This window comes from Stegostoma tigrinum, chromosome 31 (genome assembly GCF_030684315.1).
Source record: "Stegostoma tigrinum isolate sSteTig4 chromosome 31, sSteTig4.hap1, whole genome shotgun sequence".
NCBI lineage: Eukaryota > Metazoa > Chordata > Chondrichthyes > Orectolobiformes > Stegostomatidae > Stegostoma > Stegostoma tigrinum.
In genome coordinates, this window is record NC_081384.1 from 2,157,516 (window position 1) to 2,229,144 (window position 71,629).

The window sequence follows — 71,629 nt, forward strand, 5'->3', positions numbered from 1 at the left end:
CTAGTTGCCCCCTTGAGAAGGTGGGGGTGAGCTGCCTTCTTGAACCACTGCAGTCCATGTGCTAGAGTTTGACCCTCAATGCCCCTTAGGGAGGGAATTCCAGGATTTTGACCTGGTGACACTGAAGGCATGATGATATATTTGCAAGTCAGGATGGTGAGTGGCTTGGATGGGAATTTACAGGGGCCGATGTTCTATTGAACTGCTGCTCTTGCCCTCCTAGTTAGGGGGAGGGGTGTGCGTTTGGAAGGTCCTGTGGGTTACTATTTGCTGCAGCTACTATTTCAATTGGTGTTGTTCAGGACTGGGGTGTACAATTTCTAATGTTTCCACTCACTCATTCATGCCGTTGCATGAGTCTCTGATACAAACAAATCTGTAAGTTTTAAATCAGAGACAATGGGAACTGCAGATGCCTGAGAATCCTTTGAGAAAAGCTTTTGTGCTCCTGAGATGCTGCTTGGCCTGCTGTGTTCATCCAGCCCCACACTTTGTTATCTCGGAAGTTTTATATGTTGATTCTTACTGATCTCAACATAGTTGTTGTGATGGTGAAGGCATTTCTCACGCTTTTGTTGCAACATTGTAATTGGCTGATGAAGTAAATTCAGATCCAACTACAGGGGCTGGGTAATTTCAATCCACTTGATTCAATAAATCTTGTATAAACAGTTGCTGTACACAGCGGTGACATGAAACAATCAGATCTATGGGGAAAAACCCGTCTCCTTGACTGATGCCCTTTAGAAAAGGAAATCTGCTGTTCTTACCCAGTCTGACCTGCATGCGACTCTAGAACCACAGCAACATGGCTGATTCTTAAATGCTGCCCGAAGAGACTGTTGGGAAGTTCAGTTAGGGGTAATTGCTACTCAGTGACAAACACTAACAACTTGTGAAAGAATGAAACATTCTGAGTGTTCCTTAATAATCCAAGACTCTAAGCTGAACTGACAGCTTGGCTCAGACCCTCCGTTCCTGTCTACAAGTGGTTGGAAAGAAGCATTCACTTTGTCTCCAATGAGGGAAACCTCTGGGCCCAGTTCACCAGGGGAACTTTTATTGGACACTGGCCTCTAGGAAGTTGAAACTGATTTCAAAACAAGAGGCCTGACAGGTAAGGCAGATGCATGCAGGGCATGGTTGGGAACATGGGACTAGGATATCACATGAATTACAGAACATGGCTCAGGGAAGGGCAAGACGGGCAGCTTAATGTTCCAGGGTATAGATGCTACAGGAAGGATAGAAAGGGTGGCAAGAGAGGAGGAGGAGTGGCACTTTTGATTAGGTATAACATTACAGCCATACTTCGGGTGGATATTCTGGGGAGTGCATCCAGGTAAGTTATTTGAGTGGAACTGAGGAATAAGCAAGGGATGATCACCTTATTGTGATTGTACTATACCCCACAATTGTCAGCAGGAAATTGAGGAACAAAATTTGTAAGGACATCTCAGTTATCGATAAGAAAAATAGGGTGGTTATGGTAAGGGATTTCAACTTCCCAAATGTAGACTATGACTGCCACAGTGTTAAGGGCTTGGATAGAGAGGAATTTGTTGAGTGTGAAGAAGAGAATTTTTGGATTCAGTATGTGGATGTACCTACTAGAGAAGGAGCAAAACCTGGCTTTCTCTTGGGAAATAAAGCCAGGTAGGTGACTGAGGTATCAGTGGAGGAGCACTTAGGGGCCAGTGACCGTAATTCTAGTAGTTTTAAAGTAGTAATAGAAAAGAAAAGACCAAATATAAAAGTTAAAATTCTAAATTGGTGGAAGGCAAATTTTGACGGTATTAGGCCAGAAGTTTCACAAGTTGCTTGGGCTGGATGTTCGCAGGTAAAGGGATGGCTGGAAAATAGGAAGCCTTCAAAAATGAGATAGCAAGAGCCCAGAGACAATATGTTCCTGTCAGGGTGAAGGGTACGGCTGGATAACCAGAGGAATTACGCTTCTGGTCAAGAAAAAGGGGGAAGTCTATATCAGGTGCAGACAGCAAGGATCGAGTGAATCCCTAGAAGAGTATAAGGGCAGTAGGAGCATATTCAAGAGGACATAAAGAGGACATGAGATAGCGTTGGCAAATGGAGTTAAGGAGAATCCAAAGTAACTAGGGAGAGAATAGGGCCACTTAAAAATCAGCAAGGCTTCCTATGTATGCAGGAAATGGTTGAGATATTAAATGAGCATTTTTCATCAGTGTTTACTATGGAGAAAGATATAGACGCTAGAGAACTTGGGGGAATAAATAACAACATCTTCAAAAATGTCCATATATTGGAGATGGAGGTGCTGGACATCTCAGAACACATAAAGGCAGATAAATCCCTGGGACCTGATCAGGTGTACCCCAGAGCTTTATAGGAAGCTAGGGAAGTGATTGCTGGGCCCCCTGCTGAGATATTTGTATCATCGATAGCTATAGATGAGGTGCCAGAAGGCTGGAGGGTTGGCTAACATGGTGCTAGTATTTAAGAAAAGTGGTAAGGAAGACCAAGGGAACTACAGACCAGTGAGCCTGACATGGATGGTGGGTAAGTTATTGGAGGGGATTCTGAAGGACAGGATTTATGTACATTTGGAAAAACAAGAACTGATCAGGGATAGTGAACATGGCTTTCTGCGTGTGAAATCGTGTCTCACGAACTTGATTAAGTTTTGTTGAGGAAGTGAAGAGGATTGTTGAAGGCAGAGTGGTGAACATGGTCTGTATGGAATAAGGCATTTGACAAGGTTCCACATGGGAGACCGGTTAGCAAGGTTAGATCACATGGAATACAGGGGGGAAGGAACCATTTGGATACAAAACTGGTTTGAAGACAGGAGTCAGTGGGTAGTGATGAGCAGTTGCTTTTCAGACTGGAGGCCAGTGTCTAGTGGTGTGCCATAAGGATCGGTGCTGGGTCCACTGCTTTTTGTCACTAACATAAATGGTTTGGGTGAATATAGGAGGTATGGTTAGTAAGTTTGCAGGTGACACCAAAATTGGAGGTGTAGTGGACAGCAAAAAAGCTGACCTCAGAGTACAATGCGATGTTGATCAAATGGGCCAGGAGTTTAATTTTAGTAAATATGAGGTGCTGCATTTTGGTAAAGCAAATTACAGCAGGAAGTATACACTCAATGGTAAGGTCCTGGCTGAACAAAGAGACTTTGGGGTGCAGGCTCATAGTTCCTTAAAAGTGGAGACTCATGTAGACAGGATATTGAAGAAGGCATTTGGTACACTTTCCTTTATTGGTCAGTGCCTTGAGTATAGGAGTTGGGAGGTCATGGTGCAGCTGTATAGGACATTGGTTAGGCCACTTTTGGAAATTGGGTGCAATTCTAGTCAATTAATCAGCATGGATGAGTTGGGCCAAAGGATCTGTCTCTGTGCTGTACATGTCTGAAACTCTGTGTGAATTGATTTTTCAATAATCCTAGATTTGTCAACATCTGCAATTAATAACTCAACTCTCTTCTTTCTTGTCTTCCTTAATTTCCTCAGTGCTGTGTGAATGGATGGAGTAACAAAGCCATTTCGTAGTGCTTTGAACGCTGAGTCCTAAGAAATTAAAGGCAAAGCCAACAGAGCAGATGACATCATGATGTGGTGCTCTGAATTATTTTATTACAGACCAGAAAAAAAAATCCAAAGAGCAACATGTTACAGAATGGCTAATGGATTTTATGAACTTAAGAGGATTTTTGAGAGCAATGTTAGCCAAGAGCACCTTGGTTAATTCACATTAACTTCTTCACGTGATTCAACAACCTGTCCATCAACGATTGTTTCAGTAATAGTCACGACCTTCGTTGTTGTCACCACAGTTGGATCTGTAGGAAATAAATGATAAAAAAATTCAAAATAAATCAGCAGAAAGCAGTTGCATTTATACCAGTCATGTTGTACGAGAACAATTCTGAGAGAGAGTACCCTTCTCGGTCCAATAGCTGATCTTCTTCTGGCATCATCCCTCAAGAACGAGGTGGACATGTCCACTCTGGAATTGTGAGAGCTGTTGTGATTAAACAGCCAACGCTGGACATAACCCACAGCCACACATGGAGGGATGGTGTCTGCAGACAGGTCAGCAAGTGTTGCATGTTTGGGGCATACTGACTATTGGAATATGGGAAACCTGGCACATCATTTGTGCGCCGGGAGCAGTAATGTGATAAATAATCTGCTTTTAATATTGGCTGAGGGTTAAGTTTGACTAAGACACGTTGGCAGAACTCTCAGCTCTCAGTTGTATAAAACTTGAATATTTCTGAAAAGGGAGACATTCTGTTGAAATTTTTGGTCAGAATCAACTTGTCACCGCTTTGCACTTCTCTTCTCCTGCAGATTAAATTGTTTGAAATTTGGCATTCTTGCATTGGTCCTGATGAATGTAAAACAATAAGCTGTGGCAACTTGTCTCTCTTTCCAGCAATGTCTCTAGCATTTCTTCACAATTGTTCCAACGAATCTTTTAAGTCCACTTTAGACAGGCAAGATCAAGCCTCCCGAAAGCAGGCACTTCTGTCAGTGCAGCACTCTCTGAGCACTGCACTATGGATGAGCCAACCACTCACATTTCTAGAGTGGGATTTGACCCAGGGTCAAGAGAAGTACTCAGTGAGATCAGGCTCACTCACTGTCTGACTTCTCCCCACGCTTGCTCAGTTGAATTGACCACTTTGCTTTAGCTGATCACAGTCCAGCCATGAGCACAGGCCACGTCCCTGGTTACTGTGGTGTGTTATCTAAATACAATGCATCAGTGAGGCATACACAGGACATCTGGAACACTGCAGAAAACTACAGCACTGAGGGTTTTCTGAGTCCTCATTTATAAGTCACAAAGCCGACATCCAACTTCATCAGGTGATAGGAGAGGCAAATGGAATGTTGGCCTCTATTTCAAAGAGAATAGATTTGAAAAATAGGTAATGCTACAATGATACAGGTTGGAATACTGTGAGCAGTTTTGAGCCCCTTATCTAAGGAAAGCTATAACTGTGTTGGAGGCAATCCAGAGCATGGTTACTTGGCTGTCCCTGGGTATGGATGGATTGCATTATGAGAACAGGCTGAGTAGGTTGAGCTTGTATTCACTGCAGTTTTGAAGAATGAGATGTGACTTTATTGAAACATACAATACTCTTAGGGGGACTTGAAAGGGGACAGTGTGTGACCAGAGGGCTTCATCTCAGAATGAGGGTTTTCCAATTTAAGACAGAGAAGAGGCAGCATTTCTTCTCTCTGAGGGTAGTGAATGTGTGGAATTGATTACCACAGAGGGTTGTTGAGGCTGAGATAAACTGATTTTTAATATGTAAGGGAATCAAGGTTGTTGTGAAATGGCAGGGAAGCAGAGCTGAGGATTATCAGATTGGCCATGATCTCATTGAATGACAGAGCAGATTCGATGGGCCAAATGGCCTACTTCTATTCCTACATTTTATGGTCTGATGGAATCCCCAGTGTGATGCAATAATTGGAATTGCTTTAAATAATCAACAGTAAACAACGTCTGTCAACTCTGCTCTCAGTTTTGTCAAATTAGCTTTATTTGGTGAGTGAAAGGAGTCTGGAGCTTTGTTCTGAAGAAGAGTCGTATCAGACTCAAAACATTAACTCTGTCTCTTTCTCCAGAAACACTACCAAACCTGCTGAGATTTTCCAGCACTCTCTGTGTTTATTTCAGACTTCCAGCGTTCTGAGCACTTTGCTTTTAGGTAAATGTCAGCACGTAAGATGTATGTGCATGTGATCCGACACTGGGCAAATGAATGGTCCTTCCTCACAGAGTGTTACACAAAAGTTTTAGCATCAGAGCCTGAACTGGCTGGTCCACAAGGAGTTTAACCCACAATCATCATGAGGATTTGTGTTCTCTGATCTAATCACCTACTCAAACACTGCCTAATAATATTGAATGAAGCTAAGCCATGATATAAAGCTAGCCAAAGCTGAGATTCCCTGAAAAGCTTTGAGGCACCTGAGTCTATTGCACTTCACAGAGTTTAGGATGAGTGAAATTTATGCAGTGACAGACCATACAGGACCCTCTCTGTAATCAGTTCCAGATTAAAACATCGTTCTGTTAATAGCCTCCCAACACACTGTGGAAAAATTTTTGCCCAGTTTAAAGACTTTCTGTTTGTGTGGCTCACTTGTGAGGTTTAGACCTCGCATAATCCTGACAAAACTGACTGGTTTATTTCCTTACCATGGACATTTTCTGTCTTGACATCTGTGGTGTATCTGGTGGTAAACAAAGAAATAATTAACAATTAGGTATCAAAATCGTACAATTAGACCATTAAAATTCCCTCAGAGTGAAAGGCTAGTGACCAGCAGTAGAAGTGCATTGATCAAAAGTGGTGTTTAAGGGATGGATTTAGTTGGAGAGACAAGGAGATGCATTTTAAGACATAAAGGTAAGATGGAGAATTAGATCCCTCATTGCAGACATGAGTTGGGTTGAAGTAAATGTGAGTAGTTCTCCCTGGTGTTACAACAATCTCTGAGGTAACCAAAGCTGATGCAGCCTGTGTCTAGCAAAAGACAAAAACTTGGCAGAAACTATCAGGGGTCCCGCTGACGGTTAAATTGCTCGCTGATGATGTGGCCATGAAGTATTTTGTTGGCAATTGCTTCAGTTCTTTTTCTGCCATAGGTAAAGTCACCATAGGGCTGTTCTCTCACTAGAGACAGAGATGACTGGTGGTGGTTTAGCTTGAGGGTCACCACACCTCAGACAAGGGGAGAGGTTGACATGGAGAATTCCTCCTAGTAACTTTAGTGGGTGTGGGAATTGAGCCCATGCTGTTGATGTTGCTCTACATCACAAACCAGCTGGCCAGTCAACTGAGTTAACTGCAACCCCTGATGCTTCAATTAACCATTGCCGAGGAGTTTGTGAGTAACTTAAAACTGTGCTTTCATGTTGGCCGTTCAGTTACTGCTGCACTTCAAAAAAGGACGATTGAGAGGCACCAGGAACCTTCCTGGATTACCTTGTGAAGAATTCAACAGTACTCCAGCAGAGATAATGGGAACTGCAGATGCTGGAGAATCCAAGATAATAAAGTGTGAAGCTGGATGAACACAGCAGGCCAAGCAGCACCTCAGGAGCACAAAAGCTGACGTTTCGGGCCTAGACCCTTATAAAACCGAAGGTGCTGTGTTCATCCAGCTCCACACTTTGTTATCTTGGGCACTCCAGCAGCATTTCTCCGAAAAATTCTGTGAGGGCATCATCCAATAAACATGCCTTATTCACACAGCACCAGCTCTAGCCCTGTTTCCCAAATAGCCCTGCATGTGTTTCCATTGAGCTGGGGTTATTCAGCTTCGGGGAAGGGGGAGACTGAGCAAGGGTAACTGTCAGTGAATGGATATTGGGTACAGATGGAGAATTTGGATCTTTACTCACCGAACGTCCTCTCCCTCAAGGAGGCGACGATATGTAGCAATCTCCATCTCCAGTCTGTTTTTGTCATCCAGAAGCTGAGCGTATTCCTGGGATTTTCGTTGTGCATCAGTATGAATATTCATTAGCTCTGCTTCCAGGTCATTCAGAATACCCTGGAGTCTTTGGAGTTCCAGGGCGTAACGGTCCTCTACTTCCTGTATACTGTCTTCCAGGGACATTTTCTACATTCAAAGGGTGACATTCAGTTACCTCACCACTCCAGCAGCTGAGGGACTCCAAACCAAAATAACTGAGTCTGTACTCACCACTGACTGCAATGTCTGAACTTCAATCTCTAATCCCTGTAGTTTGCGTCTTTGTTCTGTAAGCTGTGTCTTTTCCGTTTGTAACATCTCAGTGTTAGTGACCACTGTCTGCTGTAGGCTTGCGCACTGTTGTAAAATGTTAAAAGCTTTAGAATCATTGAATGCCTATAGTGTGGAAACAGGCCCTTTGGCCCAACAAGTCCACACTGACCCTCAGAACATCCCACCTCCACCCATCCCCCTATAATCCACCTAATCTAACCACAAGAAGATGGAATCAATCCACAAACTGAGGGTGATTTACGGCTTTACTATGGTCCCCTGGAGTTAAGTTTCTAGTACATTGTTATTTATTTCCTTTTCTGTAGGTTCAGTAAGTAAACTGCACTTTAATGTTGAGCTGTAAGGTAATAGTTTACCAAAATGTCATATGGTACTTTAATGCTCAACTGTAATGACAGCAACATCTGGGATTTGTCTATTCAGAGCCAAATTAATGGATACAGTTCAGGCTATTATCACTAGAGAGAGTTCTGAAATGTCACCTGACTGTTCCTGCTTCTGAACCCTGAGATGGCAACTGGTTTTTCATGGACGTAATTGGTTCTGACAACTGCATAATCATGTAGAATGCAGAATGCAACATTAATAAAGAAGATGTATCAAAAATACATACATGTTTCACGTGGGCAGGGTTCCAGATACAGACTGGCCCAATATTACAGTGATGTGACTTGTGCTTGCCTCTGAGATTCTGTTATGGCCTGATCTGAAATGAACCTGAATGTCTTTGCCTCACCATTGAAGCCATGCCCTGATCTGAAGCTCCAGACCCTGAATCCTTCTGTAAGTATCTGGCTCTTCCTCAATCTTTAAGATGAATATTTAAACCAGGCTCTTTGATCTGACTTTTGCTGTCATTTCTAATACTCCTTGTATGGTCTATGTTAAAATTGTGTTGTGTCATTGTTCCTTTGAAGCAGCCTATTATATTTTAATATGTTAAAAGTTCTTGATAAATGAAAGATTCTGCGTTGTAATAGGGTTACAGAGCACTTAGGAAGATTCTAAATATGCTACAAATTCTTTTGAGTTTTCTTTGCAAAATATTCACGCAACTGTTACCAAATTCTGTCTCACTTTGCCTCTTTAGTGTCAATCAGTATCATTCTCACACAAGTCTGTTATGGGTTTCGTTGGGTTCTCTCTTTTCATTTACACAGCTGCTTCTCTGCAGTGAGGCACTACTCTCACCCATTATTCTCATTTACCTGCTCCTTGTACCAGGCCTCAGCATCCTTCTGATTTTTTGCTGCCATCTGTTCATATTTTTCTCTCATTTCAGACAGAACTTTAGTCAAGTCGATCCCAGGATTAGAATCCACATCCACTGTGACAGTGCCACGAATTTGATGGCGGAGAGACTTCAGCTCCTTCACAGAATGAAAGAAAGAGAGAGAGAAATAAAGATAAAGCTGTTGGCTACAGTTGATGTTCACTAATGTTCTTCAGGGAAAGAAATCTACCATCCTTACCCAGACTAGACCTACCTGTGACTACAGGCCCACAGCAATGTGGATGAATCTTAACCACCTTTTGAAATGGCCTAGGATGCCATTCAGTTCAGGGGCAGTTAGGGATGGGGAAATAAACGTTGGCCTTTACCAACAACACCCACATTCCATAAAAGATTTTTTTTTAAATCTTTCGGCCCATTGGTCAAGATTAGTAGACCTCGATAATACCTCACTGGCACCAATGGCAAACGCTGAACATCAATACAAACAAACAAGGATCCAGGGGCATATGGCAGATGTAACTTCATGTTCAGCTGTAAGATTTGACAGGAGGAAGACTGGTTTGACTAGTCTGTGACAAAGGAATCTACCTGAGGTGTTGGAGCAGGACACAGAATCTTGGGTGTAATGAACAAGCCTCAAAGCTATCCTGATAATTCTGCAGGCTGACAGAAAAGCTAATAAGAATGCTGGGACCAATAACAAGGGGCATGACATATAAATTCTAAGAGGCTACATAAAAACCATGTTCTTGGTGAGACGACATCCAAACTGCTGTGTGTGCGGTTTTTATCTCCCTGTTCCTGAAGAAACTGGTTATTCCAGGGGCACAGAGAGGAAGTTCAGTTATTGAGAGGGCTACAACTGATCCCAGGATAGTCGGATAGTGTACAAGTAAGTATTCCCCATCCGGGGGTCTTTCTCTCTTGAGAAGGGATGATTGCGAGGGGAGTGTTTTCCAATTGTTTAAAGTTATGGAAGGTTTGGATAAACTGGATGCCATGTACTGAAGGTTAGACAGAAATATATTTTCTTTATGAATGTAATGCAACTAAAGAAGGACAAGAAACACATGAGGAAGGTTTTAGTCCAAAGGTTGTTGACATTCTGGCACAGATTGCTGGAAAGTTAGTCAAATAAACAGCATAATGGATATTGAGCAGGGAATACAGGTTCCTGCCAATGCTTGGGGTGAAAAGTCACGGAAACTGCAAATGGGTAGGAAAGATGTGTCTTCTCCTGTCTGAAACATTTATTATTTTCCTAGACTCCAGGCTAAATTTCAAAATCAAAATGAATAAATCTGATGGATGATTGACCAGACATTACTTTGAAGACCCAATGGAGTGGCTTTAGGCAAGGCGCCTCCTTACTTGGCCTGGCTGACATGTGCTTCCAGTCCCATGCTGTGTTGACCCTCACTATGTCCAGGAAAACTGGGCATGAGCAAATAAATATTGGTTCATCACAGTTTCCCACATCACAAACAGAATTCTTTAACCCAATTGCCAATTGTTTGACATTCTATTAAAATGAGCACAAAACTTCTGTTTTGTCATTAGGCTTCTTTTTCTGCTGCTTACCTCCTCGTGGTTTTTCTTGGTGTAAATCATCTCTTCCTTCACTCCTTCAATCTGTGACTCCAGGTCAGCCCTAGCAAGGGTCAATTCATCCAATACCTTACGCAAGCCCTGAATGTCCATCTCCACTCCACGTCTGATTGCCAACTCAGACTCATATCTACAAGAGAGAAGTGAAGGAAGAACATTTGCCAGTTAATCAAAGCTGTTCTCAAACCTGAAGGGACAGCAGCCCACTGGCAACTGTAAAATATTTCCTGTGATTTCCTGCTCCAAAAAATGTCTGACTGTCTGAGTGAATATTTTGGAAAGGCCACTAACGTTGTGGACTGTTAGGGGAATGTCTGCAGGTGACGTCTATACGGGCTTCCAGGAAATGTTTGATGAGGTTCAGGATGATATTGCCAACATTACTTAGGAAGCAAGTGGAGGGAGGGATAAAGGGAATGTACTCTGATGGGCAGGAGGTGCCAAGATGGAGGAGGCCTATTGGGGAAGGTACCAAACACATTGAGAGATTTCATCAGGAATGCACAGAGGTGAGGTCAAACTGTTGGAGAGTGTGCACAAATCTCCAAATAACCCACTTCCCTGACCCTTCAATCAGCAGCTGCCCATACTCCAATGCCCCACTGTCTGTGATGAGACCCTTCCCAACCCATCATAACACAATGAAAGCAAGTCATCTCCATTCAGAGACAGAGCCTCGATACAAGTGATTATCATTCCAGGCAGTTTTTGCTCATTTTAATGACAGTACCTACATTACAGTAAAGGACTCACTTGGTTTTAAAGTCATCAGCAGCCAGTTTCGCGTTGTCAATCTGTAAAAGAATTCTGGCATTGGCCAAAGAAGCATCATTGATCTGAAAGACATGAGGAAAAGTGGAATTCACTTCTTCCTGTGTGCAAGAGATTCAAAACCAAGTAGAATATCAATCGAACAGGCCGGAGTGGGAGTGCTGAGGAATGAGGGCAAAATCCCCTTTCACCATTTTGCTGGGTCCCTGCTGTGGACCCTTTAAGGACATTCCCTTTGGAGACCCTGCCTGGGCCAGGCCTACTGGAGTGACAGCAAACAGGAGGTTCTTTATCAGCATGTATCATTGAATGCAGGATCCAGTGGATAGGCTGAATGGCCTAATCTGGTGCTGATGTGGATTATTGCAGGGCCTGAACAAACTATTGAAGTTGAAAGACCCTGTAAGGAAAGCCAAAGCAGTAAAGCGAGCTGGTCAACCAGCCCACTGGTGCCTGTGTGAGGAGATGACGAGAGTTAGTGCAGAGGGGACACTCTGACAAGGAGTAGGGAGAGGCTGTCCCTGGACTCAGAGGCATTAAGGATGGAGAGTGGGCAGGCCTGGACTTTGGAGAGTAGACCCACCTGTGCTCGCAGATCAGCAATGGTTTTCCAGTAGCTGCCCAGGTCTTTGCTCTCTGTCCGTGTCCTCTTCTCATAGAACTCCCGGATCTGATATTCCAGCTGGTTATTGGATTTCTCCAAACTGCGCACTTTCTCCAGGTACGCAGCCAGGCGGTCATTCAGGTTCTGCATTGTCTGCTTCTCATTGATGCTGAAAGGCCCAATTGCCCCTGAGCTGTAGCCCCCAGAGTAGAAGCTTCCAAAAGAGGAACCCCTTCCTGTGCCATAGCTGGAGGAGGCGGTGGAGATACGGGTGCTGCGTGTTGGGGCACTGTACACACTGGCTGCACGACCCCTGCTGGAGGAGGACACACTGGCTCTGCTTTGCCTGGAGCTGCTCAGAATCACTGAGCCACTCCTGCGGGCCTGAATGAAACTCATCAGGGATTCCAACTCGATTCAACTCACAGAACAGAACTGCAGCAGAGCAAGTGTCCGTGTGTCTGTCTGTAGCACACCCTCAATCATTTATCTATCCATTCTCCATGGGCGGTCCTCTAAACCTCTTTGGACAGCAGAATGCAAACGGTCAGGTTTGTCAAACCTGAGCTGGGGAACAAAGGCAGCAGACCTTGTGAGTGCTGGTCTAGCCACATACCAATTACTAAATCCATCCAATCATGTCATACTAGTCACGCATTTAGGAGGAAGAAAGATTTATGAAAAGTTTCTGCTCCAGTTCTAAATTTATTTCTGGAATGTGGGTGTCACTGGCTAGACCAGAATTTATTGCCCATCCCTAATTGCTGTTGAGAAGGTAATTGTGAACTGCCTTCTTGAACCACTGATGTAGAGGTGCTGGTGTTGGACTGGGCTGGGCAAGGTCAGAAATCACACAACACCACGTTATAGTCCAACAAGTAAATTTGGAATCATGACCTTTCGAGCACTGCCCCTTTTTCACTCCACCTGATGAAGGAGCAGTGCTCAGAAAGCTCAAGATTTCAAATTAGCCTTTTGGACTATAACCTGGTGTTGTGTGACTTATGACATAGATCATAGAGTCATACAGCTTGGAAACAGATCCTTCAGTCCAACCAGTCCATGTCAAACTAATCCCAAACAGAACTAGTGCCATCCACCTGCTCCAGGCCCATATTTGTCCCAACCTTTCCTATCCAAAGGCCTCTTAAAAGTTGTAATTGTACCAGCATCCACCACTTCATCAGAAAGTTCATTCCACACATTAACAACCCTCTGTGTCAAAAATTTGCTTGCTATGTCTTTTTCAAATCTGTCTCCCCTCATCTTAAAAATGTGCCCCCCTAGTCTTGAAACCCCCCCATTCTAGGGAAAGGGCAACTACCATTAACTCTATACCTCTCATTGTTTTATACATTTCTTTCAGGTCTCTTCTCAACTTGCTACGCTCCGGTGAAAAACGTCCCAGCTTATCCAACCTTTCCTTACAGACCAGAGCTTCCATACTCGGCAACCTCTGCAGTCCATGTGCTGCCAGCAGAACCACACTGCCCTTAGTGAGGGAGTTTCAGGGCTTGGACCCAGTGACAGTGAAGGAACAGAAATACATTTCCAAGTCAGGATGGTGAGTGATTTGGAGGGGAATTTGCAGGGGGTATCTGTTGTCCTTGTTCCTCTCGGAGTAGAGATTGTGGGTTTGGAAGGTTGTGTCTAGGAATCTGTGGTGAATTTCTGCAGTGCGTCTTAAAGAAGGTACACATTGCTGCTACTGAGCCTTAGTGGAGGGAGTGGATGTTTTGTCAGTTAAGCAGGCTGCTTTGTCCTGGATAGTGTGGAGCTCCTTGAGTTTTGTTGGGGTTGCATTCATCCAGGGCAAGTGGGAAGCATTCCATCTCACTCCTGACATATACTTTGTAGATGGTGGGCAGGCTTTGGAGAGTCAGGAAGTGAGTTACTCACTGCAGTATTCCTAGCTCCTGACCTGCCCTTGGAGCCACTGTGTTTATATGGCAAGTCCAGTTTAGTTTCTGGTCAATAATAACCCCCACGATGTTGATGGGATCAAAGCTAAGTCACACAAAACAGTAAATTTTCAAGTTTCCTCCCTACCCTGGGTCTCCAGTGAAAAGGGAAGGACTTCTGCAGAGGGACCTTCTACTGGGACCCCCACCAGTGCTGACCAGTGAGACGGGATATTGGGCAGAGCGTTGATGGCAGATGAAGGTAAGGAAATGAAAGATGAGCATTGGCAGCTTGTACAGGAAACCCCTCTACACTCAATGGAGGGGAACCAAGGTATTTCCCTCAAAATGGTTCAAATTGTGGGGAGCAGCTCCCCAAGAGCTGGGACCAACATCAAATTCCATCCAAGTATGGGTTAATCCAGATGGAAGCCCACCACCCACTGACATCACCATGGCACCGTGGGTGCTCTCAGGTTGAATGCCTCTGGTCTCAGGCTCTTGACAGATTTTGTCACAAACTGGGCCTTAACAAATGCCCACTTGGCATGTAGCTGTGGCATCATCTAGCTCACTTTGCCACAATCCAGCACCATCCTTTACCCTCGCCCTCCACCAGACATTGAGAACTGGGGAGATGCTAATTCCTGAGCATTAACAACAATCGTCACTGCTGACAGTGGAGATAACCAAGACCAAACCCTGGGTCAGGTCCCAGAAAAAGGCAGGCAACTGCTACAATGAGTTGCAAAGATCAGATTGATGTACAAACAGGAGCTGTGTGACTTAATTGAGAACCATGCACCTGGCGGGAGAAACATTTGGCCAGGGCTCACATCAAGGAGAGGGCTCAATGTCAAGGGTCTAAGATGGGAAGGTGCCACCACAGGGTCTAAGATGGGAAGGTGCCACCACAAGGTCTAAGATGGGAAGGTGTCACCACAGAGTCTAAGATGGGAAGGTGTCACCACAGAGTCTAAGATGGGAAGGTGTCACCACAGGGTCTAAGATGGGAGGTGCCACCACAAGGTCTAAGATGGGAAGGTGTCACCACAGAGTCTAAGATGGGAAGGTGTCACCACAGGGTCTAAGATGGGAAGGTGCCACCACAGGGTCTAAGATGGAAGGGTGCCACCACAGGGTCTAAGATGGAAGGGTGCCACCACAGGGTCTAAGATGGGAAGACCTGTAGGGATGCAGAGGCATTTCAGTAACTGACTGTCCTGCCTCAGCAGGAGTGTTAGAACCTCAGGAACAAGTTACTACCTGTTCCCAAAGGACCCTCTGAGCATCCTCAGTATCTTTGTGACAAATTCCAGGAGAGGGATCAAAGTGACCAGCCATACCACAAGATGGCAGCGATCAGTTTGTCTGTGAGCAACTCAGTTGGGAAGGAGAAGGACTATCAGGACCTCTGGCATAGTGGCAATGTCACTAGACTGGTGACCCTGCAAGGCCTTGGTTCATGTTCTGGGGAAACAGGCTCCACTCCCACCATGACACATAGTGAAATATAAATTCAATATTAAAAAACAGGAAGAAAAGCATAGTCTGATGGTGAACTTATAACCACTGTGAACAGTCCTAAAGACCCATCTGGTTCTCCAGTGTGTTTTATGGAGGGAAACCTGCGATCTTTAGCATGCACTGCAATAGGCTTAACTGTCCTTCCGACAATTGAGGGTGGCTAGTAAATTCTGGAATAGACCATAATGTCCTCTCTCTGTCAGCAAATGGTTTATAAAGCCAGTATGAAACCCCTGTAGGATATTATATGGAGCAGAGTAGTCCATGGCCCGAGATGAGTGGAGACTTTGGACATGGCTCCTGGGAGAAGAGAGGAAATTGGCACTCTGTAATGATGCCTGTTTATAATGAGCCAGTGCAGACACAATGGGCTGAATGGCCTCTGATTCCACCTTTAAACCTATCTGATTCTGTTTGAATGGCCTCCAGTTTGCTTGTCAGGCTTTATTGCTGGCATTGCTCCAGGAGAAGGGTCTGAGATCCCCCTCCAGTAGGGAATCCATCCCACACTCACCAACCAGAAATCTGAACATTTCCCCCAGTGGAGCCTCGTGGAACCACCACAAAGTGTATTTGTAGGCATTGGTACATCCTGCACAGGTCAGCCGGCTCAGTGAGCACACAGGACTCATCACCAGCATAAGCCAAAAGAATCAGCCCCACCCCTAGTCCACTTGTACCGTATTTGGCAGCAGGAGTCATTACCACCCTCGGCCACCAGTGCTTAAATCTCCCTGGTCAGTAAACAGCTTCAAACAGCATCCTTACTGGTGCACCCAGAGAGAATAGCTCGCTTAATAGTCTCAGGCTTCTGTTTCTTATCGCCCAGTGAGACAGATGTGTCAGGAATGATCAACCTGGCCAAGCCCAAGTGAGTTCTATTAATACGATGTGGGCTAGACTGTTAAGGCTTGGCATCTTGTTCTTGTGGTCATTGTGGCCAAGTATGACCCAGACCCCATCAGCTGGCAACCACCAGTTCCTAATGGTTTATGACCAGATGAATATTTTCAGCCGTGATTCAATGGGTAATGTTCTCACCTCTTAACCAGAAGGTCATGGAGTGACGCAACTGATTTGCTCTATTGACCTTACACAGTGATGAGGGAGTCACTTTTCAGCCAAGATACATTCTCCATTCTGAAGCTCTGGAATTCCGTCCCTACGCCTCACTGCTTCACTACTCCTTCCTCCTTTTGAGCATCTCCTTAAACTTACCTGCATGACGGTTATCGTGCTTCAATGTTAGTTTCTCTTTCTACAGGTAGTGCCAGATCTGCTAAGTTTCTCCAATGCTTTCTGTTTTAACTTCTGATTTCCAGCATCCACTGTGTCTTGCTTTTATTAAATTTTTATCTTTCAAATTTGTTATCCTCTTTAAATTTCCCTCACGTGACACAATATTAAATTTCTTTTGAATCATGAGAAGCACCTGTTGCAAGTTTTATTTTTCTGCTCTTCCTGATTTCAGTTTAAAAGGAATCTGAGTGCAGATGCTACCGATGGGAAAATTGTCTTTTGCAAGTTACTTGTGAACTGATTGTTTCCTCTGGATTAATTTTGGGTTCTACCTTCTTCAAAAATGTTGTTTCACTGTTTTATCAAAATAGGTCATAGTACATGCTTTAAATTTGTTTCCTATAAAAATCTCACCAGGGCAGTTGGACAAACCACAGAACTTGGTGAGTCACGGGACAACACCCAGGGATGGAAGGGTGTAGGTGCAGAGATTATTAATGGGTGATCTGGTTTGCAGATAACATCCCCATATCTGGCAGGTTTTTTTTTTAGCTCTGATCAAAGCCACATGCCTAAGTGAAATGTTCACAATACATCGTGGTTTGAAATCAGTCATGTGTTTCAGCATCAGACAATTGCAGGTCTACACACGTTCTGTTCTGAAGCCCAGAGGCACTCTACATCATATCTGTAGACTTAGCATAATGAGAGTTCATCAATAGTTGATGACTGTGCCAGATTCTGTTCCATTTTACAAATGTAAAATGTTTAGGTACATTCCCAGCTCTGGTTAGGACAAGCAGCCAAAATCCCTACATTTTCCGAGTGACATATTTCTCCTCCTGAGAGGCAGGAGGTTTCTTAGCCACTCCCTTTAGGAGCGTTGGCTCCTCACCATCCAACCCAGAGCCCTGTCCCCGCTTTCTTCAAATACATTTAGCTCTAAGAACTATATCTAACTCCTAAAGAAAAATAATCAATGTTTTGGCCTCAAATGCATTCTGTGGCAAAGAATTCCACAGGATCATCACTCTTTAGATGAAGACATTTCTCCTCATCTCAGTCCTAAATGGGCGATCCCATATCCTTAGACTGTGGTCCCTGAAGAAAAAACACATTGACCAAGGAGTTTTTCTTGAAGACAAAAGGATAGAAGAATAATGTTCTGGAATTTGTTGCTCAGATGTTCTGGTGCATACAGTTGTGGAACTGTGCAGCACAGAAACAGACCTTTCAGTCTAACTCATTCATGCTGACCAGATAAATCTAATTGCATTTGCCAGCATTCAGCCCATATCTCTCTAAACCCTTCCTATACATTTACCCATCCAGATGCCTTTTAAATGCTGGAATTGTAACAGCCTCTACACTTCCTCTGGCAGCTTATTCCATACACGCAACACCCTCTGTGTGAAAAAGTTGCCCCTCAGGTCCCTTTTAAATTTTCCCCTCTCACTTTAAACCTATGTCCCTTTTGTTTTGGACTCCCTCACCCTGAGGAAAAGATCTTGGCTATTTACCCTATCCATACCCCTTATGATTTTTATATAAACTTTTGCAAGGTCACCCCTCAGCCTCTGATGCTGCAGGGAAAATAGCCCCGGCCTATTCGGCATCCCCCTATAGCTCAAACCCTCCAACACTGGCAACATCCTTGTAAATCTTTTCTGAACCCTTTCTAGTTTCCCAAGATCTTTCCTTTCGCGGGGAGTCCAGATGTGCCCACGTCAGTAACCATTTGCATTTGTCCCTGTAGTCTTACAGGCTCGAATTGCTAAGTAAATGAGATCCTATGTTGTTCATTCAATCATTCTTTCAAAAGACCCAATAGGTTTCCCCCGAACTAAAGGAGGGAGTTTTCTTCCAGAAATGGGAGGAATTAGCTGGATAGAGATAATGGGAACTGCAGATGCTGGAGAAAAGATAACTGAAGGTGGCAAACCTAAGGATTTAACAAACATAAATTCTCCCTTATTTCTCAGCATTGTGCATATTTGCTCATTCCTGAGAAAATTAGCATTCTGTTACACTCTCACAATATCCAGATCCCTGTAATGGTAGGCCTAACATAAGATGAACAGCTGAGGATCCTGGGATTGTATTCATTTGAGTTTAGAAGGTTGAGAGGAGATTTAATAGAAACTTACAAGATAATGCATGGCTTAGAAAGGGTGGACGCTGGGAAGCTGTTTCCATTAGGCGGGGAGACTAGAACCCATGGGCACAGCCTTAAAATTAGAGGGGGTCAATTTAAAACTGAAATGAGGAGACATTTCTTCAGCCAGAGAGTGGTGGGCCTATGGAATTCATTGCCAAGGAGCGCAGTGGAGGCCGGGATGCTAAATGTCTTCAAGGCAGAGATTGATAAATTCTTGATCTTGCAAGGAATTAAGGGGTCTGGGGAGAGTGCGGGTAAATGGAGTTGAAATGCCCATCAGCCATGATTAAATGGCGGAGTGGACTTGATGGGCCGAATGGCCTTGCTTCCACTCCTATGTCTTATGGTCTTAGTCCGAGACCACAAAGTGTGGAGATGGATGAACACAGCAGGCCAAGCAGCACCTTAAGAGCAGAAAAGCTGATGTTTCGGGCCTGGACCCATTTCTGATGAAGGGTCTAGGCCCAAAACGTCAGCTTTCCTGCTCCTGAGATGCTGCTTGGCCTGCTGTGTTCATCCAGCTCCACACCTTGTTATCGCGGATTCTCCAGCATCTGCAGTTCCTATCATCTCTGATACAATTTTAACCCCACTGCAAAGTCTCTTCTAAGGATGCCTAACTGGAATTAGCTGGATAGTTTCTTCATGGTAAACTTTTCTCCAACTTCCTGGACTTCAAGAAGGCCTTTGACAAGATGCCACACAGGAGGCTGCTGAGTAAGATAAGGGCCCATGGTGTTAGAGGCAAGGTCCTGGCATGGATAGAAGATTGGCATCTGGCAGAAAGCAGAAAGTGGGGATAAAGCAGTCTTTCTCAGGATGGCAGCTGGTGATAAGCGATGTTCCACAAGGATCAGTGCTGGGACCACGCCTTTACACTTTGTAGAATAACGATCGAGATGAAGAAACTGAGGGCGTTCTGGCTAAGTTTGCTGATGATACAAAGGTAGGTGGAGGGACAGGGAATACCTTTTAGAACAGAGATAAGGAGAAACTTCTTTAGCCAGAGAGTGGTGAATCTGTGGAATTCACTGCCACAGAAGGCTGTGGAGGCTGGGTCATTGAGTACATTTAAGTCTAAGATAGATAGGTTCTGGAGGTAATGCAGGAACATAGCATTGAGGAGATGATCAGTCTTCATCTAAATTAGCAAGATCACCTTATAGCTTACTCCTGACTCCATGTCCCTAAAACATATACCCACCCTTTTCATCAAGGCAGGATTTAACTAAGTGTGGCACAGGGACCCCAAACTAAACTGGAGTCACTGGTACTCAGAGGGCAAGTTCTCTGCAGGTTGGAGTCACACCTGGCACATAGGAAGATGGTTGTAGTTGATGGAAGTCAATCATCCCAGCTCCAGGGCATCTTGCAGGGTTTTCTCAGGGTAGTGTCCTCAGCCCAACTATCTCCAGCTGCTTCATCAATGGCCTTCCCTCCATCATAAGGTCAGAAATGGGGATGTTCGCCGATGATTGCACAATGTTCAGTACCATTTGTGACTCCTCAGACACTGAAACAGCCCATGCCCAAATCCAACAGGACCTGGACAACATGGAATCATCAGTTTGGGCTGAAATGTGGTGTGCCAGGGCAATGACTATCTCCAACAAGCGGCATTTAGTGACATTCTTTTACCTCTGTCTGAAGAGTTTCTCTCCATCTTCAATACACCCAGGGGGTGCTGAGACATCAATTGTTTACATTCTGAGAGTAGGCTTTGTAGTTGGCGTGGGTGTGAAGCGGACCATGGAGGAACCTGTTGTTAAAGAACAGTTCACCTGAAAAAGGGGAAAACTGTTTGACTATAACCTGGTGTCGTGTGACTTCTGATTTTGTCTAGCCACAGTCCTACACCGGCTCCTCCACTTCATAGTTTAGGGGATTCAGTTGTAAGGGGAGGAGACAGGTGTTTCTGTGGCCACGAATGAGACAGTGCAGGATGGCGTGCTGCCTTGCTGTGCTAGGGTCCTGGATGTCTCAGAGCAGCTGCAGGACATTCTGGAGGGGGAGGGGGAGTATGTAGGACACATTGGTACTAATGACATAGGTTAAAAAAGGGATGAGGTCCTAAAAGCAGAATGTAGAGAGCTAGGAAGAAAGTTGAAATGTAAGACCTCAAAGGGGGTTATCTCAAGATTACTACCAGTGCCTCAAGCTGGTCAGAGTAGAAACAGCAGGACTTTTAGGATGAACACACAACTGAAGATAATGTGTAAGGGAGAGGGGTTCGGATTCGTGGGACATTGGGACTGATTCTGGGGGAGGTGGGAGCTGTTCAAACTGAACAGGATATACCTGAGCAGGACCAGGACTGATATCCTTGGGGAGTGTACTTGGTGGAGTGGTTGGGGAGGGTTTAAACTCATGTGGCAGGGGAACGGGAACTAGGGGAGTACTGCAGTAAATGAAGAAATTGAGAGTGACGTAGAAACCAAGGCAAACATGACTAAGAACAAGAACAGGGAGGGGAACGCTGCCGAAAAGTGCAGGGGAGGTGGTCTGAAATGCATGTGGTTCAATGCGAGATGTATAATCAGCAAGATAGATGAACTTAGATCTTTGGTTAATTCTTAGAACTATGATATTACTGCAATAACAGAGACTTGGCTGAAAGACGGACAGGACTGGCAGCTGAATGTCCTAGGATTTAGATGTTTCCGAAAGGGATGTAAAAGGGGTGGATGAGTTGCATCACTGGTAAAGTAGTATCTGACAGCTATACAGAGGAAGGATACATCAGAGGGCTTGTGCAGTGAGGCAGAATGAGTACAAGTCAGGAATAGGAAAGGTGAAATCACATTGCTGGGGGTTTGCTACAGGCTTCCCAACAGCCAGTGGAAGATGGAGGACAGAATCTACTGACAGGTTATAGAAAGATATAAAAGCAGCAGCGTTGTTGTTGTGGGTGATTTGAAATAGCCCTGAATTGACTGGGACTCACTACGTGCTAGGAGCTTGGATGGAGCAGAATTTGTAAGGACCATTCAGGAGGGTTTCTTAACACAATGTAATCAGTACAACGAGGGAAGGAGTTATACTGGACCTGGTTTTGGGATATGAGCCTCCCCAGGCGAGTAAAGTTTCAGTGGGGAAGCATTTCAGTCGTGCCATAACACCATGAGTTTGAAGATACTCATGGGTAGGGATAATACCTGTCCTCAGGTGAAGGTGTTAAATTGGGGGAAGGCAAACCACAACAATATTAGGCAGGAACTGGAAGGTGTAGATTGGAGGTGGCTGTTTGAGGGTAAATCTACATCGGACATGTGGGAGTATTTCAAGCCGCAGTTGATAAAGAGTTCAGGAGCACACATTCCTGCAAGAATGAAGGGTAGGTATGGGCAAGTTACATCAGCCTTGGAAGACCAGGGATGTTATGACCTTGGTCAAAAAGGAGATGGTGACCAAACAGGTAGATGAGAGTAAACCGGTTGATGTGGTGTATATGGATTTCAGCAAGGCGTTTGATAAGGTTCCCCACAATAGGCTATTGTACAAATTGCGGAGGAATGGAATTGTGGGAGACATAGCAGTTTGGATCAGAAATTGGCTTGCTGAAAGAAGACAGAGGGTGGTAGTTGATGGGAAATGTTCATCCTGGAGAGCAGTTACTAGTGGTGTACCGTAAGGGTCGGTGCTGGGTCCACTGCTGTTTGTCATTTTTATAAATGACCTGGATGAGGGCGTAGAAGGATGGGTTAGTAAATTTGCAAACGACACTAAGGTCGGTGGAGTTGTGGATATTGACGAAGGATGCTGTAGGTTGCAGAGAGACATAGATAGGCTGCAGAGCTGGGCTGAGAGGTGGCAAATGGAGTTTAATGCAGACAAGTGTGAGTTGATGCACTTTGGTAGGAGTAACCAGAAGTCAAAGTACAGGGCTAATGGTAAGATTCTTAGCAGTGTAGATGAGCAGAGAGATCTCGGTGTCCATGTATACCAATCCTTGAAAGTTGCCACCCAGGTTGACAGGGCTGTTAAGAAGGCATACAGTGTTTTAGCTTTTATTAATAGAGGGATTGAGTTCCGGAACCAAGAGGTTATGCTGCAGCTGTACAAAACTCTGGTGCGGCCACACTTGGAGTATTGTGTACAGTTCTGGTCACCGCATTATAAGAAGGATGTGGAAGCTTTGGAAAGGGTGCAGAGGAGATTTACTAGGATGTTGCCTGGTATTGAGGGAAGGTCTTACGAGGAAAGGCTGAAGGACTTGAGGCTGTCTTCATTCAAGAGAAGAAGGTTGAGAGGTGACTTAATTGAAACATATAAAATAATCAGAGGGTTAGATAGGGTGGATAGGGAGAGCCTTTTTCCTCGGATGGTGACGGCGAGCACGAGGGGGCATAGCTTTAAATTGAGGGGTGAAAGATATAGGACAGATGTCAGAGGTAGTTTCTTTACTCAGAGAGTAGTAAGGGAATAGAACGCTTTGCCTGCAACGGTAGTAGATTCGCCAACTTTAGGTACATTTAAGTTGTCATTGGACAAGCATATGGATGTACATGGAATAGTGTAGGTTAGATGGGCTTGAGATCGGTATGACAGGTCGGCACAACATCGAGGGCCAAAGGGCCTGTACTGTGCTGTAATGTTCTATGTTCTATGTTCTATGTAAGGTCTAGGAGGATGAGAACTGACAAAGCCCTTGAAATTTATAAGGAAAGTAGGAGAGAACATAAACAAGGAATTAGAAATGCTGAAAGGGGTCATGAAAAGTTGTGAGCAAACAGGATTAAGGTGAATCCCAAGGCTTTTTTACACAAAGAGGAAAAGCAAGGGGGTAGCCAGAGAAAGGGTTGGCCGACTCAAGGACAAAGGAGGGAATCTATGTTTGGGGCCAGAGAGGTAGGTAGGTCTTAAATGAATATTTTGTATCAGTATTCACCAATGAAAAGGAATTGGTGGAGGACAATCTCAGGGAAGGGAATGTCGGATTTATAGCCAAGTTGTTATTGAAAAGGAAGAAGGTTATGCATCTTAAAACGTATTAAGCTAGATAATGCCCGGGTCCTAAAGGGATCTAACCCAAAATATTGACAGAGGCAACAGAACAAATTGCTGGATCATTTACAGACAACTTTGGCCACAGGAGAGGTACCAGAGGACTGGAGAATAGCTAATGTTGTCTCACTGTTTTAAAAGGGTAACAGGGATAATCCAGGAAATCACAGGCCTGCGAGTCTCACGTTGGTGTTAGGGAAATTATTGCAGAAGATTCTCAGGGCCAAGATTTATTCACATTTAGATATAAATGGACTGGTCAGTGACAAACAGCATGGTTTTTTTGCAGGGGAGGTCGTGCCACACTAATCTGAGGGAAAAATGGTTGATGTTGTCTATGTAGACTTCAGTAAAGCCTTTGACAAGGTCCCTCCTGGCAGACTGGTACAAAAGATGATGCCACATGGTATCAGGGTGAGCTGACAAGATGGATGCAAAATTGGTTTAGTCATAGGAGACAGAGGGTAGCACTGGAAGAATACTTTTCGGAATGGAGAGCTGTGACTCGTGGTGTTCCACAGGGATCAGTGCTCGGACCTCTGCTGTTCGTGATTTACATAAATGATTTGTAGGAAAACGTACTTGGTCTAATTAGTAAGTTTGTGAACGATACAAAGATTGGTGGAGTTGCAGAAAGTGAGGACTGTCAGAGGTTACAACAGGATACAGGTCAATTAGAGGCATGGGCAGAAAAATGGCAGATGGAGTTTAATTTGGACAAATGTGAGGGGATGCATTTTGGAAGGTCAAGTACAGGTGGAAATTATACAGTGAATAGCAGAACCCTTAGGAGTATTGATGTGCAGAGGGACCTAGGTATGCAGGTCCCCAGATCACTGAAGGTGGCAGTGCAGGTGGATAACATAGTAAAAAGGTCCTATGGCATGCTTGCCTTCACTGGAAGGAGCATTGAGTATAAGGATAGACAAGTTATACTGCTGCTTTACAGAACTTTAGTTAGGTCTCATTTGGAATATTGGTTACAGTTCTGGTCACTACACTGCCAGAAGGATGTGGATGCTTTGGAGGGTACAGAAAATGTACCCTCTCCAAAGAGAGGGGAGAAACAATGTGCAAACTGCTAGGAGCAGCTGAAATTTTCCCTGTGATGTGAATCCACAGACAGAGTCTGACAACAGCAGCTCCTGCCTTCTGTGGTTTGTTGAAGACCCCACTTATCAAGTTCCATATGAAATCAGGCATTTTATCGCACCTTGATAGCTTGATTTAGTCCTTATCATCAAAATCCCACTTCTCTCACAATCAAAGTAACATGCTCCTTTTTAAAAAATAAAGCTACTTTTGTAACCAACTTATTCAAAGATGTTGTCAATGCATACCTCTGGAGCAGGTGGGACTTGAACCTGGGTCTTATGGTCTAGGGGGTAGGGGCTCTACCTCTGCACTACAAGAATGCCCTATAAAATGCTCCCAAAGTCACCAACATAACAGTACAGACCTCATTTCACAACCAGGCACACCCAGGAGTTAATCAGCAAAGATGTGGTGAAAAAGCTTCATAAACTAACAATGAAGAGTTCAATTTTCATTCGATTTTTTTTGACTGAAATACTTCAACACATTTTTCCAACTATTCAGTTCACTCTGTGGCCGTGTAATTCTGCTCCACTGCCCACTCACAGTGAGTGTTGATGGTTCACTCTTTTAGGCAGTGCAGTCAAAGGAGGTAGACGGAAATGTTGAATTAGAGACACAAACGGGTCTGCCACAATCTTACAGAACGGCAAAGTAGGCTCAAGGGGCCAAAGGCCTATTTCTGCTCCTGTTTTGTACAGTTTGCTCCACTAACCAGTGGCCCAGAAGTATCCACTATACCCAACATTTCAATCTGGATGAGAACAAATTATAGCAAACAAAGCTGTTGGTTACATTCTTGACATAATCTCCATTTCCTTACCACTTACACCAGGGCACCCCTGGGGGAACTATCTAAAACAGATCCAGATTTGTGTGAACAAAAACAAAGTTGCTGGAAAAGCTCAGCAGGTCTGGCAGCATCTGTGAAGGAGAAAACAGAGTTAACGTCCCTGGTCCAGCGGCCCTTCCTCAGAACGGATTTGTGTGATATGTAACCACCACATATCCATGACATCACTGCAGTCACCTACTTCCACCCCTGTCACATTGTCTAACTCAGGCCCTGTGTCAGCTCTTGCCTTGCTGAGAACATCAGCCCTGCCAGTGTGCCCTCTAGACCCTACCGTTTCAGTTCAGTCCTGGCTGCTCTCTCATCTTCTACTCTCTGTTATCATGGGCTTCGGAATTTATGATGATCTCATATCCTAAAACGCAGCAAATCCTGTCCCCTATTACCCGCTGTGCTCATTTATCAATATAGCTCTTGACATTAAAGGTCTCATCATTATTTCCTTCCCAACCTACCCCCAATCTCTAACCCACTCCAATCCTTGAGCATTGGTGATCTATGCTCCTCCAATTCCCTCGAGCCATGCTAATTGGTATCACTCCAACTTCAGTGGCTGTCCCTTTGGTTGAAGAGGCAGTCAAATCTGGAAATCTGCCACTGGAGCTCTGCAGTTAAGGACACTCCTTAGAATCTAACTCATTGATCAAAGTGTTCTTTCACCTGCCTGGATATTTGGCTTCTTGTCAAACTTTGTTTAGCACTGTTGTTCTCTTAAGAATCATTTAAGGGCAAAAGATCCTAACACATTATTGTAAACTGTAATCATTACAAGCCCTCAATTCGTTTTTGACAGAACAAGTGTCCTGCTTTGTAACCTCATCTCTAAGTTACATGGTTTCCGACTGTGGGATTCCACTGAGGGTTCACTCATGCTGTTTCATGTGAGGCTGGCCCCTGCCCATTGGAGCTGCTTGTAGTTTGCACAGATGATGATAAGAAAGACTCAAAGCTCCAGATGGAGCTACAAACATTACAACATAAGACAACCGCTTCCACAGGACTTTATTGAATCCTCAGAAATACAGGCAGATGGAAAAGCATTAAAATGTTATGTTTTTGAAGGTTTGGTTTCTTTCTTCTAATAGAAAAGAGGTATATTTTGGAAAATGCAGATGATAGATCAAAATGGTTAGCTTGTTATTACTTGATGCTGATGTTCTCGACAGATGAGGATACCACAACACCATTAATTGATTCCTCCACCACTCTCTTCACTGTCTTCGAGACAACAGGCTCTTTAAAAGAAAGTATTAATCAATGGATTAGTTGGATGATTAATTGATCTTTTTGTAAATTTGATATTACCCATCACCAATTAATGCCAGTATAATTTTTAGTCTGAGTTAGCAACAACTTCCCAGACTTCCATCACACGACCTCTGGCTCCCAATCTCTCTGCTCTCCCCTCCACGCCAGCATCTCAAAGGGGTCACATCTATCTTCAGCAGTCTACCTTCCAAACTGCACACCAGCCCCTCCCCCCCACTCCACCCCTACACCCCCCCGCGCCCCCCCCCACCACCACCACCACCGCCATCAAAAGAAATCTCACTGGATCCCTACTCTAGACCTTCATTGTTCGCCTGATAATTCTGTCCTGCCTGCACACTGTTCTCTGTCATTCTACTGGCCTCCTAATCAGTGCCACCCTTGCATTTGTATTCACTGCTTCTATAGTTCATGCTTATATACATATTAGGCAGGCTGTACTACAAGGCAACGTGATATTCTACACTCTTTATATTGTCTCTTAAATCCTGCCCAGGAAAAATATGGCGTTCAATTGAGCACTCCCTCCAGACCTTGTTTCAGCCCTATCCTCCTTTCTTGAGGCTGCCTGGCATGTCCTGACAATGACTATTTTTTATATATTTAGACACGAGAGATGATTCAGCTCCTCAATCATGAAGGGATTTTCATAGGAGCTCAATACTTGCCTGGGCATCAGACAGATCTCACTGGATATCTTACATGATTTTCCTCTCTTGCTTAGTTAGGATCAGGTTTTCTTATTGTGAAAGCTACAGACGCACACCAAGGGGTGAAATTACAAATGAGGGCCCTGGACAATGCTGGCTCTGTCAATCAGAGTCTAAGAAGGTAGTGAACAGGAAGTGTCTCCTTCAACCTCCTTAGGTTTCAGCCACACTTTCCCACCCAATCCTCATATCTGCCATGCCCCCAAAATGTAGCAATCTCAATCCTGAATAAATTTGGTGCTGAGCTTCCACTGATGAGATTGAGAGTTTCAAAAGTTCACAACCCTTTGAGTGAGGACATTTTTCATACCAGCCTGAAATAGTCCTGAGCCTGTGACCCCCAGCAGTGGAACAACCTCTGATCATCCAGCACTCATTGCCATAACTGCAGGCTTGAACTTTATACATCCTTCTTTGTTTTAGGTTATAATGGAGTCACGTTGGTAACAAGATTGAAAATAGTCAAACTCACCAGATCTCACTTCACTTCTGATCACAACTGTCTTGTTTTGACCTGTTGTTTGTGAATTTGATATTTGGCTAGTGAAAATAAAAAGAAAATAGTAAAAATTCTAAATGCCTTCAACAGGAATACCACAATGATTGGATCTGAATGTAAAGAAAGAAGCTACACTTATACAGTGCTTTTCATTAACTTGGAAGTTTTCTAAAGCATTTTATAGCTAGCTGATGTGTTTTATCTCATTAAGAAATACACAAGTTTGAAAATTGATTTTTTTTCTACTTATTAAGTCTGGATCATTAGATCATTGGTTACAGCCTCTTTGGATCATTGAAAGCCAAGGCTGACACATCAATTATTCAATAATTTCAAGTAAGCAGCGTAAATGACACAGCAAAGTAAAAATCCAATACTAAAATAAAATCTGAGCCCCTGGAATTTAACTAAAACAACACAAGCTCTAGAATGTATTCAGATTACTCTTGTGCTAAGCTAAAATTTTAAGGATTAGCCCAGAACTGAAATGAAAAGGTGTTCCAAATGTCACACCAACATTCCTAATTGATGAGCACAAAATTTGCCATAATCACCCAAAGCAACTGCCAGGCTGCAGTAAATCTGAAATTGATGTCATGTTTAGTTTCATTACTTTCTTACCTCGAGCCCCCATGCAATAGTTGACGGTAGGTGGTAATTTCCCTCTCCAACAAACATTTACTGTCCAGCAGTGTGGCATACTCTTTCACATTCTCTTCTATTTTGCGTCGGATTTCTATTAGTTGCGCCTCCAGCCTGCTAATGGTTATCTGAAGCTCGTCTCTCTGACCAGCATAACGAAGCTCAACGTCTCTAAGATTTGCCTCCAGAGATGCAATCTGCACAACAAGCAATGACATGTCAATCCTACACTTCCAATAGCTCACTGTGTGCCACATTGTTACTCATACCTGCTGTACTCACTATGCTAAGCAGGGACTGATAGTCCATATCCAAGCCCTGCAAATTCTGCCTCAGTTCAGTCAGTTGGGCCTTCTCTGCTTGACAGGCGTCAACACTGAGAGAGTGTTCCTGCTGCACAGTTATACACTGAAAAAGAATTAAAACAAGCATTTAACCAGCAGTTCTCTGTCTAAATCAATGCCGCTAATCTGCCACTATACACTGTTCACACAATCAAGGGTTAACGCTCGTTATTTCTAATTTTGGGATACAAGGTTATGCTAATGGGATTTATCCGATGTTCCCAGAACATTAGCTTGGGGTTCTGGATTACTGGTTCAGTCATCCATCTAGTCGCCAGATGTCATATTGTCCTGGGGTATTGAGAGATTTGCACCTTTACAACTAGTTTATTGTTTATAATCTGATGCCAAAGTTATTTTCTTGCATCTTGCCCATTGAGGGAGTTGGAGAATTGGAGAATTTCACAGGGAGATGTTTGAAACAGCCACAGAGCTGAGGGCAGAGGTGATCAACTGGCAACTTCCCATACGAGAAGCAGAGTAGGGGGCAATGCCTACACACCCAGAAGTGGGAGCTAGCCCATTAGAATAATTACAAAAGCCTATAAAAGGCACTCTGTAGGTGTGAGGAACACACTTTCTTTCAGTGAGAAATGTTGCCAGGTCATGAGGAAGAACTGGGATGTCAGAGATTGGTGTGGGCGTACAGACAGGGCACAGATGCGTGCACAATTCTGGAATGGGATGAATAATGCAATCTGCAGACTCACAGCCTGGTGCCTCGTATTGAATGCTGTGGCAGTTCAATAATCGCACTGAAATAATCATAACCCCACAAGCTGCCCAGTTACCTGTTGAGAGTACCATTCCTCAGCTTCACGTCTGTTCTTAGCTGCTATATTTTCATACTCTTCCCTGAGCTCAGCCAGAGCCTTCGCCACATCCGGACCTTGTTCAGCTGTGACATCCACAGTAATGTTACCAGAGATCTGACCACGAAGGCCCTTAAGTTCCTAAAGAGACATCATTCAGTTAGTTCCCACCCTCTCCAAAAGGAAAACACAACTCATTAGAAACCTTTGGTTAAAATGCTAAAGTGGTTGCGTGGCCTGTACTGAGCCTGTCACTGACCTCCTCATGATTTTTCTTGATGTAGATTAACTCCTCCTTTAGATTTTCAATCTGCATCTCAAGTTGACTCTTCTCCAGTGTCATATCATCCAACAATTTACGCAATCCATTAATATCTGCCTCCACTGCCATTCGGATTCCCAGCTCCGTTTCAAATCTAAACATACACACAGGGGGCATTTCATTTCCATATTCAGTGCCAGACGGGAAGTGAAAAAGCATTCTCTGGTATCTTACCGAAAGATTCAAAATTTAAAGCAAGGGTTGGGGAAGAATGCTCAAGATTCCTGTCTCCTGGCTTAGTATTTCTGCCTTTCCCAAGACAATGTTGTGTGAGAGGGGTGAGGGAAGGAAGGGGAGCCAGGGAGGGGATGGAGGGAGTGGGGGGGGAGGGGCAGGGGAGGTGGAAATGGGGAAGGGAGAAAAGGGGGAGGAGGATGGGTGAGGTAGAGGGGAGGGAGGAGAAGGAGGAAAGGGAATGAAGAGGGAGGGGGAGAGAGCACGGGGAGAGGGAAGGGATGAGTGCGGAGGGGTGGGGTGGTGAAAGGAGAGTTGGGGATAGTTGGTAGAGGAGGTTTTGGGTGCGGTTCAGGACCTGAGCGGGAAGTTACAAATATAATGAGGGCAGTGCAGCTTTTTTTTTGCCAACTACATTCATGTGAATAAAGTAACATGTACAAAGTGAGCTCCTCCATAATGCAGCCATTCTCAAGTACGGGGAACACTCATTTTAATCAGTGCCTCTTGACAATGAAGGGTTCGACCTGACAGCACCAGTGCAGGCACTGGGGTGAGAAGGTAGACAGTGACTTTGCTCTGTTCACTTCTATAGTCTCTTTTCCCACCCCCAGTCCCTCAGTTATTCAAATGATCTGTGTGTGTGACCTGAAGGATCATCAAATTCCTTGGATATTCCTCAGTTTTGGAATAGACATTTGTCCCTTGTTGGGTGAGAGAAGTTGATTGGCAGTAATCGAATACAAAAGCAAGATAAAAACCAAAAGAATTGCGGATCCTGTAAATCAGGTACAAGAACAAAAGTTGCTGGAAACGCTCAGCAGATCTGGCAGCATCTGTGGAGGAGAAAACAGAGTTAACGTTTCGGGTCCGGTGACCCTTCCACAGAACTGCAAATTATTTTAGTTTTTCAGTGTCTTCAGTACAGACAGAAAAAGAGGCTGGAAAAATCAGCAGGTCTGAGGAGAAAAAGTTAACCATCTCAAGTCGGGATGGACCATTTATCAGAACTGAACACTCTGATGTGATGCTGGGTCATTGAGCTGAAACATTCACTCTGTTTCTCGCTCCGCAGATGTTGCCAGATCTACTGAGTTTCTCCAGCTTTTTGTTTTCAATATTAAACATCACTTTAATAAAAGGAGACAAACCATTTGTGATGAAATCTCACTTCCTGGCACAAAGGCATTGCCTGATTCATATGTAATTCCAGCAAATTCTTCAAAACACACATGAAGGCTTAAGTTAAAAGCTTTTTTTGTGCAACTCTTGGTCTATTTCTTAATCCCATGAATTTTCTGGATATTTTGCACATTAATAATTGTACATTTGTATGTTTTAAAGATGCTTTAATTTTTAAGTAAATGGTAACTTAAATTACAAACCTTCTTCATTCTGGAAAAGCACTGAGTTCTGATATTTAGAATTGGTACAGACTTGCTGAGTTTAAATTGAGATTATCTGCAGCAAACAGACCTTCTGAGGACACTTTGGGGCAATCCTGGGCTGAAATGTCCTGAATAGGAAGATGATGCCTTCAGCGCAGTTGAGCCAACAGGTGGGTCACAAACTGAAGCCAACGGCAGCCCCAGCAACATGTTAAATCACAACACCATGCTTCTGGAAATTTGAAACACAATCGGAAAGTGCTGGAGAAACTCAGCATGTCCAGCAGCTTCTGCAGAGGGAAAGCACAGTTAACTTTTTAAACATGCCACAGTGATTACTCACTTGTTTTTGAAGTCTTCAGCAGCAAGTTTAGAATTGTCAACCTGCAGCATAAGCCTGGAGTTATCGAGGATGCAATTATTAATCTGTCAAATACAGAAGGCCACCAATGAATTATACAGTTTGATAGAAAATGAGAAGATAAATGCAGCCGACCACAACAATATTTACAGATGGCTCCTACTTTTGGTTTGTGGGGTGGGGAGCATGATATCTGATTAACACTGAGGACTGCACACTTCATTGGCATCTCCTTTACCTGTACGTCCCCACCGTAATTCCCCCCCACCCTGACCCCTCCACATTCCCTAACCTTAACCCCTCTACCCTCCCACCCTAAACCTCCCACACCCACAACTCTAACTCTTCCATTCCCCTCACTATAACTCCCCCACCTTCCATTTCCCATCCTAAACCCCCACACACACCACCCTAACCCCTCCACTTGCCCCCACTCTAACCCCTCCACTCTAAACCCCTCACTGTAATCCATCCACTCCCCTCACTGTAATTACATCACTCCCTGCACCCTAATTCCCCCTTTGCCCCCACTGTAACATCCCCACTCCCTCCCAATTCCCCCTTTTCCCCTACTGTAACCCCCCCACTCCCCCGCCCTAACACCCCCGTTCCCCCAGCCCAAGCCCCTGCAATGTGTACCATCTCCTTCTTGCACTACACTTTGTATTGTTTTGGTTTCTGCAGAATCTCCAATTTTAATCAGCCACCACTGGTGAGGCTCCATGCAGATTTCTGAGCTGCAGGTTCTGAAAGCCTCCCCTCAACGACAATCCTAACCCTCTCTTTACTTCACTCTCTCCCCTTAGGACACTGCAGAAGCACTCAGTTTTACTCACTACCTGCATGCCTAGTTTGTTAAATGAGTGCCTTGGCATAGTTCATCACTTGAAAGGTGCTATCAGGATACAAGTTGTTGCTGTAGGCACGTGCAGATGAAGGTGCAGGTTGACAGAAACAGAAAACGGGAGCAGGCCATTCGGCCCTTCAAATCTTCTCTGCCATTCAGTGTAATCATGGCTGATCCTGGTCCCACCTTCTTCCCCCATACCCTTTTATCCTTTTAGCTCTAAGAACTCCAATTAACCCTTTCCCGAAAACTTTCAATGTTTTGGTCTCAACTGCTTTCTGTGGCAGAGAATGCCACTGGCTCACCGCTCTCTGGGTGAAGACATTTTTCCGCTTCTCAGTCCTAAACGGCCTCCCCCATATCCTTAGACTCTGAGCCTGTCACTGTGATCCTCACCTGGTCACGGAGATCTTTGATGGTGACCCAGTAGACGCTCCAGTCTCTCTGAGCGGGCGTTGCTTTCTCATTGTACTGGCGGATCTGCAGTTCCAGTTTGCTGTTGGCATCTTCTAGGGAGTGTACGTTCTCCAGGTAGGTGGACAGGCGCTCATTCAGATTCTGCATGGTCATCTTCTCATTAGCTACCAGTGAGCCGCCTCCCATCGCCAGCCCACTGCTCAGGGAGCTGCTTCCTGCTGCCAGGCCACTGCCCAATGCCATGCTGGACACTGAGGCGATGCGAGGTTGTGACCCAAACCCATACATACTCTGAGACTGATACACCCGGGCACTGGATCTGCCACCTCCACTCTGTGAGAATCGTAGGGAGCTCCCACTGCCCCAGCTGCCTTTTGACAAGTAAACAGACATGATGCTGAGCACAGAGGCAGCGAGGACAGGAGTCTGTTCACCGACTGCTGCACAATGCGAATGTCACTACCACTCACTGCTCCTTATATCCCCAGCAGGAGGCCCGCCTCTCCTCACACACTGGCTGTGAGCACTGCTGCTCTCAGCAAAACGCACACCCTCACCTGGGACTGAAGCTGGCAGGGTGACACTGAAGATGTAAGGGGTGAATGGTGAGAGTTTAGACAGAACACACCCTGGGCTGGGCTGTACTCCTTTACAAAGAGTCAGCTTACTTTCCCATGGCCGCTCTTATGCAAGGCTCAGAGAGCTGGTGTTAGAATCCATTGTTATCATTGAGCAGCATCTCATTTCTCAGCAATGCTTTACTTTTAAAATCTGAACTTATTTTCAGCTTGACAAGAAAATCATTCCTCTCATTTACAGGAGCCGCAGGGACTGAACACAGCAGTTGATTGGAATGTCTCAGGTTTCTAAAAGTGTTGCATCATCTACCTGGCTTTTACTCTGCAACTTCATTTATATCGATTCCTTCCAACCAGGTGCAATGTAATGTTAGATAGATAGATAGATAGAACATTACAGCACAGTACAGGCCATTCGGCCCTCGATGTTGTGCCGACCTGTCATACCGATCTGAAGCCCATCTAACCTACACTATTCCATGTACGTCCATATGCTTGTCCAATGACGACTTAAATGTACCTAAAGTTGGCGAATCTACTACCGAATGTTCATTCTCCACTCATTGCGGGTCAAAAAGCTGATGAGTTTCCAATTAATCAATCAATTCTTGTCTTCCAGATCTTGCCGTGCCCCTAGCCAGGCTGTTCCAGTGCAAAATCACTGTAGTCTCCCTCTCACATGAGAAAGAGAGAAAGCCGGAGACAGTTTAACCTGAGGGTCACTGCACTTCATGCCTGGGGACAGATTGAGGAGAAGAGTCCTTCATGGTAAACATACACAAGCTGTTAGTGTCATCTGCATCACAAGCCAGGCATGCAGACAACTGAGCTAACCAGCTCACCAACCTTCCCTTCAGTTATTACACATCTATACGCCCGATAATGTGGAAAATTGCCCTGCTTTGTCCTGTACACAAAACGGGATAAATCCAACCCGACCAATTACCACCCAATTAGCCGAGTTGCGACCATCAGTAAAATGATGGAAGGTGTCAGTAACAGCGCTATCACACAGCACCTGCTCAGTGACACCCAGTCTGGCTTCTGCCAGGGACACTCAGCTCCTGGCCTCATTACAGCCTTGGTTCAAACAGGGGCAGAAGATGAGTGGGAAGGTGCAGGGGCCGGTCCTGCTGTTACAGGGAAAGGTACCGGGTGTGAGTGGAGGAGTTGGTCCACCGTCCCCAGTACCTTTTCCTGCAAAGGTAGGAGGTACTACACCTGCCCCTACGCCTCCCCTCCCACCTCCTTCTGAGGCCCCAAACAATCCTTCCAGATCCGATGGAGATTCACCTGCACTTCACCTAACCTCATCTACTGTATCCGTTTCTCCCGATGTGGCCTCTGTTTCGGAGAGACCAAATGCACACTAAGGGACTGTTTTGTGAAGCCCCTGCACTCTGCATGCACCTGACCTTCCGCTTGTCATCTATTTTAACTCCCCGTCCTTCTCCCCCCCGCAGTGACATGTCCATCCTTGGCCCCCTCCACTGTCAGAGTGAGGCCAAATGTAAACTGGAGGAACAAAACCTCATATTGTGCCTCGGGAGCTTACAGCCCAATGGCCTGAATATTGACTTCACCAGCTTCAAAATCTCTCCACCCCCAACCTGTCCATCTTCTGAATCAACAGTCTGCTCCATCCTTCTCACTGACCAACCACAATAACCCGCCAACCTGCATCCAGCTATCTCCAAGATAACAAAGTGTGAGGCTGGATGAACACAGCAGGCCCAGCAGCATCTCAGGAGCACAAAAGCTGACATTTTGGGCCTAGACTCTTCATCAGAGAGGGGGATGGGGGGAGGGAACTGGAATAAATAGGGAGAGAGGGGGAAGCGGACCGAAGATGGAGAGAAAAGAAGATAGAGATAGGTTGGGCTGGTTTTGGGATGCAGTGGGTGGGGGGGAAGAGCTGGGCTGGTTGTGTGGTGCAGTGGGGGGAGGGGACGAGCTGGGCTGGTTTTGGGATGCAGTGGGGGAAGGGGAGATTTTGAAGCTGGTGAAGTCCACATTGATACCATTAGGCTGCAGGGTTCCCAGGCGGAATATGAGTTGCTGTTCCTGCAACCTTCGGGTGGCATCATTGTGGCAGTGCAGGAGGCCCATGATGGACATGTCATCAAGAGAATGGGAGGGGGAGTGGAAATGGTTTGCGACTGGGAGGTGCAGGTGTTTGTTGCGAACTGAGTGGAGGTGTTCTGCAAAGCGGTCCCCAAGCCTCCGCTTGGTTTCCCCAATGTAGAGAAAGCCGCACCGGGTACAGTGGATGCAGTATACCACATTGGCAGATGTGCAGGTGAACATCTGCTTAATGTGGAATGTCATCTTGGGGCCTGGGATGGGGGTGAGGGAGGAGGTGTGGGGGCAAGTGTAGCACTTCCTGCGGTTGCAGGGGAAGGTGCCGGGTGTGGTGGGGTTGGAGGGGAGTGTGGAGCGGACAAGGGAGTCGCGGAGAGAGTGGTCTCTCCAGAAGGCAGACAAGGGTGGGGATGGAAAAATGTCTTGGGAGGTGGGGTCGGATTGCAGATGGCGGAAGTGTTGCATGATGATACGTTGTATCCGGAGGTTGGTGGAGTGGTACGTGAGGACGAGCAGGATCCTCTGGGGGCGGTTGTGATGGGGGCGTGGTGTGAGGGATGTGTTGCGGGAAATGCGGGAGACGCGGTCAAGGGTGTTCTCGACCACTGCGGGGGTAAAGTTGTGGTCCTGGAAGAACATGGACATCTAGGATGTGCGGCAGTGGAATGCGTCATCCTGGGAGCAGATGCGGTGGAGGCGGAGGAATTGGGAATAGGGGATGGAATTTTTGCAGGAGGGTGGGTGGGAGGAGGTGTATTCTAGGTAGCCGTGGGAGTTGGTGGGCTTGTAATTGACATCAGTTTCTAGCTGGTTACCTGAGATGGAGACTGAGAGGTCCAGGAAGGTGAGGGATGTGCTGGAGATGGCCCAGGTGAACTTGAGGTTGGGGGTGGAAGGTATTGGTAAAGTAGATGAACTGTTCGAGCTCCTCTTGGGAGCAAGAGGCAGTGCCAATACAGTCATCAATGTAACGGAGGAAGAGGAAGGGTTTGGGGTCTGTGTGGGTGCGGAACAGGGACTGTTGCACGTAACCTATAAAGAGGCAGGCATAGCTGGGGCCCATGCAGGTGCCCATGGCCACCTCCTTTGTCTGTAGGAAGTGGGAGGAATCGAAAGAGAAGTTGTTGAGGGTGAGGACGAGTTTGGCTAGGCGGATGAGGGTGTCGGTGGAGAGGGAATGGTAGGGCCTGCAGGACAGGAAGAAGCGGAGGGCCTTGAGGCCATCTGCATGAGGAATAAGGTGTATAGGGACTGGACGTCCATGGTGAAAATGAGGTGTTGGGGGCCGGGGAATTGGAAGTCCTGGAGGAGGTGGAGGGTGTGGGTGGTGTCACGGACGTAGGTAGGGAGTTCCTGGACCAAAGGGGAGAAAATGGAGCCCAGATAGGTGGAGATGAGTTCGGTGGGGCAGGAGCAGGCTGAGATGATGGGTTGACCAGGGCAGGCAGGTTTGTGGATTTTGGGAAGGAGATAGAAACGGGCCGTGCGGGGTTGGGGAATAATGAGGTTGGAGGCTGTAGGTGGGAGCTCCCCTGAGGTGATGAGGTCATGAATGGTGTTGGAGATGATGGTTTGGTGCTCGGGGGTGGGGTCATGATCAAGGGGGCGGTAGGAGGTGGTGTCGGAGATTTGTGTTTGGCCTCGGTGATGTAGAGGTCAGTGCGCCATACTACCACTGCGCCACCCTTGTCTGCAGGTTTGCTGGTGAGGTTGGGGTTGGAGCGGAGGGCTGCCCGTTCTGCGGGGGAGAGGTTGGAGTGGGTGAGAGGGGTGGAGAGGTTGAGGCGGTTAATGTCTCGACAGCAGTTGGAGATGAAGAGGTCAAGGGAGAGTAGGAGGCCTGGGGTGGTGTCCAGGAGGAGGACTTGTGTTGGAGGAGGGTGAAGGGGTCAGTGGAGGGAAGGTTAGGTTCCCAGTTAGATAAGTAAGCGTGGAAGCGAAGGCGGTGGAAAAACTGCTCGATGTCCAAACGTGACTAGTATTCACCTATTTCCATTTCACTTACCCTCCACCCAGCCCCACTCCCCTCCCTCTATTTATTTCTGGGCTCCCATCCCCTTCCCCCTCCACAGTCCTGACAGAGGGTTTCGGCCCAAAACATTGACTTCCCTGCTCCTCGGATGCTGCCTGATCTGCTGTGCTTTTCCTTCACATTTACTGACCCTAGGTGGAGTCCTACCTGACACACAGGAAGACGGTCGTGTTTGTTGGAGGTCAATCATCTCAGCTCCAGGACATCTCTGCAGGAGTTCCTCAGGGTAGTGTCCTAGGCCCAAACATCTTTGGCTGCTTCATCTATGACCTTCCCTCCATCATAAGGTTAGAAATGGGGATGTTTACCGATGATTGCACAATGTTCAGCATCATTCACAACCCCTCTGGTACTGAAGCAGTCCGTGTTCAAATGCAGCAAGCCCTGGACAATAACCAGGCTTAGGCTGACAATTGGCAAGTAACATATAAATGCCAGGCAATGACCATCTCCATTACAAGGCAATCTAACCACTGCTCCTTGACATTCAATGGTGTTACCATCACTGGATCCCTTCCTATCAATACCCTGAGCGTTACCATTGATAAGAAATTGAACTGGACTAGCCATCTCAACACAACGGCTGCAAGAACAGATCAGAAGCTAGGAATCCTTTAGCGAGTAACTGGCTGGGAGGTAGAATGCGGGAGAGCAGCCATAAGTGTTAGAATCCCTTTCCACACTCCTCACACCTTCCTCACCATCCCAAAGCCCTCCCGCTTCAACCCCCCACCCTTCCCAACCCAATCCCTCACACTCACCCTCCGCACTGCCCTCCAGTACCCTCCACATCCCCTCCTGCTACTCCTTTTCAATTGGTTGCTGTATCTGCCTCTGAAGCAGTCTTTCGACAATAACTCTGGAGCATCCTGAGAATATAAAAGGTGCTAAAGAAATGTAAGTCCCTCCCTTACAGAGGACGATTAAAAATGAGAAAATAACAGGCAGCAAGCAGAGACAACAGCCAGGGCTTTGCTTCCAGACAGTGAGTTAGCAACAAGCAAGTCAGAGTACGATAGCCAGGACCTGGTTTCTGATGTTGTATCCCAGGAAAGCCTGGGTCCTTTTCCCTGACCACATGGTCACCATGGAGATACTTTAATCTTCTGTCTGTGGAGATTATGGCAGCTTCAACCATCACCGATTCTCGGGAAGACGAGGCCTGCTGATGGGGAGGTGACTCCTCTATCAACTATTCACTGGGACGTTGGGATTCTTGTCACTATAAACCAATTGATCACAAGGCCAAGGGGTGAGCTACATGTATTGGTGGGCGTTCTTGATAACTGAGTCTGGTTTGGCCTGGATCAGCATCTCCTTGCTGATGTAGCTGTTGTATTTACCGAAGGCTGCATATTCACATCATTGTTGTTAACAGAGAGTAAACTAATGCTTTTACAGAATCCTACAATCTAGCAGTGCCTCTGTATGCAAGATTTATTCATTTGTCCCCCACCCCTGCACTCGCCCTGAAGGACTCTCATTAAAGACCAGCAAGCTCAGCAGTTTCATTCAGGAGTGAACTCAATTTTAAAGGATCAGCAGTGGGTAAAGAGATAATGGGAATGACATTTCTGGTAATTTAATACAAAGCAAAGTTAATCCTTTATTAATACTTACCAGAAATTCAACGGAGTGTTCTAACAGAGAATTGCTTGAACTTGTGTTTCTTTGTTCCATCTTGCCTGAGGTAGTGACACTCCCAGTTACAGCAGTCTATGTGTCCTCACCCAGTGTAGACAAGACACGAAAAGGATCAGTTTAATGATTAAAATGCCAGGTCGACAAGAGTGAAAGAAAACCATTCTGCCTTCATGTTAGGACTTGAAAAATAATTTCAAAACCTACTGGCAATTCCTAAACAGTGACGATTATTCACTTCTGGACTGAATCCTGGAAGCAGGTGGGAGAGGTGACCTCATCATTTGGTATCTTTAGTCTAGCAAATGTTGTGTATTTGTATTTTTTTGGGCTGCAGTCTTTTTTCTTTCACCCATCGAAAAATGAAAATTTGCATTGTGGATTGAGTTGAAATGTGAAACCAGAATTGATCAGCAAGCTGGGGTGAGAGTAAAATATCCCAAAGTTACTGAGGAACACAGTGGAGTTATTCCCAGTGAGCTGGCCAATATTTATCCTTAAAATAACATCATTAAACCTCATTAGCCTAATTGCTGTCAGTGGGAGTCTCTGCATAGAATCTGGCTGCTCAGTACCAAATGGAAATGTGCGTTGGACATCCTCAGGTTGTGAATTGTAAATTCTTTAAGCACAGTTTGTACCGGTCAAAGACAGTGTCTGTAGCCCAGCCCTTCAGATTGGGGTTATATGGATTAGTTTGGATTTGTTCAGTTGTATCATTGCCCTCAGCACTGAGTGATAGGCAAAGGAATAAGTCATCCACAATTCAGAATGAACCATCATGGTCTTGCTATTTCTGTTTCTTTGTCAATGAGACAGCAGCAATAGCAGCAAAATTGTCAGGCTGAACTGAACAAGCCACACATTGGAATATTTAAATTCAGTTTAAAAAGGTAGAATTAAAAGGCCAGTACTGGTATATTTTCTTCTTTCATTGAATGTTGGGCATCACTGCCCCTGTCCTCCTGGACGGTAAAGGTCACTGGCAGTGAAAGGTTTTGCAGAAGGAAGTCAGTAAGTTTCTGCAGGGCATCTTGTAGATGGTACACACTGCTGCTACTGAGCATCGGTGGTAGAGGGCGTGGGATGTTTGTGAATGTAGTGCCAGTCAAATGGGCTGCTTTGTCCTGGATAGTGTCGAACATCTTGAATGTTGTTGGTGCTGGACCAATCCAGGCAAGTGGGGAGTATTCCATCACACTCCTGCCTTGTCCCCCACAGAGTCAGGAGCCGAGTCAGTTACAGAATATTTAGCTTCCTGTAGCACAGTACCATGGAATTGTTTCCTGCTGGTCTTCCAGTTTCACTCTGATGGTGGGGCGGGGGACTCCTGGAGATGGGGTGGAGCATTCTACAAAGAAGGTAGGACAGAGCATTGGTGTGATGGTACAGTTCTTCTTGACCCCAGTTTGTCCTTGGATTGGGTCTGTAGTGGATCTATTGGTAAGGACCACAGTTTGTACATCATTGTGAAGTAGGCAGGGAATGGTGACAAGTTTCTGCAGGAACTGAACATGTATAATACAGCATGAGGTCTTTCAGCCCTTCATGCCTGAAGTTCTGGCAAAGTAATTCTACTGTAATGCACTTTCCCATGTACAACACTTCAAATGTAAGCAAACTCAACACAATATGATTCACAGGGTCTGTCAGTCCGAGCTGAGTCTCTGAGTGGGATTCAAGTCCCACTCAGCAGTTTGAGCACAAAGCCAGAGCAGCGCAGCACTGAGGGATTGCTGCAGCCTGAGATTAAACAAGATACCCATCTGCTCTCTCGGGAGGAGGGAAAGATTCCAGGGTACTGTTTGTAAAACAAGCAAGGAAACTTCATTTAATATCTGATTCAATACAAATATATGAACAAGGTACCACATTAGGCAGCTCAGCCCTACTCCACTATTCGATAAGGTCGGGGCTGATCTGATTTTAACCTCAACTCCACGTTCCTGCATATCCCTGAGAATCTTTTATCTTGTTAGCCTACAAGAATCTATCTCGATCCACCTTAAAAATAATTAAAGATTCTGCAACCACTGATTTTTGCGGAAGAGAATTCCAAGGACCCACAACTCTCTGAGAGAAAACATCTCCTTATCTCTATCCTAAATGGGCATTAAATTCTGACTCCAGGTTCTAGATTCTCCCTGAAGAGGAAACATCCTTTCAACATCCACCCAGCCGAGTCCCCTCAGGATCTTACGTGTTTCAGTTCAGTCACCTCTGACTGTTCTAAATTCCAGAGGATGCAGGCCCAGCCTGCCTAGCCTTTTCTCATAAGGCAATCCACTCATTCCAGGATTAGTCAAGTAAACCTTCTCTGATCTGCTTCCAACACATTCACATCATTCTGTAAGATCAGGCTGTACACAGGACTCCAGATAGAGTCTCACTAATGCCCTGTATAACTGCAGCATAACCTCCACACTCCTGCATCAATTCTCCTCACTACAAACCATCACATTCTGTTAGCTTTCCTGGTTATTTGCTGTACCTGCAGGCTAACTTTCTGTAATGTATGCATGAAGACACCCAGATTCCTCTGCACCTCAGAGCCCTGAAACCTCTCACTATGTAGATAATATATAATGTATTTATTTTTTCATTCTTCCTGCCAAAAGTCACCCAGGACTGGGCTATGTCTGCTGGACCAGTAAGAGTTTTATCCCAGTCACATCTTTGCTACCTTACACATATCCGATTTCAAACTGATCTGCTGAGATATCTGTATCATTGACGTCCATGCATGAAGAGCCAGGAGAGTGCTGGGTGGCTAATGTGGGGCCAATATTTCAGAAAGGCTGTTAGGAAAAGCTCAGGAACTGTAGACCGATGAGCCTTACATCAGTGCTGTTTAAGTTGTGTGGGGGAAGATTTACATGCATTTGGAAAGGTAAGGACTGATTAGGGATAGTCAACATGGCTTTGTGCACGGGAAATCGTGTCTCACGAACTTGATAGAGTTTTTTGAACAGTTGACAAGATCGACGTGGGCAGAGTGGTGGATGTAATGTGTATGGACTTCAGCAAAATGTTTGACAAGGTTCCTCACAGTAGACGGTCAGCGAGGTGAGACCACATGGAATACAGGGAGAACTAGCCATTTAGACACAGAACTGATTTGAAGGTCAAAGGTAGAAGGTGTTGGTGGAGAGTTGCTTTTCAGACTGGAGGCCAGTGACTGGTGGTGTGCTACAAGGGTCGGTGCTAGGACCATTGCTTTTCAGCATTTATATAAATAGTTTGCATTTGAACATAAGAGGTTTGGTTAGTAAGTTTACAGATGACACCAAAGTAGGTGGTGTAGTGGATAGTGAAGAAGGTTACCTCAGGGTACAACAGGATCTTGATGAGATGGGCCAACAGGGCAAGGAGTACAGATGGAGTTTGATTTAGATAAACATGAGGCAAACCAGGGCAGGACTATTACACTTAATGGGGTGATCTGGGGAGTGTTGATGAAAAGGTCTGAGAGGTGCAGGTTCATTTTTCCTTGAAAGTGGAGTCGTATGTAGACAGGGTGGTAAAGAAGGTATTTGGTACGCTTGCCTTCATTGGTCAGTTCATTGAGTGTAGGAGTTGGGAGGGTCATGTGCAGCTGTGCAGGACTTTGGGGAGGTCAATTTTAACTCTTGTCTCCCAGCTATAGGAAGGATGTTGTTAAACTTGAAAAGGTACATCTACAAGAATGTTGCCAGGATTGGGGCTATAGGGAGAGGTGTTTTTCCATGGAGCGTTGGAGACTAAAGGGTGACCTTAAAGAGGGGCATGGGTAGGGTGAATAGCCAAGATCTTTTTCCCATAGCAGGGGAGTTCAAACCTAGAGAGCAAATAGTTAGGGTGAGAGAGAGTAGATTTAAAAGGGATCTGAGGGGCACGCAGGATCTGGTGTGTGTATGGAATGAGCTGCTGTTTGTGGGACCTTTGCAATTAGCCACTATGCTTCTTATGTTACAACAGTGACTGCACTTCGAAGATATTATAAAATGCTTTGGGATATTCAGGGTTTGTGAATGGTTCTACAAAACTGTAAGTCTTTCTTTCTATAGATGGGTAACAATGGTTAAAGTCCCAGGACAGCAATCGTGGGCAAATATAGTAAAGGCATCAGTGACACAGTTTGATTATTGTAACTATTTGTTCACTAATGTATTTTATGTGCAGTGCAGGTGACCCAGTCTGGGCCAATAGATGACTGCAGTGTACAGCAACACGGCTGACTTTTTATTGGCCCCTGGAAACAGCTACTTGGCTGCATCAAATGCACTGGCTATTTTCATAAAATCTCCAACCACCTTCACTCACCATCTGGGGCTGAGGCAATAATAATTTTATTTGTCCATGGGAAGAGGGTGTCACTGGCAAAAACCAGTTATTGTCCATTCTGTCCCCCTGTCACTTGGACAGTGTACTGGAAAACAACCAGAGATGTGGAGGAGAGGATTGGCAAAACGATTCTGGGCAGGAGTGAAAGGAACAGGGTGGTCATTATGGGAGACTTTAACTTCCCCAACATTGACTGGAAATGCTATAACTCTAGTACGTCGGATGGATCAGTTTTGTCCAATGTGTGCAGGAGGGTTTCCTGACACAGTATGTCGAACGGCCGACAAGAGGGGAGGCCACACTGGATCTGGTACTTGGTAATGAACCAGGCCAGGTGTTTGATTTAGTGGTAGGTGAGCACTTTGGAGAGAGTGACCATAATTCGGTTATGTTTACTTTAGCGATGGAAAGGGATAGGAACATGCCACAGGGCAAGAGTTACAGATGGGGGAAGGGCAATTACAACGTGATTAGGCAAGACTTAGGAGGCACAGAATGGGTTAGCAAAATGCAGGGGTTGGGGACCATCGAAATGTGGAGCTGGTTTAAGGAACAGATATTGCGTGTCCTTGATAGGTATGTCCCTGTCAGGCAGGGAGGAAGTGATAAGATAAGGGAACCGTGGTTTACTAAAGAAATTGTATCTCTTGTTAAGCGGAAGAGGGACACTTATGCGACGATGAGACGAGATGGTTCAGATGAGGCGATGGAGAGTTACAGATTAGCTGGGAAGGATTTAAAGAGAGAGGTAAGAAGAGCAAGGAGGCGACATGAGCTGACATTAGTAGGTAGAATAAAGGAGAACCCTAAAGCTTTCTATAGGTATGTGAGGAATAAGAGGATGACTCGGGTAGGAATAGGGCCAGTCAAAGACAGAAGTGGGGAGTTGTGTGTGGACCCTGCGGAGATCGGAGAGGTGCTAAATGAATATTTCTCATCTGTTTTCACTGAGGAACAGGAGAATATTGTAGAGGAGACGACTGACTTACGGGTTACTAGAATTAAAAGGATTGAGGTCAGTAAGGAGGAGGTGTTATCAATTCTAGAAGGTGTGAAGGTAGATAAATCCCCTGGGCCAGATGGGATTTTTCCAAGGATTCTCTGGGTAGCTAGGGAGGAGGTGGCAGAGCCTTTGTCCTTGAACTTTGAGTCGTCATTGTCTACAGGTTTAGTACCAGAGGACTGGAGGATTGCAAATTTTGTGCCCTTGTTCAAGAAGGGCAGTAGGGATGACCCAGGTAATTACAGACCTGTGAGCCTTAAGTCTGTTGTTGGAAAAGTTTTGGAAGGGATTATGAGAGACAGGATTTATAATCATCTAGCAAGCAACAATTTGATTGGAGATAGTCAGCATGGTTTCGTCAAGGGCAGGTCATGTCTCACAAACCTCATTGAGTTTTTTGAGAAGGTGACCAAGCATGTGGATGAGGGTCGGGCAGTTGACGTGGTGTACATGGACTTCAGTAAAGCCTTTGATATGGTTCCACATGGTAGGCTATTGGAGCAAATACAGAGACATGGGATTGAGGGAGATTTAGCAGTTTGGATTAGGAACTGGCTTTCTGTAAGAAGGCAACGAGTGGTGGTTGATGGAAAATATTCAGCCTGGAGTCCGGTTACTAGTGGTGTGCCTCAGGATCTGTTTTGGGACCACTGTTGTTTGTCATTTTTATAAATGACTTGCACGCAGGCACAGGTGGATGGGTTAGTAAGTTTGCAGATGACACTAAAGTTGGTGGAGTGGTGGACAGTGTGGAAGAATGTTGCAGGTTGCAGGGAGACTTGGATAAACTGCAGAATTGGGCTGAAAGGTGGCAAATGTAGTTCAATGCAGATAAATGTGAGGTGATTCACTTTGGGAAGAATAATAGGAAGGCAGAATACTGGGTCAATGGAAAGATTCTTGGTTGTGTGGATGTGCAGAGGGATCTTGGTGCCCATGTACATAGATCCCTGAAAGTTGCCACCCAGGTTGATAGTGCTGTTAAAAAGGCTTACGGTGTGTTAGGTTTTATTGGTAGAGGGATTGAGTTCCAGAGCCGTGGTGTCATGCTGCAACTGTACAAAATGCTAGTGCGGCCGCCTTTGGAATATTGCGGGCAGTTCTGGTCACCCCATTACAGGAAGGATGTGGAAGCATTGGAAAGGGTGCAGAGGAGATTTACCAGGATGTTGCCTGGTCTGGAGCACAGGGCCTATGAAGAAAGGCTGAGGGACTTGGGTCTGTTCTTATTGGAGAGAAGGAGGCTAAGAGGGGATTTAGTAGAGACATACAAGATGATCAGAAGATTAGATAGGGTGGACAGTAAGAGTCTTTTTCCGAGGATGATGACTTCAGCTTGTACAAGGGAGCATAGCTACAAATTGAGGGGTGATAGATTTAAGACAGATGTCAGAGGCAGGTTCTTTACTCAGAGAGTGGTAAGGACATGGAATGTCCTGCCTGCCAATGTAGTGAACTCAGCCACATTAGGGGCATTTAAACAGTCCTTGGATAAGCACATGGATGCTGATGGGATAGTGTAGGGGGAGGGGCTTAGATTAGTTCACAGGCTGACGCAACATCGAGGGCCGAAGGGCCTGTTCTGCGCTGTGTTGTTCTATGTTCTATTTTCTAACCCCTGCTATTTCCAGAATCATCACAAAAGTTAAAAATTTTAGAAAGCACTCATAGGTCCTTAATGTACCTGTATCTTCCAGATTCAGATCAGCAGAAAGCGCAGAACTGATTTCCGCACTTAACGAAAACTACTATTTATTACAAGTTATATATTTTTAGCTGCAGGAAAATAATTTTGAATCATTGACATATATTCTACTAATTAAAACTCAAATTCCTGTATAACACACAAGTCACCCCCCACGACCACACACACAAACACAGACACAGGCAGAGAAGAACATGAGTTATGGATGGAGGTAAAATCTGGAAACATGTTCAGTGATTATTGACAGGACTTCCCGGCATTATTTTTCTCCTCATAAGGACACTGCTTGTCAATTATCTTTCTCTGGGTATTTCCACCAAGTTCACATGAAGCACAGGGCTGGTTCACTTACATACAGTCCCTCGTTTCTTAATTAATTGCCAGAGGATGTGAGTTTGCTCGCTGAGCTGGAAGGTTAGTTTTCAGACGTTTTGTCACCATTCTAGGTAACATCCTGGTGATGAAACGTCTGAAAACTAACCTTCCAGCTCAGCGAGCAAACTCACATCCAGAACCTCAACCTGAGCTACAAATCTTCTCAAAACTCGCTAATTGCCAGAGCTTAAAACAACAGCTGAAGAAAAAATAAATTGACTTTCTTCATGCTTAAAGTGGCTTACTGCAGAGAACTCACAGAGCCAATCATATCATTGTTGGCAGACAAGAGTCTTTTCTCTTTGGCGATTGGTCACTGGTGAAAAAATCAGTTCATTACTTGTTGACATCTAAGAACAAAGAAAATTGTAGCACAGGAACAGGCCCTTCGGCCCTCCAAGCCTACGCTGATCGAGATCCTCTAAGCCTAGCATCTATTTTCTAAGGGTCTGTAGCCCTTTGCTCCCTGTCCACCCATGTACCTGTCCAGATACATCTTAAAAGACATTATCATGTCTGCGTCTACCACCTCCACTGGCAACCATTTGTACTAAACCCTCAGTTGTTGCTCGAATTGCCAAGACTTGGATGTGAATATCAGAGATTTGGTTTGTAAATTTGTACATGACAGCAAAATTGGGCAGGTGTGATGGACAATGAAGAAGGTTACCTCAGAGTACAATGGAGCCTTGAGCATAGGCTAAAGAGAGCCCCACCTGAAACATAAACTTTCCTGCCCCTCTGATGCTGCCTGGCCTGCTGTGTTCCTCCAGCAGTGTTATCCTTGATCATGGGCCAATGGGCTGAGGAGTGGCAGATGGAGTTTAATTTGAATAAATGCGAGGTGCTGCATTTTGGAAAGGCAAACCAGGGTGGGATGTATACACTTAATGTTTGAGTCCTTGGGAGTGTTGCCAAATAAAGAGACCTTGGAGAACAGGTTCATAGTTCCTTGAAAGTGGAATCACAGGCCTTTATTGGTCAGCACATTGATTACAGGAGTTCAGGGATCGTTTTGCAACAGTACAGGACATTGGAACACTGCATGCAATTCTGGTCTCCCTGCTACAGGAAGGTTGTTGAGAAACTTGAAATAGTTCAGAAAAGATTTACAAGGATGTGGCAAGGGTTGGAGGGTTTGTGTTATAAGGAGAGGCTGAATAGACTGGGGCTATTTTCCCCGGCGTGTCGGAAGCTGGGGGGTGACCTTATGGAGATTTATAAAATCATAAGGGGCATGGATAGGTTAAGTAAACAATGTCATTTCCCTGAGGCAAGTCAACCTAAAACTAGAGGGCAAAGGTTTAAGGTGAGAGGGGAAAGATTTAAAAGGGACCTGAAGGGGCAACTTTTTTGCACAGAGGGTGGCGTGTGTGTGGAATGACTTTGCATCGCTCTCTTAGAACAAATGAGTTTTACCTTGAGACCAAGAAGAGTTTCATTCAGAAATAGGAGACATCGATGGTAGCTCTTCCTTGTAAACATCTCACGCCACAACTGACGGTGAAATAAACAAGAAAATTCTCCAAATTGCAATAATGTTGTACAATACATTATCATTTGGGAATTTAGATTGCAAGTAGAGGCAGAATGGATGTGTAGTTTCAGTCCGCTTAGGGCATCCTTTTAAGGCAGAAGTTATTAAGTAGGGGCGGCATGGTGGCTCAGTGGTTAGCACTGCAGCCTCACAGCGCCAGGGACCTGGGTTCGATTCCAGCCTCGGGCAACTGTCTGTGTGGAGTTTGCACATTCTCCCCGTGTCTGCGTGGGTTTCCTCCAACTACTCTGGTTTCCTCCCACTGTCCAAAGATGTGCAGACTAGATGGGTCGGCTATGCTAAATTGCCCGTAGTGTTCAGGGGTGTGTGGGTTATAGGGGGATCTGGGTGGGATGCTTCAAGGGGCAGTGTGGACTTGTTGGGCCGAAGGGCCTGTTTCCACACTGTAGGGAATCTGACCTAATCTAATCTAAAAAAAGTACCGTGAACGAAATAGATTGTTTCCAAGAAAGCACCCAAATTAACTGTCAGCTGGTTGCCATCCTTGAAATGCCATCATACCTCAATTTTCTGTTTTTGATGAATTAGCTAATCCTCTCTTTATAATAATAAACTGCACTAACAGCATGGGCTTTTATTTCATCAAGTAACCTGATGTGGAGTACCTAACCAAGTGCCTTTTGAAAAGCTAAACATATTGCATCTACTAGTTCTTCTTTATCTAACCTACTTATTGCCATCTCAAAGGATTGTAATAACATTTTCAACCATAATTTCCCCTTCATGAAGTCATGTTGACTTTCATAGTGTCATTCAGGTCTACAGCATAGAAAAAAGGTCTTTCAGATCCCACGAGTCTGTGCCAATCAAAACTGCCAGCTAACTATTCTAATCCCGTTTTCCAGAACTTGACCGACAGCTTTGCATGTTTTGGCATTGTCATGTTGGTTTTCGGATACCTTCACGGACTTGATGCAATAACAGACACTGACCTGGTTAGAAAAACACAAATCCTTTTATTACCAAGCAAGTACAAGCTGTGGAGAATTACTACTTAACCCGGCGCAGAGCGCAGATTCTCGCAAGTAATTCTCCCCGAGCAGCGGACAGTCCCCGCTTTTTATACTTTACAAAAGACATGATACATAAAACGATTTCACAATTTACAAAGACATGATACATAAAACAATTACTACAACAGACAAAAACAGGATACCAAACAATTATTACATCAACAACATAAAAGACCAGGATATAGTATCGATTGCTAGTGAAGTGGCTGCTAATGGCAGGAGGCGATTTCAGGTTGTTAACAAGACAGATTGTGATTTCAAGCTGCTAGTGCGTCTGGCTGGAACAAAGTCAGCACCCTAGCCGCTTGTGGGTGACAGAAGTTACATGCTTTAGAGGTCTCACACCTTTACAAATGTTCCCCACCTAACCCTATTTGAAACAGTTTAATTCTAATTTTATTCAGTCAGGAAGCTTAAGACAGTGTCTGCATACCAATGTGTGGGAAGATAAGGATTAGATTAGATTTCCTACAGTGTGGAAACAGGCCCTTCGGCCCAACAAGTCCACACCGCCCCTTGAAGCATCCCACCCAGACCCATCCCCCTAAAACCCACACACCCCTGAACACTACGGGCAATTTAGCATGGCCAATCCACCTAGTCTGCACATCTTTGGACTGTGGGAGGAAACTGGAGCATCCGGAGGAAACCCACGCAGACACGGGGAGAATGTGCAAACTCTGCACAGACAGTTAACCGAGGCGGGAATTGAACCCGGGTCCCTGGCGCTCTGTGGCTGCAGTGCTAACCACTGAGCCACCGTGCCGCTTAAAGGAGTTACAAAAGTTTTACACTGAATTCCAAGCTGGGCCAGAAGCTTCAGGGCAGTGCCTGCATACCTATGTGTAGGCAGATAAAAGACTTTAATTTATAGAAGTATAGAAATCAATGGGATGTTATCCCAATAACATCTCAGCATGACACTACTTTATCCTTTTATGTATTTCCAAATGCCCTGCTATTACATCCTCTAACATTTTCCCAATGGCAGATGCTAACTGGCCTATAGTTACCTATTTTCTTTTCCCTCTCTTTTTGAATCAAAGGTTTTACATTGGTAGTTTTCTAGTCCTCCAGGACTTTTCCAGAATGTGAGGATTCCTGGAAGATTACAAACAGTGAATCCACTATCTCTTAATATCTCGGATGCACCCTATCAGGTCCAGGGGTTTTATTGGTCTTTAGTCCCAGTTTTCTCGACTAATAAGTTTTGTATTTTATTTCCTTTCTCTCTTTTGCTCCTTTATTATTTAGTATTTTCAGATTGCTGTTAGTGCTCTCTACCACATTATTCTCTAATGTAAAGATTTATTAAATTTCTACCTTTCCTGGTTTCCTATTTTTATTTAACCAGACATTCTCTAAAGGGCCAATGTTCATTTTGGCCTCTCTCTTTTCATACAAAGACGCTCTAATTGTCCATTTTATATTACTTGTTAGTTTACAGTTTATTTCACCCTTTTATGTTTTGGTTATCTCTACATGTCCTCATTTCCCAATGTATTATCTGCCCTACAGTATAGCCACTGTTTGGAGATGGGGCTGGTTCGAATGACTGCTACCTGTGATATCTTCTTCCTCATTTTTTATTTTATCTCCATCATATGGTTTTACATCACCTGATCCAAGCTGTTGCCTTTTATCCTACTTCTTCCATTTCACACTGACAAAGCTACTCAGCACTCTTTGCTTTCCACCTGTCCTTTCAAAAACGTACTCCTGAATATTTAGTTCTCAACTTTGAACATTTTGTAACCATTTCTCCCGAATGGTAATAAGGTCATATCTATTAAATTTCATTTCTGCCAATAATTCATTTATTTTGTTCTGAATACTATGTTCATTTGAGACATTAATTTTGCTTTTTTTTTCCCATTTCACCCTATTTGCTGCCATTTTAAAAGTTATACACTTTATCCCTACCTGAATATCATTACCTAAAGGGCTACCTTGCAATGCTGTCATATCTTCTTGCTCTGTTACCAACCTATCTATCCCCCTCGCCAACAGTTTCAAACCTTTTCCACAACCTTACTTTGATTCCCAGGACACACATACCAACACAGTTCAAATGAAACCTGTTCCACCGGAACAGCTCCTTATTACTCCAATACTGGTGTTCAAAGTGGGATCTCATAGTCAGTAAGTTGCCTGCACTTTATCCAACAATATAAAAATGGCCTGGGATCATACCCACCTGTTCTTTCTAACTGCAATTTGAGAATCAGTGTTCAAAGTGGGATCTCATAGTCAGTAAGTTGCCTGCACTTTATCCAACGATATAAAAATGGCCTGGGATCATACCCACCTGTTCTTTCTAACTGCAATTTGAGAATCAGTTTCATTGTGCTGTCCATTTGCTGCCTGGGGCACTGTTCCCAGAACACAGCAGAAAATGCTGGTGCGTGCAGATAAGGGACAGCAGCAGGAAGGCAATGCAAACTCAGAGGTAGCGCCTGCAGGAAAATGGTGAGTCGGCCCAACCTCCAGCCAGCAGATAGAGAATTTGCAGAAATGTGAAAATCACTGTGCAAAGTGAGAGTATATACAGAGGGAATAGAGCGAGTTTGCAATGTAACAGTCTCAGCTTGTCTTGTTCAATGACGGGCTACAAAAAGACATTAGGGCAGAGGCTTACAGCTGGCAGGCTGCAACAAGGGTTTGGTCTGAGCACGTGCAATAATCAAGGATTGTCTGCCCAGGATGAGGTTAAACCGTGCACGTGCCGTAGAGAGGCACACTGTTGTTGAATAGCTGTTGTCGCAGCCTGCCTGGACACGTTTCCACATTAGTGTGGATTGAAGATGACTAGTCCAGTAATTTCTTTTTGTTAAGCCCCTGATCTCAGTCTTATAATAGATTCTAAGAAGGCATGGATAAGTTGTTGTATACACAATGTTGCAAACCTCCCTAGTAAGTATACCCCATAGCATATGCAAGTCAACGTGACTTCTACAAGGAATCAATTCAGGCGAAAAAGTAGCTCTACTGTGGAATTGTTTGTCTCATCATAACTGTGCCTTGTTACTGAAATGGTTGGGAACCAGTGCATTAGAGATCCTTCAATTAGATCAAAATGTTACTTCACAGCCCAGCAAGGCTCTGTATCTGAGAGGGGGTGGGAAGACAGTGGTCTTGTCAGAATATCACTGGGTGAACAATCTAGAGGCCCAGGTTAATGCTTCAAGAACACCGTTAACTGTGGAATGGAAATTTAATCAATCAGCCTGTAATCAAAACCATGCTTTGGTGATGGTGACCATGAAACCTCTTGTTCAATAATGTCCCTTAGGGAAGGAAATCTGCCATTCTCAACGGGTAACGCCAGACCTATCGTAATGGGGCTGACTCTTAACTGCCCCTGCCCACAAACCCACTTAGGTCAAGGGCAATTAGGGATGGTAGTGCTGGCCTAGTTAGCAAAACCTACAACTCATGGGAAATGCCCCAGCTGCCCTCTCAGGTGGATGATAGACATCCCATATGACTCTATCCTGTAAAGGACGACTGAAGATTACTGCCAATATTGATTCCTCTCAAGGAATAATCTTGAAAAGCAAATTTTGTTTATTCCCACATTGCTGCATGAGAGACCTTGCTTTGTGCGATAGGGTTGTCGTCCTCCACACGTGAAAACAATACACTCTAAACGACATTGTGGCATCACAAGGTTGCAAAAGGTACTACATAAACGCATGGTTTTCTTGGGAGTCAATGCATGGGAGTTGAGATCAATTCAGTTCTCACTCCAAATACTTCTCACTGTTTCTAGTCATAAGGCTCCCTCTGCTGCTTCCACAGTTCAACAGCATTTAGAAAATTAAACCTTCCCTCAGAATGGTCAGAACAGGGAATGCAATTCTTTAGTTGAGGTGAATAGTGCAGAATATTTGAGGGGAATGGGGTGATAAGCAGGTAAGAGCCAATCACATCACAGTGGGTCTTATGTCTATTGTTGCTGTAAATACTTTCCAGCTCGATTAATAGTTTGCCTCTGAGGCAGGTTATCTCTGTGTGCTGAAAGAATGAACTTGTGTATATCTGGATAATTTCAAAGCAGATGAGAGTTAATGGTCTCATGTATGTAGGGGAAAGCAATGCCCACAGCGAGAAAAAGCGAGCAATTTATTGCTTCACATTCCTCTGAATGCCTACTGTGACACTTCTGCTCTTCAAACAGAGCCAAACTAAAAAGGGTGCCTGGGCTTAAAACTGGCTTTTGGCATGCTCGGTTACTCGGCAATTTCACCATAGAAAATGTCTCAGGAGTTTTCATTGGAACAGACATTGAAAATGTCAGATAACAAACCATGAGAGATAGTAGAGCTGAACTGGAATACAGCCAAAGACTTATTTTAAACAGGCCCTTAAATTTGAAACATTCAGGAGAAAGCTGGATATTTTACAACAGCTTCCAAAGTCCTGCGCATCCAGTGATCTACTTCTCAAAATTGAGTCTAGAATTTAAAAATAATTGGCGTATGGGTTTCGTACACGTGTGAACGATAACTAAGATCAGTGTTTTCAGAACGTTGATTTTAAACCAGAATGAGATCAGAAAATCGAAGGCCTCCTGAAGTGGGCTGAGAAATAACGAAGAGCAAGTTTCTTTTAAAAAAAAGCAGATTAGCTAGAAGCTTTTGAATTCTGGGCTGAAGAGTCCAGATGTCAGATACAAGCATCAAGTGAAAAGGCTCAGCTGCTCAGACTGAAACTGAACAAAAGAACAGTCAAAATACAGGAACAAGGTGCTGGTCGCATCTATGCAGTGGTTACAAATGTAAGCCCAGTGTGACTTTTAAGAAGCAACACCTGTTTCAAGTCGACCTTTAGATTTGATAGGAGAGGAAGTCTTGATTACCTGTAAAAAGAAGAAATGAAAGTAGATGGGATTTTGTTTTGCTGGGTGTTTGTAATTTTTTATAGTGTGTTATATTTAAAAAGCTTGGTTTGTTTAATTTCTTTTTACATTTAAACTGGCTGCATTGATAAAACGAAATGTGTAGCCTGGTGTGTTTATGTTTCATTAAAAGACCACCAGGTTAAAGAGAAAGCCAAGTTTAATCTCAAGCCAGAGTCAATATTTAACAACTAATGTATCAAATATTTCTCAAAGCAGTACCTTTAAGTAAATAATTGTCAAAAATTAGTTCAATTTTCTTCATCCAAACACATGGATGACCTGAAGCAACGCAACCACATAAGGTTCAAATTTTAACCATAAGTATTAAAAAAAAGTTTGTGAATTAATAATTTACTTCTTCTACTTAACAGGCACAATTTCAAGATACACAAAGACAGCGGCAAACTTTGAATGCCATAATTCGGCATGTCCTAACGAGGTGGTTGAAACGAATTTCTTATTACTGTTTGTCATTAGGAACAGGAGTTTACAGGCTTCAGTCCTTCTGAATGACAAGATTTTAAAAAACTGATTAAATGAACTGAAGCTAACTTTAGTGCTTTGTTTTCAATTAAACAGCTAATGAGGAAATCAGGATCATCTCAAACACCATGTAATGAGGAACAGGCAGCAGTTCAACAGGTGGCAGCTCCTTTGAGGATCAGCAATAAGTCACTTTGTAGGAATATACAATGATTTGGTAGGATGGAGTTTAAAAGGAAGAGATAACAGGAGCCTAGAAGAGGCAGAAGATAGTCATTCTGGATTCCAATTTTCTTTATACTGAGGTTTAAACAAAAATCAGATGGGCACGAGTAGCTTGGAGTTCATGGAACATTTGAAGCTGGGTTCTTAGAAACAAGATTTTCTGGAGCAAACAATAAAAGCCTATACAAAATAAAAACCAAAAGAACTGCAGATGCTGTAAATCAGGAACAAAAACAAATGTTGCTGGAAAAGCTCAGCAGGTCCAGAAGCACCTGAAGAAAGTATAAAATCGGTTAACGTTTCGGATCCAGTAACCCTTCCTTTGAAGGAGGGTCACCTGACCCGAAATGTTAACCTGCTTTTTATTTCCACAGATGCTGCCAGATCTGATGAGCTTTTCCAGCAACTTCTGTTCTTGAGCCTGTACAAAAGCGGGCTGACCTCAGTAAATGCCCTCAGCTAGCAGTAACTGTAATGATTTGAATTTTAGGTTTATTTTATGGTGGGGTGGGAAGATAGGTGCTGCAGGAAGGGGGAGAAAGAGAAGTGGGAGTGGGTCCAAATCTTGTTAAAGACATGAGACTAGAGTTTGTCAACTGAACTAGCAAATTATGTCAAGGGGCAGTTAGAAGTAATGTATTGGCAAACATTTAAAAAGGATTTCAAAACATGATATTTGTCAAGAGAACATTTAAACAGGAAAATACTATCTTGTTTTTCTTCTTTCATGAGAAGAGGGTGTTACTGACAAGAGCAACATTTATTGCCCAGAAGGAAGTTGAGTCAACCACATTGCTATGGGTCTGGTGTCACATGTAGACCAGACCAGTCCAGGTAAGGACAGCAGATTTCCTTCCTTAAAATGATATTAGTGAACCAGATGGGTTTTTACAACAAAAAAAGTGGTCACTGTTAGACTCTTTAAATTCTAGATTTCAATGAATTCAAATTCCGCTATCAGCCATGGTGGGATTTGAACCTAGGTACCCAGAACATTACTTAACAGTCCAGTGATAATACCACCAGGCCACTGGCTCCCCATACATGAGTAAAAGGACAGTTCTGCAAAGATGGGACAGGTCAGTGAACTATTCAAAACTAACAATTAAGACTAAAGAAACGAGGAAAATAGATCCTAGCTTCAGTTCTGTAAAGATCTAATTTTGTACTGAATGACTTTGAACTTAAGAAGTTTAAAAGCAGCATTTACAAAAAAAGGACAATTTCAGCTAAATAACCAACAAGCCAACTGGAGAGATTAAAGTGTTCGCTGCTTAGGTTTCTATAGACATTTAAGAAAACAAGTTGATAAAGGAAACATTGGCCTTGTAGAAAATGAGTCTGGGAATTAATGAAAAATAAAGAGATGTATTACAAAATATTTTGCTTTGGACTTCACTACTTGAACCAAACCGATCACAAGAACTATAAACAAGAACAGGAAATGGGAGGGAGGGAGGAAGGAAGGAAGGAAAGAAGGAACTAAAAAAAATTACAACCAGCATGGAAGTGGTTCTGAGTAAATGGTTAGAAAAAGTGAGAACAAATACACCACACCAAAAGTCAAAGTTCGACCTATTTCATTTCAGACAAACTGCTATTTGGCAGAAGAGTCAAAAAATGCAAAAAGCAGTTTTAAAGACATTTCTGAAATCAACCGAGAGGTGCTACTATACATTTCTGGAGTTGGTCAGATTTGAACCCGGGACTCACTGGGTCAGGTAGGGACGCTACCACTGCATTAGTTCAGCCCTCCATTTTTTATTGATTATAAAGTTGCTCATTGGCAGAAACAGCAAGTAGTTTCTGTAGAATGTGATGCCTGGGTAGGTTGGAGATTAATCCAAACAGCTGGAAGAACAAAGCTTGCAGGGAAGCAGGTTGGGAACATGACAGAAATGAGTATAAATTGACCAGGCAAATACTGCAGACAGGTCAATGAGTAACAAAAAAAACACAATGCAAATGATAGAAAGGAGAACATGCATGTTTGTGTCGTGACTCTTCAGAACAGTGGCAGATCTGCTGAGATTTTCATTTTCCAGCTAGTTCTGTTTTTATTTTAGGTTGAGAAATGAGTTTGTACCAAACTCCTGTGGCATCCAAGTCACTGCTCAGATGAAGACAATCAAATGACCTCCATTGGCAGCACATTTGTAGCCTTGTGTTAGGGCTATTGTAGCAGAGGCTGAAATCTAACAAGATTCAAACATGGTGTGTATTGGGAAGGTGAGGGGAGAGGAGAAAAGTTATCCCATAGTTGGGAATGAATAGTTGGAGAAAGGGTAGTTTTATACTACTTTGCCTTTGAAATATAGCCATTGCATTCGGCCTACAAATGAAGATGAGCCCAACAGGTGTGGGCAGCCTTGTGAGGCGTAAGCTCAGCGTGGCCAGGTTCTTGTGGACTGAGTTGTTGAACTGTTACAGCAATGACTAATGCGACTCCTGGCCTGGCCCCAAGGTTTTATTTTGGTAGTGCTGGTTGTTTTATTTTTCCTTCTAAGATCTTGTAACTAAAGCTGTGCCTAGGTACTTTTGCACACCATCAGCACTTGTGGGCGGTGTACAAATTTCACCATACTCATTGAGTACATGTAACAAAATACTAGTTTTATCCTATTGTTTAGAATCTTAATTTTGCTTTGAACCTGAGATGGTACTGTAAGAGGCACTGTGTAACTTTTCAGTGTTGTGTGAGCATGTGACAATAAAGCTAATTCAGATTCAAATTTTGCAAGTCAGTCAAGACTCACTCCTAGAAACTTCTTGGAGAGTAATATCTTTGCAAGATAGAGATCAGGAGGTGAGGGAAGCTGTTTACACTAGTGTTGTGGAAGGGGAGTGGGAACCTGATCGGGGTAACCATAAACCTGTACTGACTTTACTCTTAACAAAACTCATCCAAATGAGAGAGAGTCTAACAACCAATGGATTTGTAGATCACTGATTGGTTATCCCCTTCTCCTGGGTGAAAGCTCCTCAGTAATAGCACAAGACCTTATTTCACAAGGGCACTAGGAAGAAACAGTGTTCCAGAGCACTTTACAATAGGAAACATCTTCCAAAATGAAACTGTTTACTCATAATTGAGTGTCAACTCCAAAGCCCTAGCTTTTGACAGAAGAGACTGGATAATTGCATTGACAACTACACCATACATTACAACACGATATTCACTCAAGTGAGTGGTTTAATCTCACTTGACCAAACAAAATGAAGTATGCCCTTGTGTACCCCAGGAGACAATCATTCTTCCATAAGCAAACTTGACATTTGTCAGAACAAGTTCTCAAGTGGGTTTTATTATACATTATACAGGGAGGTACAAAGAGAGAGGTACAAAGAGTTCTAACATGTGCTTTTTCTTAGAGCACAAACATGTTTAAAAAACTTAGCTGGGACAAAAGCAAATGACTAGTGGTCTTGCTGCAGGAGCTCGATAATTAAACTGCTCATTGTGCAAGTTCAATGCCATTCAGGCTTTCATTATCAGAACATACAGTCCAGTCAGAGCTGATTATCTAGCTGTAGTGCAGAGGAAGTGTCAATTAAAACCCATGAACCTTGAGCTGTTCTTCCTTAACTATGCCAACCTGCAAACCAAAAAACAACAATTAATACAAAACACTGGCTGTCCTGGTAGCATTCTGTTTGCTAGTCAACATTTGTCATATATGTCCAGGAAAATGGCATCCTCACAGGAAGTGGGACTCAAACTTGACCACCCAGCCCAGAGGTGGGGACATCACTGCCATAAGAGCCTACAAGTTAAGCAGGTTTGCCCTCATGTCCCCAGGACCCTGATTACTAATCCAGCAGCAGCATAAACCCACCATCTCCCCCGAGTCACTATGGGTACAACACAGTAGCACACTGGAGTCACATCACCCACAGGTCCAGGACCATACAAGAGCCTGAGGTTTGGCATAGGACTGAGTAAAATTATAATGTTTACCTACTCTTTTAGGAGGTGGGGGCATTTGACAAAATTTAAAGCCCATCTCCAACTACTCCTTTAATACAACAGCTTGGAGTCAGTTTGGGGGTAATTGAGAGTCACAGACTCAGGTCACATTCACACCCAATAACCACAAAATAAAGTTACAGCTGGACTGCAGTGGGTGTTTGGACCAGAAAAGGCTCCAGTGCATGAGTATTTTGTTACTGAAATTTAAATCTAAAAAAGTTATTGTGGCAGAACACCTCACCAAGATAAACGAGTTATTGACAGCCTCTGTCTGTGGTGACCATGTATGCAGGAATTTTAGCTGTAGCTACAGGTTAACCATAAGCTGCCAACAGTGGACTTGGATTATTGCAGATAAAGGGGATGCAGAGTGAACACAGGCATGTACTGCAATGGACCTCTGTAGCTGTCTCTTTAATAGACAGCATTTTGAATACTGCTGTGGAGGTGACCCCAAAGGGGACACAAAGAGGTAGGTTGATGGCACTACAGGAGGAAAAAATAGGGGATCAATCATGTCAGGGAATTCATTAGTAAAGGGAACAGACAGGAGTTTCTGCATCCACAAGAATTGTCAAGGATATCTCAGCATTCACCAACAAGGACAATCAAGGAAAAATACAAGTTTACACATTGTCTTGTTGGTTAAGGAATAAGTTTGACTGTAAGCTTCTACATATTTGATTATACAGCTGAAGGCTGACAGAATTCCCAGAATACTGAAGGTAAGTGTGATGGAAGTGCCTGCGTATTAGAATTTTGGACAACAACCAGTAAAGACTGTTGTAATTCCTACAGATCAGAGGGGGCAAAATGGAACCCCACTATAACTCAGATAATAGGTTCAGTGGTTGGTGTATTTGGGGCATGTTTTTAAAATAACATCCAATGTAAGAAGCTAGTGGGTAAAATAAAAGTACAGAATTGGGATATATACTGCCATTGATAGATGATTGGTTGACAGACCAAAAAAGGAGTTGGAATAAAGGAATTGAACTAGCAGGCAGACAGTAATGACTGGGGTACCCCAAAAGATCAGTAGATAGGCCCCCAGCTATTTATGATGTACATCTGACTTGTGATGACAAATCCAGTACAACAAGTTTGATAAAAACTGGGTGGGCTGCAATTGGAGGGTGCAGTTAAGAGGCCTCTATGCAATCAAGACAAGTTAGAATGATCAAAAGGTAGGTGCAGTGCCTGCAGGCCAGGAGGCTTGAAAGCAGCTAGTGTTGCCATGCAATCCACTGTTGTTTTTAAGTTGACACTGCAAGTTTGCTATATGCTGTCAGAGGAATGAGAGCTGCTGCAACACCTTGTGCACTATTGCCACTGTGTTGGAGGAGGAGTAAGATATTGAAGGTGGTGAATAGGCAGCAGTAAAGAGGACTGCTTTCTGCTGGGCAGTGTCAAGCTGCATTCACCCAGCAAGTGAAAGTGCTTCTCTCCTGCCATCTTGCAGAGAACAGGCTTTGTAAAACAACTCTGATGAAGGGTCTAGGCCCGAAACATCAGCTTTTGTGCTCCTGAGATGCTGCTGGGCCTGCTGTGTTCATCCAGTTTCACATTTTATTATTTTGTAAACCAAGAGATTTGTGCGATTGACTAGACTCATGTGGTCAATGATGTGGTGAGTACAGGTCAAGGGGGTCACTAACAGAAACTGGTGGCTGCCAGTTGGGGACTCAGTTACCAGTGAATGTACAGGCAAGGAATTGAGAATGACACTGAATTGTGGATTTAAAATATTGCTGACCTTTGAGGATATTTGTGAATAAGGTGAAGCAGTTAGGTCAGGTTGGAGTGACTACTAATGGTGGTGGAATTGGCTGGGTTCAATTTGTCCTGGTTAGTGCACAGGATGTACATAGACAATTTCCCACATTTCTGGGCAGATGCTAGTCATTGCACTACAATTACAGTAGTTGACTGGACATGAAGTTAATACTGGAGCACAAGTCTTCAGGACATTACCGGAATTGTTAGGGTATCCAGTGATTAAAGGGCTGAAGATTAAATGCTGGGGGCCTCCAGGAGGAAGCTACATCAATCATCCATTTTAGTGTTAGGGCAGTGGTTAACAGCTGCCCACAGCTCCACAGACCAAGTTCAATTCCATGAACAGGCAGCTGTTGGACAGAATAGACAAACTCTGGAGCTTCTCTGCAGGCGTTTCCTCAGTTTCCTCCCACAGTCCAAAGATGTTGAAGCTGGGTGGATCAGCCATGAGAAAGGTAGGGATCGTATGCTGAGTACATTGAGTCCACACTGCAGAGGTTCTGTAATCTCAGGATTGTTGCAGCCTTCACTCTTGCACTGGTATACTGCACTTCCCTCAGTATTTTGTTTATACTTTGTTATTTATCTGCAGATGTTAGTTAATCTCAGTTATAGGATTGCTTGGCCTGGTCATCACTTTTTAATAAAAGAGTGGTGTTGTAGCTTCACTAAGTTGACAGCACATTTAAGTCATTTTTCAGAAATGCCTTCTGTACACAAGACAGCTGAATGCCAGGCTTGACAGCAAAGGCAATGAGATATATGCCAGGCCATGCGATTAGAGAACTGTAGTTGAGCAATGTAGATGGCCTGTAGCACCCCATGAATGCAACTCAAAACTAGGCAATCTGTTTGAACTTTTGTTTAGCATGGCAATGGTGCAACTGTCTGCAGCAAATGCATGAGATCACTGTCATGTGACAGTATCTGCAATTGATTGCTAGATAGAGCCAAGGTTTCCCTCGAGTTCCTCACGTGCCACAGGCCCAGTTAAGCTTTAGCTCACCAATTCAGTTATAGTACCACTAAGTACTCTGGGTAATGAAACCCTTCCCTAACCAGAGTACTTTGCCAGGGGGTAGAAGGAAGTCATCCCTCTAATGCTCTTAAAAGAGAGGAATCGAGGGTTATGGGGATAAGGCAGGAACAGGATACTGATTGTGGATGATCAGCCATGATCACAATGAATGGTGGTGCTGGCTTAAAGGGCTGAATGGCCTACTCCAGCATCTATTGTCTAATGGAGGACAATGTACACAAAGGATATGTAGTAGCAGGAAAACCCTCAAGTTGCGATGGTAACAAAATGTGAAGCTGGATGAACACAGCAGGCCAAGCAGCATCTCAGGAGCACAAGCACTGACGTTTCGGACCTATACCCAGAGAGCATGGAGGGTCTAGGCCCGAAACACAGCTTTTGTGCTCCTAAGATGCTGCTTGGCCTGCTGTGTTCATCCGGCTCTACACCTCGTTGACAAAGTGTGAAGCTGGATGAACACAGCAGGCCAAGCAGCTCAGGAGCACAAGAACCGATGTTTCAGGCCTAGACCCTTGCTCTGATGAAGGGTCTAGACCTGAAACGTCAGCTTTCCTGCTCAGCCTGCTGTGTTCATCCAGCTTCACACTCTGATCTTGGATTCTCCAGCATCTGCACTTCCCATTATCCGTCAACTTTCGATGGATTCTGTTTGATGAAAGTCAATGTCTACCAACACTGCCCATAATGTCTGAAGCATTAAGACTTACCTCAACCAGGAACTTGCAGATGTTCTTGCGTTGGTCCCCTTGAAGCTGGATGACCTCACCGTATTCTGGATGTTCAATCACAGTACCATTGCAGGCAAATTGCTGTAGAAAAAGTTGATATCATGCACAGTTATTGAATCATTTAACATTAATCCTCTCCATTTGAAAGATCCCATTTGCCAAATGGGATTAATGTAGCTATCTGAGCATGGGAGAGGCAATTTTTTTAATTCACAGGATGAGGACACCACTTAAACAGCATTTATTGCCCTTTGGGCAGTTGAGAGTCAACCACATTGCTGTGGGCCTGGAATCACATGTAGGCCAGACCAGGTAAGGATGGCAGTTTCCTTCCCTAAAGGACATCAGTGAACCAGATGGGTTTTTAAAAGCAATGGATTCATGGGTATCACTAGATTCTTAGATTTTTAATTGAAAAATCCCACCATGTGCCATGGCAGGTTTTGAACCCAGAATGTTATCTTGGTCCCTGGATTAAGAGTCCAGCAATAGTACCACCAGGCCACTGCCTCCCATTGGATAGAGGCAAGAACAAGCCAGCTGGCCCCACGACTATTGTTAAACTGCAGCATTCTTACCTTTTTGAAGTGCTTGACAAGCTTCTTTTTGTCATACTCATCAGCAATCCCCTGGACGGTAGTGAGGGTTTTCCTGCCGTTCCTCTGCTGAATCCTTATGTGTATGTAATCCTCAGTCCCAGAAGGGAGGAGATCATCACCCTTAAGTGCATCAGCAAAGGGATCTGCAAGATTAAAATAGCCAGTTTACACTGGAGATTCTTCTAGAAGATGTTGGACTTTTATTGGGAATAGCCAAGTTCTGGGACAGCAGATGGGATTTGTTAAATATGGAGAGCAGAGACAAGCAGTAAAGGAATGAGAAATGCAAGATAATGCAGGAACTGGAAATCTGAAATAGTGGCCGTTCAGGGTAACAGGTTTCCATTTCCTTACACGGAATTTGTTACACATACCTGGAAGACATTACTACTATATTTAATTAATTACAATCTGCACCACAAGAGTTAGCCTGTGGGAAAGCCTAAGCCATTCCAGAAAGATTACAGTTCAGCTGCACAGTTTAGTTCCTGTGGGTTAATCCTTATTCTGAAGATTATTATTTATAGTACAGGCCAGGCAGCTGTTGAATTCTTTATTTGCTGACAAAGAACAGTGAGGATGTAAGCTGCAAGGAAATAAGCAGGTTACATATGGAGTATGATGAAAGAGCAATATAAAAATAACTTCATACAAGTGAAAAGACCATGGCTGACCAAGCAGAGTCAAACACATGATACATCTGAACATACAGAACTTCCACATTACAACATTTATAAATACAACACTGGATGCCTTGTGACAAGCAGCAGCCTGCAAAGACAACTGTGCTCCTCCAAAAGTAAATTCGTTAGTGATAAAACTAACCACTCGGCGGTGAGTGTTGATGCATTTAAGTGGAAGGTGCACAGAGACCAAACAATGTTGAAGATTTGCCAAGGTACGTCCTATTCGCAGGACAAATCCAACCCAGTTATTACTGCACCATGAGCCTTCACATGTCAAGTAGCAGCTGCAGGCGACAGCCACTACATTGGGTTCTGCCACCTTTACACAGTCTCGGTGGAGACATGGACATCAAAGCCATACTCGATAGTACATGGCACCAAGGAGCCCCAGCAGACTAGTGACAGGAAACTCTCCTCACTATTAATAAACCAGAACTCCCAGCTCCCTGTCACTGGGGGGGGGGGATTCTCCTGGAATTATACCCCCACTGCCCCCACCCCAAGGGACTGAGGAACCACCTACAGCACATGGGGGGGGGGGGGGTGGGAATCCTCCTGGAATTATACCCCCACCCCAAGGGACCGAGGAACCACCTACAGCACATGTCGAGGGGGGGAATCCTCCTGGAATTATACCCCCACCCCAAGGGACCGATGAACCACCTACAGCACATGTCGAGGGGGGGAATCCTCCTGGAATTATACCCCCACCCCAAGGGACCGATGAACCACCTACAGCACATAGGGGGGATCCTCCTGGGATTATGCCCCCACCCCAAGGGACCGATGAACCACCTACAGCACATGGGGGGGGGGGGAGAGAAATCCTCCTGGAATTATACCCCCACCCCAAGGGACCGATGAACCACCTACAGCACATGTCGAGGGGGGGAATCCTCCTGGAATTATACCCCCACCCCAAGGGACCGATGAACCACCTACAGCACATAGGGGGGATCCTCCTGGAATTATACCCCCACCCCAAGGGACCGATGAACCACCTACAGCACATAGGGGGGATCCTCCTGGGATTATGCCCCCACCCCAAGGGACTGAGGAACCACCTACAGCACATGGGGGGGGGGGGGGGGGGGAGAGAAATCCTCCTGGAATTATACCCCCACCCCAAGGGACTGAGGAACCACCTACAGCACATGGGCTGCGACCTGTCAAGGAGGCTCACCGCCACCTTCCCAAGAAGGCGGGGAGGGGGTAACGGACAATAAATGGGACACCCACACCCCAGGAAAGTGCGGGCCAAAGACAGGGGCAAGGTGAGGCTGAGGTCAGGACAGCCGGGACGGGCTGAATGGCCGGCCTTACCCACACACGGCGGAAAGGGGGGGGGGGGGAAGAGAGGGCGCCTAGAGCCCACAAAACCCACCCCCACCCCACCCAAAGCCAGCGAGTGGTAGCGCCCCACCGAGGAGGGCGGAGGGTCGCGATGCCAACCGGGCGTCACCCAACAACACGCCCCGCCCCGGCTCCTGCCAACGCACACGGCTCCCCCTCGCCCAGGGCTGACAGACGGCCTCAGGCAGACGCCGGCGCAGCGCGGCCCGGGTCACTCCGTCCTCACCGAAGCTCTGCAGGTTCTGGCAAGTGGACATGCGCTAGCGGGTACTGCTGCGGTCCGGGAGAAGCTGGGGATTCAACCGCTGGCTCCGGCTCTGCCGCTAAAACGACTCGCAAGCCGCGGCCGCCTTATATAGGGCGGCGGGCCCAGTGATTGACGTCACCAAGACGCCTGCGTCACAGCGCAGTTACCTCATCTGAGGTGTGACGTCATCCGTGGGGACGGCATTGGCAACAGCCCTAATGGAGATTGAGCAATGGGATTGGAAATAACATGATGCAGTGGGATTGGAAATAACATGATGCAGTGGGATTGGAAATAACATCGGGCAGTGGGATTGGAAATAACATCGGGCAGTGGGATTGGAAATAACATGATGCAGTGGGATTGGAAATAACCTCGGGCAGTGGGATTGGAAATAACATGATGCAGTGGGATTGGAAATAACATCGGGCAGTGGGATTGGAAATAACCTCGGGCAGTGGGATTGGAAATAACATCGGGCAGTGGGATTAGAAATAACATCGGGCAGTGGGATTGGAAATAACATCGGGCAGTGGGATTGGAAATAACCTCGGGCAGTGGGATTGGAAATAACATCGGGCAGTGGGATTGGAAATAACATCGGGCAGTGTGATTGGAAATAACATGATGCAGTGGGATTGGAAATAACATCGGGCAGTGGGATTGGAAATAACATCAGGCAATGGGATTGGAAATAACATCGGGCAATGGGATTGGAAATAACATGATGCAGTGGGATTGGAAATAACATCGGGCAGTGGGATTGGAAATAACATCGGGCAGTGGGATTGGAAATAACATCAGGCAGTGGGATTGGAAATAACATCGGGCAGTGGGATTGGAAATAACATGATGCAGTGGGATTGGAAATAACATGATGCAGTGGGATTGGAAATAACATCGGGCAGTGGGATTGGAAATAACATAATGCAGTGGGATTGGAAATAACATCAGGCAATGGGATTGCAAATAACATGATGCAGTGGGATTGGAAATAACATCGGGCAGTGGGATTGGAAATAACATCGGGCAATGGGATTGGAAATAACATGATGCAGTGGGATTGGAAATAACATCGGGCAGTGGGATTGGAAATAACATCGGGCAGTGGGATTGGAAATAACATCGGGCAGTGGGATTGGAAATAACATGATGCAGTGCGATTGGAAATAACATGATGCAGTGGGATTGGAAATAACATGATGCAGTGAGATTGGAAATATCATGATGCAGTGGGATTGGAAATAACATGATGCAGTGGGATTGGAAATAACATGATGCAGTGGGATTGGAAATAACATCGGGCAGTGGGATTGGAAATAACATGATGCAGTGGGATTGGAAATAACATCGGGCAATGGGATTGCAAATAACATGATGCAGTGGGATTGGAAATAACATCGGGCAGTGGGATTGGAAATAACATGATGCAGTGGGATTGGAAATAACATCGGGCAGTGGGATTAGAAATAACATCGGGCAGTGGGATTGGAAATAACATGATGCAGTGGGATTGGAAATAACATGATGCAGTGGGATTGGAAATAACATCGGGCAGTGGGATTGGAAATAACATGATGCAGTGGGATTGGAAATAACATCAGGCAATGGGATTGCAAATAACATGATGCAGTGGGATTGGAAATAACATCGGGCAGTGGGATTAGAAATAACATCGGGCAGTGGGATTGGAAATAACATCGGGTAATGGGATTGGAAATAACATGATGCAGTGGGATTGGAAATAACATCGGGCAGTGGGATTGGAAATAACATCGGGCAGTGGGATTGGAAATAACATCGGGCAGTGGGATTGGAAATAACATGATGCAGTGCGATTGGAAATAACATCGGGCAGTGGGATTGGAAATAACATCGGGCAGTGGGATTGGAAATAACATCGGGCAGTGGGATTGGAAATAACATCGGGCAATGGGATTGGAAATAACATCGGGCAGTGGGATTGGAAATAACATCGGGCAGTGGGATTGGTAATAACATCGGGCAATGGGATTGGAAATAACATCGGGCAATGGGATTGGAAATAACCTCGGGCAGTGGGATTGGAAATAACATCATGCAGTGGGATTGGAAATAACATCGGGCAGTGGGATTGGAAATAACATCGGGCAATGGGATTGGAAATAACAGCGGGCAGTGGGATTGGAAATAACATCGGGCAATGGGATTGGAAATAACATCAGGCAGTGGGATTGGAAATAACATCAGGCAGTGGGATTGGAAATAACATCGGGCAATGGGATTGGAAATAACATCAGGCAGTGGGATTGGAAATAACATCAGGCAGTGGGATTGGAAATAACATCGGGCAATGGGATTGGAAATAACATCAGGCAGTGGGATTGGAAATAACATCGGGCAGTGGGAATGGAAATAACATCGGGCAGTGGGATTGGAAATATCATCGGGCAGTGGGATTGGAAATAACATCGGGCAGTGGGATTGGAAATAACATCGGGCAATGGGATTGGAAATAACATCGGGCAGTGGGATCGGAAATAACATCCGACAGTGGGATTGGAAATAACATCAGGCAGTGGGATTGGAAATAACATCGGGCAGTGGGATTGGAAATAACATCGGGCAATGGGATTGGAAATAACATCGGGCAGTGGGATTGGAAATAACATCGGGCAGTGGGATTGGAAATAACATCGGGCAATGGGATTGGAAATAACATCGGGCAGTGGGATTGGAAATAACATCATGCAGTGGGATTGGAAATAACATCAGGCAGTGGGATTGGAAAAAACATCGGGCAGTGGGAATGGAAATAACATCGGGCAGTGGGATTGGAAATAACCGGGCAATGGGATTGGAAATAACATCGGGCAGTGGGATTGGAAATAACATCGGGCAGTGGGATTGGAAATAACATGATGCAGTGGGATTGGAAATAACCTCGGGCAATGGGAATGGAAATAACATCGGGCAGTGGGATTGGAAATAACATGATGCAGTGGGATTGGAAATAACCTCGGGCAGTGGGATTGGAAATAACATGATGCAGTGGGATTGGAAATAACCTCGGGCAATGGGATTGGAAATAACATCGGGCAGTGGGATTGGAAATAACATGATGCAGTGGGATTGGAAATAACCTCGGGCAATGGGATTGGAAATAACATCGGGCAGTGGGATTGGAAATAACATGATGCAGTGGGATTGGAAATAACCTCGGGCAATGGGATTGGAAATAACATCGGGCAGTGGGATTGGAAATAACATGATGCAGTGGGATTGGAAATAACCTCGGGCAATGGGAATGGAAATAACATCGGGCAGTGGGATTGGAAATAACATGATGCAGTGGGATTGGAAATAACCTCGGGCAGTGGGATTGGAAATAACATGATGCAGTGGGATTGGAAATAACCTCGGGCAATGGGATTGGAAATAACATCGGGCAGTGGGATTGGAAATAACATGATGCAGTGGGATTGGAAATAACCTCGGGCAATGGGATTGGAAATAACATCGGGCAGTGGGATTGGAAACAACATCGGGCAGTGGGATTGGAAATAACATCGGGCAGTGGGATTGGAAATAACATCGGGCAGTGGAATTGGAAATAACATGATGCAGTGGGATTGGAAATAACATGATGCAGTGGGATTGGAAATAACATGATGCAGTGGGATTGGAAATATCATGATGCAGTGGGATTGGAAATAACATGATGCAGTGGGATTGGAAATAACATGATGCAGTGGGATTGGAAATAACATCGGGCAGTGGGAATGGAAATAACATGATGCAGTGGGATTGGAAATAACATCGGGCAATGGGATTGCAAATAACATGATGCAGTGGGATTGGAAATAACATCGGGCAGTGGGATTGGAAATAACATGATGCAGTGGGATTGGAAATAACATCGGGCAGTGGGATTGGAAATAACATCGGGCAGTGGGATTGGAAATAACATGATGCAGTGGGATTGGAAATAACATGATGCAGTGGGATTGGAAATAACATCGGGCAGTGGGATTGGAAATAACATCGGGCAATGGGATTGGAAATAACATCATGCAGTGGGATTGGAAATAACATCAGGCAATGGGATTGCAAATAACATGATGCAGTGGGATTGGAAATAACATCGGGCAATGGGATTGGAAATAACATCATGCAGTGGGATTGGAAATAACATCGGGCAGTGGGATTGGAAATAACATCATGCAGTGGGATTGGAAATAACATCAGGCAGTGGGATTGGAAAAAACATCGGGCAGTGGGAATGGAAATAACATCGGGCAGTGGGATTGGAAATAACCGGGCAATGGGATTGGAAATAACATCGGGCAGTGGGATTGGAAATAACATCGGGCAGTGGGATTGGAAATAACATGATGCAGTGGGATTGGAAATAACCTCGGGCAATGGGAATGGAAATAACATCGGGCAGTGGGATTGGAAATAACATGATGCAGTGGGATTGGAAATAACCTCGGGCAGTGGGATTGGAAATAACATGATGCAGTGGGATTGGAAATAACCTCGGGCAATGGGATTGGAAATAACATCGGGCAGTGGGATTGGAAATAACATGATGCAGTGGGATTGGAAATAACCTCGGGCAATGGGATTGGAAATAACATCGGGCAGTGGGATTGGAAATAACATGATGCAGTGGGATTGGAAATAACCTCGGGCAATGGGATTGGAAATAACATCGGGCAGTGGGATTGGAAATAACATGATGCAGTGGGATTGGAAATAACCTCGGGCAATGGGAATGGAAATAACATCGGGCAGTGGGATTGGAAATAACATGATGCAGTGGGATTGGAAATAACCTCGGGCAGTGGGATTGGAAATAACATGATGCAGTGGGATTGGAAATAACCTCGGGCAATGGGATTGGAAATAACATCGGGCAGTGGGATTGGAAATAACATGATGCAGTGGGATTGGAAATAACCTCGGGCAATGGGATTGGAAATAACATCGGGCAGTGGGATTGGAAACAACATCGGGCAGTGGGATTGGAAATAACATCGGGCAGTGGGATTGGAAATAACATCGGGCAGTGGAATTGGAAATAACATGATGCAGTGGGATTGGAAATAACATGATGCAGTGGGATTGGAAATAACATGATGCAGTGGGATTGGAAATATCATGATGCAGTGGGATTGGAAATAACATGATGCAGTGGGATTGGAAATAACATGATGCAGTGGGATTGGAAATAACATCGGGCAGTGGGAATGGAAATAACATGATGCAGTGGGATTGGAAATAACATCGGGCAATGGGATTGCAAATAACATGATGCAGTGGGATTGGAAATAACATCGGGCAGTGGGATTGGAAATAACATGATGCTGTGGGATTGGAAATAACATCGGGCAGTGGGATTGGAAATAACATCGGGCAGTGGGATTGGAAATAACATGATGCAGTGGGATTGGAAATAACATGATGCAGTGGGATTGGAAATAACATCGGGCAGTGGGATTGGAAATAACATCGGGCAATGGGATTGGAAATAACATCATGCAGTGGGATTGGAAATAACATCAGGCAATGGGATTGCAAATAACATGATGCAGTGGGATTGGAAATAACATCGGGCAGTGGGATTGGAAATAACATCGGGCAGTGGGATTGGAAATAACATCGGGTAATGGGATTGGAAATAACATGATGCAGTGGGATTGGAAATAACATCGGGCAGTGGGATTGGAAATAACATCGGGCAGTGGGATTGGAAATAA

The 71,629-nt window shown here is 44.7% G+C and overlaps 3 protein-coding genes across 3 annotated transcripts; all 3 read right to left on the minus strand.

The window, feature by feature from the left end:
* Nucleotides 1–3,594: 3,594 nt before the first annotated feature.
* Nucleotides 3,595–12,499, minus strand: LOC125466196 (keratin, type I cytoskeletal 19-like). The gene is made up of 8 exons (XM_048560399.2): nucleotides 11,981–12,499; nucleotides 11,380–11,462; nucleotides 10,600–10,756; nucleotides 8,990–9,151; nucleotides 7,719–7,844; nucleotides 7,414–7,634; nucleotides 6,205–6,239; nucleotides 3,595–3,820 (listed from the first exon to the last, which is right to left on the minus strand). Exons 1-8 carry the CDS (start codon nucleotides 12,398–12,400, stop codon nucleotides 3,723–3,725), a joined length of 1,302 nt encoding a protein of 433 aa, XP_048416356.1. The 5' UTR covers nucleotides 12,401–12,499; the 3' UTR covers nucleotides 3,595–3,722.
* A 14,264-nt stretch (nucleotides 12,500–26,763) lies between these two features.
* On the minus strand, nucleotides 26,764–34,032 carry LOC125466195 (keratin, type I cytoskeletal 19-like). Its single transcript, XM_048560398.2, has 8 exons — nucleotides 33,543–34,032; nucleotides 32,282–32,364; nucleotides 30,314–30,470; nucleotides 30,034–30,195; nucleotides 29,181–29,306; nucleotides 28,878–29,095; nucleotides 28,230–28,297; nucleotides 26,764–27,013 (listed from the first exon to the last, which is right to left on the minus strand). Exons 1-8 carry the CDS (start codon nucleotides 33,954–33,956, stop codon nucleotides 26,919–26,921), a joined length of 1,323 nt encoding a protein of 440 aa, XP_048416355.1. The 5' UTR covers nucleotides 33,957–34,032; the 3' UTR covers nucleotides 26,764–26,918.
* A 24,727-nt stretch (nucleotides 34,033–58,759) lies between these two features.
* On the minus strand, nucleotides 58,760–66,031 carry LOC125466317 (eukaryotic translation initiation factor 1b-like). Its single transcript, XM_048560667.1, has 4 exons — nucleotides 65,865–66,031; nucleotides 63,579–63,742; nucleotides 62,980–63,081; nucleotides 58,760–59,080 (listed from the first exon to the last, which is right to left on the minus strand). Exons 1-4 carry the CDS (start codon nucleotides 65,893–65,895, stop codon nucleotides 59,036–59,038), a joined length of 342 nt encoding a protein of 113 aa, XP_048416624.1. The 5' UTR covers nucleotides 65,896–66,031; the 3' UTR covers nucleotides 58,760–59,035.
* Nucleotides 66,032–71,629: the final 5,598 nt, after the last annotated feature.

Excerpts from the sequence above, each read along its gene's own strand:
- LOC125466196 (XM_048560399.2), bottom strand. The coding sequence starts at position 12,400 with ATGAGTTTCATTCAGGCCCGCAGGAGTGGCTCAGTGATTCTGAGCAGC. Across the intron at positions 10,757-11,379 it reads GCTGATGACTTTAAAACCAA|ATATGAGTCTGAGTTGGCAA; the intron begins GTGAGTCCTTTA and ends TCTCTCTTGTAG. Across the intron at positions 9,152-10,599 it reads CCAAGAAAAACCACGAGGAG|GAGCTGAAGTCTCTCCGCCA; the intron begins GTAAGCAGCAGA and ends CATTCTGTGAAG.
- LOC125466195 (XM_048560398.2), bottom strand. The coding sequence starts at position 33,956 with ATGTCTGTTTACTTGTCAAAAGGCAGCTGGGGCAGTGGGAGCTCCCTA. Across the intron at positions 30,196-30,313 it reads TCAAGAAAAATCATGAGGAG|GAACTTAAGGGCCTTCGTGG; the intron begins GTCAGTGACAGG and ends ATGTCTCTTTAG. Across the intron at positions 29,307-30,033 it reads AGGAATGGTACTCTCAACAG|TGTATAACTGTGCAGCAGGA; the intron begins GTAACTGGGCAG and ends ATTCTTTTTCAG.
- LOC125466317 (XM_048560667.1), bottom strand. The coding sequence starts at position 65,895 with ATGTCCACTTGCCAGAACCTGCAGAGCTTCG. Across the intron at positions 63,743-65,864 it reads CCAGAACCTGCAGAGCTTCG|ATCCCTTTGCTGATGCACTT; the intron begins GTGAGGACGGAG and ends TTAATCTTGCAG. Across the intron at positions 59,081-62,979 it reads TCTGCAAGTTCCTGGTTGAG|GTTGGCATAGTTAAGGAAGA; the intron begins GTAAGTCTTAAT and ends TTTGGTTTGCAG.